Source organism: Homo sapiens, chromosome 20, assembly GCF_000001405.40.
Source record: "Homo sapiens chromosome 20, GRCh38.p14 Primary Assembly".
Classification (NCBI taxonomy): domain Eukaryota; kingdom Metazoa; phylum Chordata; class Mammalia; order Primates; family Hominidae; genus Homo; species Homo sapiens.
The window spans coordinates 18,788,779-18,860,867 of record NC_000020.11 but is presented as its reverse complement, the minus strand read 5'-3'; the positions used below and the strand labels follow the sequence as shown (position 1 = coordinate 18,860,867).

Here is a 72,089-nt window from a genome sequence, read left to right as displayed (position 1 = left end):
TGCACCTAACAACAGAGCATCAAAGCATGTGAGGCAAAACTGGACAGAATTGTAAAGAGAAATAAATTCATTCACTATTATAGTTGGAAATTAAACACTCCTTGTGTTAGCCTATTTGCACTGCTATAAAGAAATATGTGAGACTGGGTAATTGATAAAGAAAAGAGGTTTATTTTGATGTATGTTTCTGCAGGCTATACAGGAAGTATGGTGCTGGCATCTGCTTCTGGTGAGAGCCTCAGGGAGCACATCATGGCAGAAGACGAAGAAGGAGCTGGAATATCACATGGCAAGAGAGGAAGAAATGGTAGGGGGAAGTGTCACTCTCTTTCAAACAACCAGATTTCATGTGAACTCAGAGCAAGAATTCACTCATTACCTTGAGGAGAATACCAAGCCATTCATGAGGAATCCACCCCCAGGATTTAAACACCTCCCACCTGGCCCCACCTGCAAAATTGGGGATTACATCTCAACATGAGATTTGGAGGGGACAAACATCCAAAGTATATGATTCAGCCCCTTTCCCCCCACTCCCCCACCAAATCTCATGTCCTTCTCTCATCACAAAAGTAGTCCCCAAAAGTCTCAACTCATTCCAGCATCAACTCAGGGGTCCCAAAGTCCAAAGTCTCATCTGAGACTCAAGTAGAGCTGCTTCCACCTATAGGCCTTTAAGATAAGCAAACTATTTACTTCCAAGATACAATGGTTGTGCAGGGATTGAGTCAACATTCCAATTTCAAAAGAGAGAAATCAAGCAAAAGCAAGGAGCAACAGGTCTCACACAAATTCAACACCCAGCAAGACAGACATTAAATCTTAAAGCTCCAGCATAATCCTTGACTCAATGTCCCACATCCAGGTCACACTGTGCAAGTGGTGGGCTCCCAAGGCATTGGGCAGCTCCACCCCTGTGGTTTTGCAGGGTGCAGCCCCCATGACTGCTCTCATGGATTGGAGTTGAGCACCTGTGTCTTTTCCAGGCACCGGGTGCAAGTTGCCAGTGGCTCTACCATTCTTGAGTCTAGAGGATGGTGGGCCCCTTCCCATAGCTCCATTATGCAGTTCCCTGGTGGGAACTCTGTGTGGGGTCTCCAGCCCTACATTTACCCTCAGCCCTGACCTAGTAGAAGTTCTCTGCAAGGGCTCTGCCCCTGCATCAGGCTTCTGCCTTGGCACCCAGGGCTTTCCCATACATCCTCTGAAATCTAAGTAACTGCTACAAAGCCTCATTCACTTTTGCATTCTGTGTACCTGAAGGCTTAACACCACATAGAAGCCACCATGGCTTATGGTTTGCACTCTCCAAAGCAGCAGCCCCAGGTATACCTGGGGCCCTTTGAGCTATGGCTGGAGCTGGAGCAGCAGGGATAAGGGCAGTAGTCTCCTACTGTGACTGGTAGAGCAGGGCAGTGGTGCCCTGGTCCTGGTCCCAAACCATTCTTTCCTCCTAGGCCTCAGGTTCTGTGATGGTAGGGGTTGCTCTGAAGGTTTCTAAAATGACTTTGAGACCTTGTTTTCCTTGTCTTGGATATTAGCACCTGACTCCCTTTCAGTCATGTAAATCTCTCCAGCAAGTGGTTGTTTTGCAGCCACAGCCTGCTTGTATTCCTCTCCTAAAAATGCTCTTTCCTTCTCTACCATGTGGCCAGGCTGTGAATTTTCCAAATTAATACACTATGCTTTCCTTTTAGTTGTAAGTTTCAACTTTAAATCATTCATTTCCTCCTATATCTGACCATAGGTTGTTAGATGCAGCCACGCAACTTCTCTTTTTTTTGAGACAAGGTCTCACTCTGTCACCCAGGTCAGAGTGCAGTGGTTCTACCATGACTCACTGCCATCAGATCACTTCTGAAATGCTTTGCTGCTTAGAAATTTCTTCTGCCAGATACCCTAGATCATCACTCTTAAATTCAAACTTCCTCTGACCCCCAGGGCATGGATATAACGCGTCAAGTTCTTTGCTAGGGTGTAACATAGGTGATCTTTACTTTAATTCCCAATAACTACCTTGTTTCCATTTGAGGCTTCATCAGCCTGGCTTTTACTGTCTATATTACTATCAGTATTTTGGTCACAACAAAGTAACAAGACTCTAAGAAGTTTAAATTTTCCCTCATCTTCCTGTCATCTTCTGAGCCCTCTAAACTCTTCCAACCTCTAAACTCTTCCAACCTTCCACCCCTGTGACTGAGCCCTCTAAACTCTTCCAACTTCTGCCCATTACCCAGTCCCAAAGCCAATCCACATTTTCAAGTATCCTTATAGCAATGCTCCATTTCTTGGCACCAATTTTCTGTGTTAGTCTCTTTGCATTGCCATAAAGGAATACTTAAGACTGGATAATTTATAAAGAAAAGAGGTTTAATTGGCTCACAGTTCTGCAGGATGTACAGGAAGCATGGTGCCAGCATCTCATTCTGGTAAGGGCCTCAGGAAACTTACAATTATGGTTTAGACAATGAAGGGAGAGCAGGCAAGAGGAAGCAAGAGAGCAAGCAAGGAAACAATAGAGCAACGAGGAAGAGCCAGACTTCTTTAGACTACCAGCTCTCACATGAACTACCAGAGCAAGAACTCACTCATTGCCACGGGGATGGCATCAAGCTATTCATGAGGGATCCACTCCCATGATTCTAACACCTCCTACCATGCCCACCTCTAACATTGGAGGTCATATTTTAACATGAGATTTGGAGGGGACAAAACATCCAAGCCATATCACTCCTCTATCAAAAATGAATAGATTTGGCAGGCAGAAAATCATAAGGACATAGTTGATCTTAAGAACGCCATCAATCAACTGGATATAATGGACATTTATAGACTATTTAATCAAAAAAAAGGAAAATACACATTCTTCTCAAGCTCACAGAGAAAATTAAACATAGACAACATTCTGAATCATAAAATATACCATAACAAATTTAAAAGGATATAAATTATACATGTCTACTCTCAGACCAAAATGGAATTAAACTAGAAATCAGTAACAGAAAGCTGGAAATTCCCAAAATGACTCATCTGGGTTCCAGTCTGGTATTTTTTAAAGAATCAGATATGACGGCCAATTTTATGTGTCAACTTGGCTACACTACAGTGCCCAGTTGTTTGGTCAGACACCAGTCTAAATGTTGCTTGCTGTGAAAGTATTTTTTAGATGTAATTAACCTTTAAACCAGTAAACAAGGATTAAGGCAAATTACTTTCCATAATGTGAGTGGGTTCCATCCAACCAGTAAAAGGCCTTAAAGAGAAAGACTGAGGTTTCCAAAGGAAGAAAGAATTTGGTCTCAAGATTGCAATATAGAAATTCTCTCTGAGTTTTCAGCCTAGTAGCCTGCTCTGTGAATCTGGGACTCAAGACTACATCAACTCTTATGTGAACTTTCAGCCTATTGGCAAGTTCTTATAGAGTTTGAACTTGTTAGCCACCACAGCCACACGAACCAATTATTTAAATAAATCAACCTCTGTCTCTCATATATTTGTGTGTGTGTGTGTGTGTGTAATTCCACAGAAAGAGAATCATAAATATATATGAAATCTAACACACCAGGTGATAACCAATGTGCAGCCAAGGTTGAGAGCAACTGGTACAATGGATCTGTAAGAAATTGTGATGAATCCTATCAATATCAACTACACAGATTAGAGGGTTCTTCCCCATCTCATGGTCAGCAGAATGACCTGAGCAGTGTCAGTGGTGGAGCTCCGCACGGCCTAGGGGCCCCACAAGGCCTAGCAGCCTCCCACATGGGCAATGAGACTATAGAGGCACAATACCACAGCAGGCAGGCTATTCAGCCAACAAAGGGATAGGAACCACCAAAGGCATTCCAAGGGTCATTTTAGGGACAGACTTAAAAGACAGTCAGGATTTATGGGAGGGACAAGGCAGGAAATGTAGGTTTCTCTGGTGGGTCTTGGAGCCAATGGTCACTTCCAGCCCCATTGCTATAAGCTAAACCCAGACAATTTTCATGGATGTGCAGCCCAGCATGGTATAGAGATGGAATGTAAGTATCCACTCATATTTACAAAATTATTCCACTGTGAAAATGGCTTTCACACATATGAGACCACTTCTTCCTTCCAACAATCCATGGGGGTATCTAGGAACAATATTATTACCCTCAATTTACAGACAAGAAAACCAAGGCTCAGAGATTAGATGATTAGCCAAATTCACTAAGCCAGGGAGTACTTAGGTTGAAATTCAAACTGAGATTCCTTAACTCACAGTGCAGACTTCTCTTTAGTTACTATCATTAACATTAATAGATAATATTTATTGAACATTTTTGTATTCCAGGTGCTTACTGCAGTTTATATCAATTATAACATTTAATTTTCATAATTACACTAGAAAGTATTAGGACCACCACTTTACAGATGAAGAAACTAGGATTTAAGGGTTTAAGTAATTTTTAAAACCTCGCATGATATTCTTCTAAGAGTATTTATGAGCAGCACTGCATTTGTAAACCACAAATATACAACATGGCAGCTGGAATGCCTAGTCTATTATCAAAGAAGGTAAAACCTACATAGATAGGCATAGATCCCACTGGATTTGTTAACCCATGTCTCAACCAGAGCTGGGTAAAACAGACTATGCTGGAGGGACATTACTGTCCCTAACCCATCTCCCCATTTCCCAACTTCCTCTGAGTCCAAGGAGCTGGGCAGAAGAGCAGAATCCTCATCTTATACAATTCCTGAGGCCAGAGCTCAGGCCTGACATGTGGGTGTATACATCACCTCTCACATGCATAATCCTTCCCTCAAGGCACAAATAATGTAAATGAGGGATAGGAATGAAGAATGTCTAAGGGAAATCTGATTCCACCAGCCATATGAATCCTCATTTTTAAGAACAGAGCTCCTCCTTGATGATTTCCTCTTAAGTTTTTCACTTAGAAAAAACAATTGGTCTTAACGTCACCAATTACGGAACAAGTAGGCATCATCTCCTTCCTGATGTGATATACTGAGAAAGATGTATGCACATCATTTCTGGGGTATTCCTGCCAAAAGCATATCAACTAAATCTAATCAGAAGGGATATCAGACAAAACAAAATTGAGGGACAGTCTACAAAATAACTGTCTTATGCTCTTCAAATATGTCAATGTCATGAAAATCAAAGAAAGACTGAAGAATAAGTTCCAGATTAAAGGAGAAGAAAGAAATGTTAACTAAATGCAATTCATAACCCTGGATGGAATTCTGGATCAGGAAATGTTTTTGGTTTGGTTTTGTTATAAAGGATTGTATTGACACTTGACACAATTTGAAGAAGGTCTGTAGATTAACTAACAGTATTGCATCTATGCTAATTTCCTGATTTTGAAGATTGCACTGTGGTTATGCAAGAGGATGTCCTTGTCTTTTAAGAAACTGAAGCTTGGGGCATGGAGAAAAGAGAGAGAGAAAGTCAGATAGAGAGAAAGAATAATAAAGCAAATATGATAAATGTTAATGTTTGGGGCATCTGGGAAAAGAGTAAAAGAATTCCATAGTGCTATTCTCATAAGTTTTCTCTAAGTCTGAAATTATTTCAAAATAAAACCCATTATTATTTAGAGACATTGAGCCTTTATGAGTAAACATGACAGAATCTTCAGTCTTGGTAGGAAACTGTGATCAAAGTCTGTGCAAAACAAGTCTTAATATTGTATCATTGAGGTGGGAGGAAGCAGGGGCATTAATCCACCAACTCTCATTCCTCTTTGGTTGAGAGTTGTCTCTGAGGCATTAAGTCTGCAACACTTTCATGCTGCCCTGTTCACAGACAGAGCACATGCCTACCACCAGAACCGCTAAGGCAGAGATGCAAGATGCCATGATGTGTACAAGAATGGCCTGCAGATGACCTCTGGTATGGGATTAGAGGATATGAACAGGGTAGCTACAGTGTCTACCAGAGTGACACAACCTAACTCCTACCCACTAGCATAGTATCTTCCTTCCAGTCATCTGTCACCCAAAGGGCTTTTAGGCAGAGAAACTTCAAAAAACACATATGCCTGAAGTTGAGTTGATATCCATGTTCTGGAAAACAAAGAAAGAGGTACTATGGAATGAACAATTAAAAAGCCCTGAGTGAACGCAAAGGAAGTATGTATTTTCTGTGTGGATTTTCTCAGTAACAGGCCAGTTTGGCTCTTTTCAGCTAGGGTAATTGGAATAAAGGTGTTCCATTTTGAGACAAGAGGGAAAGCCGGGGTCACTGCTTGCAGCCAGGAGCTAAAATGAGGCTTCCATGAAGACTGGCAAAAAGGAAGTAGACTGCTGCTGCCTGAGATTATGGCATTTAGGGCCAAGGAATGTAGAAGGACTTTAATGAAGCTTGATTCCAGGAGCTGAATCAAGACACCTACACCTTAAGAACAGAGAGTTTGCCAAAGAGGAAATACAAATGGAAAAAAAAAAAACATATGAAAAGATTTTCAACATCATTAGTCATCAGGAAATGCTAATTGAAACTATAGAGAGACATCACTACGCACCTATCAAAATGCCTAAAATAAAAAATAGTGACAAAACCAAATGCTGGTAATAGTGTAGAGAAATGGGATTGTTCATTAATTGCTTGCAGGAATGTGAAATGACATATCCATGCTGGAAACCCATTTGAAAATTTCTTACAAAACTAAATATGCAGAGTGACAACAAGAAGATTGGCAAAGCAGAAAGCACAGGAATCTATCTCCCCACCAAGACAAAAAAATGCACTGGCAGGATCTGTCTGATGTAACTATTTTGAAACTTGGAGTCTGTTTGAAGGCTTTCAACTTCCAGGCAAAAGCTTGAATGGAAAGTTGCAATTAATTTCAGTCTATTTAAACTTTTAATGCAGTACAACAATTAAAAATAAAGGAAACCATGTGGAAAGGGAAGAATCTGATTTTCAGAGTTAAAAATTATAAGGTTCAAATGTCAAAAATCAAAAAGCATACAAAGAAAGAGGAAAGTATGGCCCAGTCAAATGAAAAAAAAAAAATCAACAGAAACTCCCTAAGAAAGAACAGCTGGCAGATTTATTAGACAAAGGCTTTAAAATGACTGTTTTAAAGATTCTCAAAGACCTAACAGAAAACATAGACAAATTATTACATGAAGAAAATGATGTATGAACAAACAGAAATATAAAGACAGTATAATAGGAATATTATGGACAGAAAACATAAAACATTAGGATACAAAATAAAAAGGAACCAAAAATAAATTCTGGAGCTGAAAGGTACAATAACTAAAACGAAAAATTGACTGCAATGATTCGAAGCATATTTTGCAGGCATAAGAAGAAATCAACAAACTTCAAGACAGGACAATTGAAATTATTCAGTCTGAAAAATAGAAAGGAAAAATTGAAGAAAAGTGAACAGACTCTAAGGGACCTATAGAACACCATCAAGCTGACCAACATACGCATTGTGGGAGTACCAAAAGGAGACGAGAGAGAGGAAAGAGAAGAAATATTATTTGAGTAAACATTGGCTAAAATTCTCCCAAATTTCATGAAAGGCATGAATAAAGACATCCAAGAAGCAACAAATTTCAAGCAGGATAAACTCAAAACAACACACACCAACACAATATAATGAAATTTTCAAAAGCCAGAGACAAAAAGAAAATCTTGAAAGCTGCAAGAGAGAAACAATTCATATATACAAGAGGTCCCAATAAGATTGGTAACAGATTTCTCACAGAAACTTTGGAGGACAGAAGGCAGTGGATTGATTAATTCAAAATGTTGAAGGAAAAAAACCATCAATCGAGAATTTTATATCTGGCAAAACTGTCCTTCAAAAATGATGGAAAAATTAAGACATTGCCAGATAAACAAAAGCTGAGATGATTCTTTACCACTAGACCTACCATGCAAGAAATGCTAAAGGGAGTCCTTCAGGTTGAAACAAAAGCCACTGGAGAGTAACTCGTAGCTGTTCAAAGAAATAAATATCTCTGCTAAAGGTAAATGTATGAACAATTATAAAAGCCCCAGACTGGGCTAAGTGCCTTTCTCTGTACTTAAATTGCCCACCTCCACCTCCTCACCATCCCCAGCTTACCTCTATCAAAGTATTCATCTCCCTGTATGGAAATGTCTGATTGCCTGGGCACTCTCTACAGCTAACTATGACCACAGTAATGTCACATACAAACAGATCAGCCAAGAATTGGTTGATCTGGGCTTAGTGGCTCTGCTAATCTGAGTTGGACTTGCTTATGTGTCTGTGAGTTGACTGGGGTCAGCAGATATGGGTTAGCTTCAACTGGCATGGCTATGCTTCATGTGTCTCTCATCCTCCTCTGGAAACAGCGGGCTAGCCTGGACATGTATTTTTCATGGCAGTAGCAGAGACACAAGCAGAAAATATGCCAAGGTTTCTTAAGGCATAGGCTCAGAACTGGCACAGTTACTTTCACCTCATTTTATGACCCCAAGCAAGTCACGTAGTCTAACCCCAAGTCAAGGGTTGGAGAAATAGACTCCACCTCTTTAGTAGGAGACGCTGAAAAATCAAATGCAAAGAGGATAGACTAGATACAGGGTGGAATAGAGAACTAGGGCAGTGATGCCATCTTCCCCAAGCTCCTGTGGTAGGAGTCCTATCTTATTCATTTGTATCCCAGAAGCTCATCATTGTGCCAGCCATGAAGTGTTTAATAGTCATTAACAGAGCTCGGAAGAGAATGAATGAATAAACAAACAACTCTTTCTTTTACAGATGAAGAAACAGTTCCATGAGATGAAGTAAATTGCCCAAAGTCACATAGCTAGTTCATAGTGGATTCATAAACAGAATTCAGATCTCTGTTTCTTTCCACCATGGCTTGGTGATGAAACAGTCATGGCATGGCACCACCCCTATGCACACTCTGTCTGCTGAGGACTGGTGTCTGGGGTGAACACCTGCAGGCCAGCTCACAGCTCTGTTGCAGCTGCCATGCTATGAATCCATCTAAGGTGGGGTGTGGCTAGCCCTTTGCTAACATCTTGCATAGAATAAGAAGAGACACTTTCTCTGCCAACAGACAGAACACAGAGCCAAATGCCTCCCTGCATCACTGTCATCTTTCCCCCTTACATGCTAATATCCACATCAGGGGGTTGGAGGAGGCTGCTATTTCTGGGCAGTTTCCTGCAGTTTGATGCTTGTGTTTCTAATTGTTATTGCCACTTGCTGGCATCCCCTTTGGTATATTAACAGTTTAATCCATGTGAATTTTGTGTGTGCTTGCATCCCGAGGCTGCTTAAAGTGAAAGGTGGAATTTCATTTGCCTGAAAAACTAAAGACTCCTTCTTCCTTCTGAGGAACTGGTGGCAATTGCTTCATCAGCAAAGGGCAAGGTTGAGGTCTAAAAGGATACAAAACTCCCCTTGGCAAAGAAAAGGGCATTGGTCCAAATCTTTCACTGTCCCCACCTGAGGATCAAGGAGGAGGTGGGGTTGCTGCTCTGTATAATTTCCTTTTTCTTGGCTGCTGGTTAAGAAAATCAGGTTCTCAGCTCAGTGCGGTGGCTCACGCTTATAATCCCAGACTTTAGGGAGCTGAGGTGGGAGGATTGCTTGAGGCCAAGAGTTTGAGACCAGCCTGGGCAACATAGTGAGACCCCATCTCTACAGAAAATGTAAAAATTGGCTGGGCATGTTGGTACACGCCTGTAGTCCCAGCTACTTAGGAGGCTAAAGTGGGAGGATCACTTGAGCCCAGGAGTCTGAGGCTGCAGTGGGCTATGATTACACCACTCTACTCCAGCCTGGGTGACAGAGGAAGACCTTGTCTCTAAAATAGAGAAAGGAAAAAAATAAAGAAAGAAAGCAAATTAGGTTCAAGTAATTGACTTTCTCATTAGATAGCTGTGTGACCTTAGAAAAGCCACTTCACTTCTCTGCATCTGAGTGGCAATCAGTAAAACAAAGTGAATGACTAGATCTGTGCTTCAGAAGAATGGGCTTAAATCCATCAGATGTACACTTCAGAGGAGAAGGGCTGTGTGGGCAGTTGGGGGCTGGTGGATAACAGGGCTCAAAGCCATGGGATGAAGTTGTAGAATCTTTATGGGAACTCCAGCTTCATGGTTAATACGTTTAAGTACATAGTGTATCTATACCATGGAGTAGAACGCAAGTTTCCATGACCCTTTAGTATAAACAATGAGACACTGATGCTTGGTTGGCTGCATCAGTCTACACTTTCCATTCCCAAAGTATGCTTTTCTCCTCTTCTGACCTCAGAGGCACTTGGTAGAAAAATGTGAGAAGCTCCAAGATCACCACTTGTTCTAATATTTGCTGAGTCTATGAATCAAGGACAATTAAATAGCAAAACTCTCACCCTGGGAAAGGTAAATAAATACAGCCACTTTGGAAAATTGTTCAGCAGTTTCTTATAAAGTTAAAAATATATTTACTGATGGCCCACCAATTCCACTCCTTGTTACCTAAAAGAAAGAAAAACATTTATTAAAGACCACACAAAAATATTTCTTCCTAAGTCCACACACGCTTATGTTCTAGCAAAAGCTAGAAACAATCCAAATGTCCGTCAATAGAAAAATGGATGAACTTTGCTACATCCCAATGATGGAATACTCCTCAGCAATGAGAAGACAGAACAAATAATATGCAAAAACTAGGATTAATCTCAAAATCACTATGCCAAGTGAAAGAAACTAAAAACAAGAGTATATACCATAAGATTTCATCACATGAAATTCTAGAAGAAGCCATACAAAGCCATGATGATAGAAATCAGAATAAGCTTTGCCCCTTGAAAGGGGCTGGGGTGAAGGTATTGACTGGAAAAGGGGCACAAAAAAGTATCTGGGATGAGGGAGAGGTTTTCTATCATGATGAGGGTGTTGGCTATACAGGCATATAAATTTACCAAAGCTCGTTGGACTGTGCATTTTACTGTTTATGAATTACACCTTAACTTAAAAAGAAAACAAAACTCTCACCTGCTAAACAGAGATGTCACTGGGAAGCATGAGCTGCTTCTCTCCCTGAAAACTTAAGAACAGTCCCATTTGATTTTCTCAACAATCTTATAAAAATGACACTACTGTAAGTCCTCAATTTCTTATTCACAATTCTGAAATCTAAAAAGTGCTGAAAGCCAGTAATTTTTCTTGTTTGTAATAAACTCATTTGGATAAAACCTGAAAAAAAAAAACAGCAGCACTCTAAACATCAGACGCTCCTGAAACTGTCACTAAAGAAGGACTGTTGAATAGAAAACGTTAAGCCTGGGACAAACCCAATTTGTCAAGACACAGCAAAGAGCCTACCCAGCTGAAGGTTGCTGTTAACACACAATATCATGGATGATATCATCATTACAGCTTGGGCTCCCTGAAAATCAGTCTCTGGGATGAAGATTAGCTTGCAGGAGGCCTCTTAGGAAGTATTCTTGGGATCAATGCTTGTGGAAGGGAAGAGAAGGAAGCAGGATTAGGCAGAGAGAAAAAGCTAAGCTGCAATGTGATCTCAACAAAGGCCTCAGCCAACCTCCTGTGAGCTCGGGTGCCCAAGTGGCTCTTCAGAGCTGACTCCTGAGCACGGAGGGATCATGCCTTCTTACCCGACATCAACTGGTAATTGGATGCAGGTTGCCCCTGGAAGGAGGTATAACCCTGAGCCAGCCAGTCCCCAAATGGGCTAACAGCTGACAGATGTCTACCAGCAGCACTCTCAGAAGCTGGGAGGGCTAGATTTTCATAAAGTGGATCTATACATCTCATCATCACAAAGCCCACCACAGTCTCCAAAATTAACTTATAACAATAACTTTCTCATTTCTTTTAGCGCAAACCCCACTCTCCCTGACCTAAATTTTTATGAAGAGTTGGCACTTCACCCTCCTTGAACGATCAACATTTACACACAGTTGAAGACAAAAGTTAACCAGGGCAGCCCTAACTTTTACAGACCTGTGGAAAGTTCCCTCCTTCATTCCCCAAATTGGATGTAGAAGTCATATCAACTCAGGTCTTAATTGGAAAGAACCCGTGCCAATAGCCATTCTCTGGAGAGAATATTAACTCTCCCATTACATGGAATGGATGGTCAATCCACTTGCGATAAAGCCCCAATCCAAGGTTTCCGCCTGTCTGACGGATTACTGGTGATGACAATGTGGGTCTCTAACTGAAAAGGTAGATGGAATCCCCGTTGTGGCCAAAGCAAATAATAACCTCATTTCCCCTGGCAATGGGTGTTGGCTGGTTGTTAATCAAGTTACTTCTCTCAGTCTCTTCCTTTAGGAATATGAGAAAACATAACTTATGTTATGCATATCTGCTTCTTCCTTCTTTAGCCATGTTCTGCCAGGGACACCAATTCCTGAGTTAGTCCTGACCAAGAGCATGTGTTTTTGTTTGAGTTTCCTTGAAAGCAGAGACAGACACAAGGACTTAGGTGCAGGTGGCTTATCTAGGAGATGGTTCTGAAAAGCCAGGGTGAAAGAGTGGAGAAAGCAGGACAGGGAAGAAGGAAAAGCCAAAAAAAAAATGCATTTTACTAAGTTGATCATTGCTGTGGACAATTGCAGCTCATTCTTGCTGGGAACCCTCTGAGAACTCTGTAGAACACACCTCAGCATTGTCCCTCCACTGATTGAGGGCTGACCCCAGTAGAATCACAGACCCACAGCTATGAGTGGCACCCAGGGACAGGTTGAGCTACTTCCTGCAACTTCAGAGAAGGTCCTGACCTGCAGAAGACATGGGAGGACCCTGCTAAGATCCCCTTCAAAACGGGACATGCTGTGAGGTGCAAACGATGGTCAGCTGGCAGCCAGGGCTGGGTCATAGGTGAGACTCATAAGTCTCACAGAGTCCCGTAGTTAGAAGGGCCCCACACTTGGCTTAATAGTCTGCTGGCATCATCTTGATTGACATCCGTAATATTTTTAACAAGAGACTCCCATTTTCATTTTTCCCTGGGCCTCACAAATTATGTCGCTGGTCCTGCTGACATCCTCCAGCTGTTAACTCCTCAGGATCCACCTTGGTCATCAAGCCAAGTTCAGGTTCTTCTCAGGGCAGTGCCCCACCAATAACTGAGCAAGGCAGCAATATAAAGAAGGGCCGAGACCTCTCCATTCAACAGAGGACTCCTCTCTTGCACAATCTTGATGGGTGCAGATTTTGTGAGGTCTGTATCAGGGACTGACAGCTCCCCCTGTGCAATCCTGCTTCCTCCTTTTTCCTTTCTCGGTAAACATTTTGCATTCCTAACTCTGACCTCACATTTGCTTTCCAGAAAACTCAGCCTGCTACTGCAGCAGAAGTGAGAGGTGGAGCCAGCGAATATGATGGGAGGCAACAAGAACACTACACAGCTCACCACCACTTCCGCCCAGCCTTGGAAAACTCCCCTTCCTACCACCCAGCAGATGAGAGCAGCAATTTGCCATGGTATTGCAGGCCTGGAGTGTGTCCAACCAGGGGCAGCCCTTCATCTTAATGTCCACCAACCTTCACCTTATTTTTGCCGTAAGCTTAGACAAGACAACTGGGCTTTCGCCTCAGTTTTTCACATAGCACTTGCTATCGTGTAGGTATTTGACCCTCCAAACCTCAGGTTGAAACTTGATGCCCAGTGTCAAAGGTGAGGCCTAATGAGAGGTGTTTGGGTCATGGGGGTGAATCCATTATGAACGGCTTGTTGCCCTCTTTGGGGTAACAAATGAAGTCTCACTCTACTAGTTCCTAAGAGCGCTGGTTGTTGAAAGGACCTTGACACCTCCCTGCTCTCCTGCCTCCTCTTGCCAGGTGATCTCTGCACAAGTTGGCTCCCTTTCACCTTCTACCATGAATGGAAGAAGCCTGAGGCCCTCACCAGAAGTAGATGCTGGCACCATGCTTCTTGTACAGCCTGCAGAACTGTGAGCCAAACAAACCTCTTTTATTTATAAAGTCCCAAGCCTCAGGTATCTCTTTCTAGCAACACAAATGGACTAAGACAGCACTTTAGTTCTATTGCAACAAGAGATGGGCATTGTACCCCAGCTCTCTCAGTTGGGACCCTGCCTAGTTCTTGCCAGCCCCTTTTCCTGAGCTACATTGAGAGAATCAATAAAAACAATTAAGGACACAGGCCAAGTAGACTTTGACATTTGGAAAAGCCACAGTCCAACAGCTTCATGCCACCCAGTACCCCAAATTCCTCATAAAGGGGTCCATTGCCTATTGTTTCTCCAATAACGTTTTTCTTTCGGCCAAGAATTTTTGCCTTCTCGGGAACATCACACACCGGGGCCTGTTGTTGGGTCGGGGGAGGGGGGAGGGATAGCATTAGGAGATACACCTAATGTAAATGACGAGTTAATGGGTGCAGCACACCAACATGGCACATGTATAAATATGTAACAAACCTGCACATTGTGCACATGTACCCTAAAACTTAAAGGATAATTAAAAAAAAAAAAGGTCAAAAAAAATTGTTTGCCTTCTCTCCACATATATGACTTACCTGAACTGACTGATGACTTTCTTTCTTGAATCACTTTTCACAGAAAAATCAATTTTATGTTTCTCCACAGAAGTTACAGTATGAGTGACAAGGCAAAATTATGTTATTACATACCACATGACTGGTAAATCCACGGATGTGAAAACACTACCCTTGTGTTAGATCATTTTTCCATCACTGTGAAGAAATACCTAAGGATGGGTAATTTACAAAGAAAAGAGGTTTAATTGGTTCACAGTTCTGCAGGCTGTACAAGCATGGCACTGGCATATGCTCAGCTTCTGGTGAGGCCTCAGGGAGCTTTTAAGCATGGCAGAAGGTGAAGCAGGAGCAAGCACTTCACCTGGTGAGAGTGGGAGCAAGAGTTAGGGGGAAGGTCTTAGACTTTTAAACAAACAGATCTTGCATGAACTAACTGAGCAAGAACTCACTCATCAGCAAGGGGACGATGCTAAGCCATTCACGAGGCATCTGCTGTCATGATCCAATCATCTCCCATCAGGCCCTACCTCCAACAATGGGGATTACATCACAACATGAGATTTGGAGGAGACAATATCCAAACTATACCAACTCTATACTGATTTAAATATGCAAAGGCCCTAAGTATCCCCTCCACACCTATCTTAGCCTTAACCATATGTTTAATGAATATATGTAGGCACCTCTACATATGCACCTCTATTTGCAAATATGTATCAATGCCCCCAAATTCTTAGCATATGTAGCAGATTCTGTTGCTTTCCCACCCAAGCCCCTCAGCTAACCTCTTGGGTTCACCCGCAGCTATGATGGAGAATTCCTGTGTACACCAGCGGTATCCACACTGAAGCACCTCCTCCTTTCAGATTCTCTGCCTGAGAGCTTTCTCTAACACCAGGGGACCTTGCTCAGACCATGCACAGAGCAGCCCAGTGTGCTGAGGAATCCATGTTCCCAAGCAACCTCAACCCATGAGGGAGGAGAGTTGGCAGATTATCACTCCAGCTTCCTCATCCCTCAACTGCTCAGTGGGACAATTCTGTGGCATGTTCTATACCAGTGGTTTTCAAACTTTCGTATGCATCAGAATCACCCAGAAGGCTTGCACGACATGGATTGTTGAAGCTCATGATAGAGCTCCTGGGGTGGAGACTCAAGATTTTGCATTTCTAATAAGCTTCCAGATGATGCCACGTTGCTGATCTTGGAATCACCCTTTGAGAAGCAGTTCTTCAAGAAGACTCCAGTGGAACGGAGTCCCTACTGCCCGCAGAGGCCACCCTGATCACTATTGCACACTTCCTTGGCTGCTTCTCCTTACAATCTCATTTTCCCACCCCTTCATTTGGATTACCTTAGAATCACCTCCCAAATAAACTCCCACCACTCAAGCTTTTGTCTTGGAGTCCACTTTTGGTAGAATACAAGTAGGAGGCCATGGCTTCTTATATGATCTCTCAATTACATTACATGTATATATTCTTTCAATTAAAAAAATACAACTACTAGTGTGGGAGTCTTCAAGGAGGTCCCAAAATATCTGAAAACCATTGATTTAGATAAAGCCCTCATTTTACAAATGGTCTACAAATGTTTGGGGCCTTTAAAAAAGAGATTCAGACCCAAATCCAAAGCTCCTAGATTTTCACTCTCTCAAGCTGCCTATTTAGAAAGTAATCTGTTCCTGATGTCATATATTGAATAATGACTATAGGTCCACCTGAATGATCAAAAGGTGCCACGTATGGGGTTGGGGGCCAGTTTTTCTGGTATTTCCTTCTTTTGGGCACGAAATTGAGCCTTAATGTCCAAGGTCTTGGAGACTTACTTCCTAACCAAACTACATTTCTTATTTTTTTCTGTCCAGGCAGGGTTTGGAATTTCTGTGTCTCATTCTGAAATATCAGGCCTTCCAGGTTCTCTCCATTAAGGCAGACATCTGCCCTGTCCCTCCTCCTTGGTCATCCCCTAAGCCTGCAAGCATCGGAGGTATAGAAGGACTCAGCCTGCTGTCTCCCTCTATTCTGCTAACTGTAAACTAAACAAAGGCTACTGTGAAATTCTCTCCTATATAGCTTATACAAAACCTCCTACATATTTACAGACAGTGGAGCAAGTGGTGAAACGCAAGAAGATACTCTGGTGCCCTAAAGCTAGAGGAAAAAAACAACTAATCAGCACCTCTGAAAACCCCACTGTCTGTGTCCTGCAAGAAGCAGCAAGTCTCCCTCAACCCTCACCCTTCTTAGCTCTGTGGGCCTCCATCTGGTTCCCTTCTATGACACTGTGTTTCATTTCTCCACTGCCTCCCCATGATCTGTAGCTGGTGTGATATTTTGGAGTTTGCTTTTGGAAACATTCTTTCAAACATGTCACCCCATGATGCCATCTGCTGTGTACATGCCCTCCACCTCCACCAATATGTCCCTTGGCATTTGAAAGTGCTTGGCATTTTAGAAGCTGGTGAGGAGCACTGCTTGAGGGATTTGCTGTCAAAATCAAAGATATCACCTCTGTCCTGACAGAGGCGTTCTGTGTGGAGCCATTGGCCTTGATCGAATTTAGAATTCATTTTCTGAAAGGCGTCTCAAGTGACCCTGTGGTAGGCTGAATAATGAACTCCCAGTATGTCCATATTTTAATCCCTGGAACCTGTGAATGTTACCTTCCATGGGAAAGGGACTTTGCAGGTGTGATTAAGTTAAGGACCCTGAGATGGTGATATGGTTTGGATGTTGTCCCCTCTAAGTCTCATGTTGAATTGTAATCCCCAATGTTGTAAGTGGGACCTGGCAGGAGGTGTTTGGGTCATGGGGGCGGATCCCTCATGGTTCAGTGCTGTCCTCATGATAATGAGTTCTCATGAGATCTGGTTGTTTAAAGAGTGCAGCACCTCCTCCACTCTCTCTCTTGCTCTTACTGTCCCCATGTGACAAGCCTGCCCCGTTTTGCCTTCTGCCATTATTGAAAGCTCCCTGAGGCCTCCCCAGAAGCTGAACAGATGCCAGTGCCATCCTTCCTGTACAGCCTGCACAACTATGAGCCAATTAAACCTCTTCTCTTTACAAATTACCCAGTCTCAAGTACTTCTTTATAACAATGCAAGAATGAACTAACACAGATGGGGAGATTATCTTGGATTATCTGAGTGGATTCAGATGTAATCGTAGGGTCTATAAAGGAAGTCTATAAGGTGTTGCTTTTAGCCACTAAGGCCGTGATGATTTGCAACAGAAAGGTGTCTTTTAACTATCTCGAGATGAAGTGATTTGCTTTCAAAGCGGGAACCTGTTCCCAGGGCATTATTCTGTTTTCATTTATACCCCAATCATGGTGATAAGTTATCACCACCCCTTTTGCCCCTCATGAAGTAGTGGGGACACCGTGACACATCCAAGCAATTGGTAGCAAACTTTCTGCAGAGCAAGTCAAGCAGGCATGTTGCTCCTCAAGCCTGTGGGCCAGCAACAGACTATGATATTGTTTGAATTTCCTTCAATAGCCAATCCAATATCTATACTTGTGGCTGCTGTGCTCTGGCACTGAAAAGGGGAGAAAGGAGAGACAGGAAGACATTTGTGACTATCATATCTCTTTAGAAAACCATTCAGACCATCCTTTTCCTAGAAAATGAAGTCATTCTTGTTCCAGAAAATTAATTACTGTTCTCAGAACTAGCAGAGATCCATGGATATGCAAATTGTCCATTGAAATTCCCATCAATCTCCTATGTAACTGATGCCCAACCAGCATCTCTTCCAAAGGCAACATGTTTTCAGCCCATCTTTCTCTCAGGAATAATGCACATCCTAATGGAAACATGTTGATTTATCTTCACTTCTCTCCTGTTCCTGTTTCCTCTCTGGAAAGAGACATACTATTTGTCCAAGGATCTAGCTAGTTAACTTTTGCTCACCCAGAAGCTGGTCTCTAGTATTGTGAGCTGCCAAGAGGCAACTTTCACTCCACAGAGAGATGTCAATCCTCAGTCCTTAGAGGAGGGAGAGCCAGTCTTCTGTAGGCTGGGATAACAAAATATTCCAGCTGGCCTGGGGAAAACCCCAGTTTATGCCTATAGTCCTTGTGTAATTATAAATGATGTCCTTTTCACTCTCAAAAGTGTCCTGGCTGGACAATAAATGTATGATCATCCTGCCTGGAGCTTTTCCTGAGGTCTTGGTCTGGGGAAATGGTCTGGGAAGGGAGCATGTTGTCAGTTAATAGCTGGATATCCACCCGGCCCCCAGCCCAGGGGTTGCTCTGCCTCCATGCCACACAGAGTTTAATTTCATTCAAGATGCCAGCCGTGCCTGGGGACAACCTTCTCCTGATGTCTACCCAGGATGTTTGGAACTGTGGCCCCATCAGGGCATCTAAATACCATTTTCTAAAAATAAGTTAGGTCTCTACCTTACAGTGAACCCCAAAATAAATTTTGGATGCCTGAATGAGTTAGATGTAAGAGAAAAAATGACAATAGAATTAGTAGAGACCCATATAATCTGGGTTGGAGAAGCTTTATCTATGCCCTAAAAGGAGGAAATTTTGAAAGAAAAGATTGATCTCATTACAACAAATTAAAGTTTTCTGAATGGCAAAAACACACCTATCCACTCAAACTTACAAGTAAAATTCAATCTAGAAAAAAAAAAGTGTGCCACATAAGAAAGACAATTGCTTGATAAACTTAATAATTAGATGTAATTCACCTAACCAGAGTTTCCTATTATATTGGACTGGGAAATGTGGCAATGGCAATTAGATGTAGCTTGAAGTATAAAAATAATAGCTCATACATACTGAACTTTCAAAAATCAATTTTTAAAACTTCAAAAGAAAAAAACAAATAATTTGAGCAATTTACAAAAGAAATACAAATATCAAATTAAGCATATTTATTCTCTCTCTCTCTCTCTGGTAATAAAGCAACACAAATCAATATGGCATATTTTTCACCTACAATTTCCATGACAACTCCTGGTGCTGATGAAGAGATGGGTCAATGAGCACTCTCACACACGCCTAGAAGTCAAGTCAACCTTTCTGGAGAACAGTTTGAGTATACATCAAAAGCCTTATGTGTTTACAAACCCCTTGATTGCTCATTTGAGTCATGAGAGCAAAGTCAGATGGTCATCCCAAAGTCAGTCAGACAATCCTCCAGGTTCCCAGGCCTCCCCTCAAAGTTATCATTAGCATATCAGTAATTGCCTCTTGGGAATCTAATTCTGTCTTTGAAAAGTCATTCAATTCAGGACTCCGCAAATACAGAAGCTCACCAAAAAGGTAACTCCTCACAGTCTGGTTTCCAATTCCACTGCTTTCTGACTGCAGATGCCCCTCTTCCTCTCTTGGGGTTAAGGTTAAACTGCTAGTCACCAGTTTAATAGACGATAAGGGCTGAGAAACACTAACCTAAGTTATTCCCCTGCCCTTCAATTCACACTAAGAATACCCTGTAGAGGCCAAGCGCGGTGGCTCACACCTGTAATCCCAGCACTTAGGGAGGCCGAGGTGGGCAGATCATGAGGTCAGGAGTTGGAGATCAGCCTGGCCAACATGGTGAAACCCCATCTCTACTAAAAATATAAAAATTAGCTGGGCATGATGGCAGTCACCTGTAATCCCAGCTGCTCAGGAGGCTGAGACAGGAGAATCGCTTGAGCCCAGGAGGCGGAGGTTGCAGTGAGCCGAGATCGTGCCATTGCACTCCAGCTTGGGTGACAGAGCAAGACTCCATCTCAAAAAAAAAAAAAAAAAAAAGAATACCCTGTAGACCCAGGACATGGAATCCAAGAGCAGTCAAGTCCGCAGGAAAGGAGGTGAGGCCTGCATTTGCACTATCTTTTTATTGAGAAACACATGAGTCTGGGTAGCACAGCGTGCAGGGCACAGATGTGCTCACCCCACCCTGTAGCTGGGGACATGGTGCAAGGAAGCCAATGGCAAGGGTTTGGCAAACAAAATCAGCTTCCAGGCTGGAGGAGAGGAATGGAGTGGGAAGGAACGTGAGACGGGGCCCTGGGTGCTGCCAGGGCGTTCTCATTTCCCTCCATTCATCACCCGCCATTGTTTCTGATTACAGTTTTTGCTCCCGTCCATCTTACATCCTTACATTAATCCTTCCAATTCGGGGCAATTTTACCATATTGTGTTTGCTAATTTCCCATTTAGAGCAATATGCAAACAGGTTCCCACTGCTTCCTGAATGGCTCAGAAGCCAGCTGAACAGTCAAGACATGAGAATTCTTTGCTTCTGGAGTCTGCCTTTGTGAAACAGGATTAGCTTTGAAATACAGACATACCAGAAGCAGGGTAGCAGCTGCTTCCATAGAAAAACAGGGGAGTCAGGACAGGGGAAGCGGTGCTGAGCGGAGTGGTACATGGCAAACCACTAATTTTGGCTCTCAGCTCAGAGATTGACACCAAAGGCAGAAGTAACTGCTTTGCTTCTCTCCTCTTTCCCTTATCAGGCTCAGTAACAAAGGAGTTTTTCTTTGTTCCCTCCCTTGAGAAATGAAGTTAGCGATAGTGGAGTGTGAACAGCCTGGCATGACCAAAATGCCCACCCACCCACATGCCCTTGGAAGATGTCTCTGAGTCACCAGGAAATGGGGATTATAGCCTAGGCCACCCAACAGACAGAATAACAATTGTGTATAGCTCTGTAACACATTTGTCTAAAGCAATTTCTTTAGCTCGCAATTCTGTGAGTCAGAACTTTAGGCTGGGCTCAGCTGGCGATTCTACTGGTCTCAGCTGGCTGCCCCCATATGTCTGCAGCTGCAAATTGGCTTTGTTGGTCTTGTCCGGGCTTTCTCACATGTATGGGCCTCAACTGGGACTAGTTGGCTCTGGAGCATTAGCTCCCTGGTCCCCCAGCAGGTTACTCTGGATTATTTTCATAGTAGAGAAAGGGGTTCAAAGAAAACAAGCAGAAACATGCAAGCCCTCTTAAAGCACAGTCCCAGAATTGGCCTACCTTCTCTTCTACTACATTCTACTAGTTAAAGCAAGTAAAAAAGCCAGATTCAGGGGGCATACAAATAGACTCCCTTCTCAACGGGAGGAGCTGCAAAGTCACATTGCAAGAGAGATGCATACAGCAAGGAATGAACAAGTGTGGCCATTTTTGCAACCTTCTGCAGCCAGCCACAGGGATTCTTTGCCCAGTCATCTACTGTCCCATAGCTGTGAAGACAGACTGAAAAGATCTTTTATAATGCAATTTTGCTCAAAGAACACCCAAGGTCTATCCCCTCCAAAATTCAAGGAACTCCTTCATCATGACACGTCAATCTCAACACCAACAACTGCAGAAGCAGCAACATTGCAAAACCCAAGTCTTGGTGGAGAAGGATTCTAGGGGTTCAGCAAAAACAGAAAATGACCTTAGGTAGTTTTAGAAAGAAATTTATTAAAATGGAAAGTATTGTCAGTCACAGTGGCTCACACCTGTAAGTCTCAGCACTTTGGGAGGCTGAAGTGGGAGGATCACTTGAGCCTAGGTGTTCAAACTAGCCTGGGCAGCATAGTGAGACCCCACCACTACAAAAATAAACAAAATTAGCTAGGTCTGGTGGTGTGCACCTGAAGTCCCAGCTACTTGGGAGGCCTAGGTGGGAGGATCACTTGAGCCCAGGAGATCAAGGCTGCATTGAGCAGAGATCACACCACTACACACAAACCTGGGCAACAAAGTGAGACCCTGTCTCAAAAATAATAATAATAAATAAAAAATGGAAAGGATTAAAAGATCAAAAAGAGAGGATGCTGATGCACCCAAAGACTAGAAATGGCTAATCATGAGACCTTTAAATTTGGAAAAGATTCTTTCTTTCTTCTTTCTTTCCTTCTTTCTTTCTTTCTTTTTTTCTTTCTTTCTTTTTCTTTTGAGATGAAATCCTGCTTTGTCGCCCAGGCTGGATTGCAGTGGTGTGATCATAGATCACTAGAGCCTTAAACTCCTGGGCTCAAGTGATTATCCTGCCTTATAAAGGGTTATAGCCTGTGAGGTGGCCATCCTGACAGGTTGGGAAGCAGCCTCCCACAAAGACCTTTAGCAGGCACTTTGAAGGAGGAAAGGGTAAGATAGGAATTTTTACTGAGCGGGTTGGCCAAGTATAAATATTCAACAGGTTATAGGATGCTCCATGAATATTCATGACAGGGGAATCTTAACACATGCATACTGAATAAACATGTATGTTACATATGACCCGTGTTCACCTTGGGGTGGAGACTTAACATGAACTGTATTACAATTAGGCCCTATACGGCAAAAGGTGAAGCAGGGATACAAAGACACTTAAGTGTGCAGGCTCTGTAAAACCAGCCAGAGCCGGTCTGTTGTCAATGGTCTTTAATCAGGAGTAAGTTACAGAAATCAGTCTCTTGTCCAATCAAAGCTATAAAGATGACTTGTGGAACAGTAGGTGGAGGTCAGCATCTGGTGGCAGCTGAGCTGCAACTGTTTCAATATTGCTTATCTCAAGACCGGTGCTTGTTTAGCTGATAGAGAGAAAGAAAAGCCTTGTGGCAGGTAGAACACAGTTTATTCTTCTAGTGTAGTTCTTTGCTTGTATGACTTAACCCTTGCCTGGCACAGCCTTAGGTCCTATTTTGGTATCTTATTGCCACAGAGAGCCTGTACTGTCAGTGGTATGATCTCTATTTTAACATTAATGCTGGTAGTTGTGTCTAAACTGCAAAAGGGCAGGGGTAATAAGGTGTGTATGACCTCCCATCCTGTCATGGCCAGCAACTCAGTTTTTTAGGTTTCTCTGGGGTCCCCTTAGCCAAGAGGGAGTCCATTCAGTCAGCTGCAGGGCTTAGGATTTTATTTTTAGTCGTCAGAATTCATTAACATACCTAGGTCTGAGCTGGAATCCAGTGAGTGCTAGAGCATTGAGGGGTCAAGTGGTGGGTGGAGGGCAGGGACCAGACAGAGCTATAGTCGTGGAAAGACACAGCCACTTCCAACTATTTTCACAGTTGGAAACTGAAACCATGGATAAGGAGAACTACCATATTGAGTGTTGTGTGCCCAGACCTATTTAAGTTTTTGCCTACCTAACCATATTAAGCTTTCACAACAACTCTATGTAATGGATGCTATCACTATTTCCCTTTCACAGATGAGAAACTGAGGCTCAGAGAGGTTAGGCAACTCACCCATGGTCATAAAGCTGGTGAATGGCAGAGCCAGGATTTGAACCCATGCAGTACATAAACTCCTGCCCAAAAGGCTTTACTGCCTATGGCAAAGCGTGGTCCCAGCAGATTTCCTGGGACACTGCAGGATTCTAAAGTGTCTCACATGTCACTCTGTTTGCTTCAATTACATTTACCTGATGATAATCTGTTTTGAAAACTGGTCATTGATGTGTGCTAAAAACAAAAAAAAATAGCCAGATTATTGTCCAGATTTTTATCAGACAAGGTTTGTTATTTACAATCTAGATTACTACCTGTGTAGAATTTTAACATTCACTACATTTCTTAAGCACTTACCCTCTGGGTGCTGAGATAAAGACTGTGTAAGTATCATCTCTACAAATCTTCATAATAACATAAGGAGGTACATATAGATCATCACCATCGCCATCATTAACATCATCCCATTTTATAGAAGAAGCTCACAAGAACCCTTCAAGTGCATTATTTTGTGCTCTGTAGCCAAAGTACATGGGAGCAGCCCACGGAGGCCCTCTGAGGCCTTAACCAATCTCTATCAGCTGTAGCTTTCTCCCCTCTTCCACATCTTCCTGCCATCCTGGCGGCTGCTGTCTCATTGCTTCTCTCTTCTCAATCTTTCTCTCTCTCTCACTTCCCTGTCCTGCTCTCTCCCTTGTCCACATCACGGACCACTCAGCTGCTTCCCAGACATTGTTAGCCCTAAGGGTGATATCTAAGATCTCATTTCCAAAGGAACAGTTCCTACCAGGAGCACCCCAAACGTTCCTCAACACCAGCGACAGGTACAAGAAATGTTTCCTTTTGGGAAATATCCATCCTGAACATCTGATAAATTCAGACATAGGGACATGGAGAAGCTATAATACTTATTTCAAACCATTAACAGAATCAGGAATCACATTTAAGTTATCTTTACTTATCTAAGCTGACAGAGGCAAAAATCAGCATGTACAATCCAAATACACAGGCAAAAGGAGAGAGATTGTGGCTGGGCATGATATTCAAATGCTGTGTTGTGGCCATTCTTACAAGCACATTTTGTTCATATGTCATCATCCTGAAATCAAGGCTATTATTAATGGTGTCTTCATAATTGCTGTTGGATGGGCAGCAACAGCACTACAGTTATCTTTGCCATCATCTCAGTCATGGTGCATTACGTCATCGCTTCAGTTGTGGGTTGCAGGTTCTGTGGCTGTTGGGTTTAATTTCCATTGAAAATACAAACCAAGGCATATAAAAGGGCAATTTAGCCTTGTCCCTTTACTCCATCAGGGTCTTTCCAGACTAATCTGATTTAGAGGGTAAAGCCTGTGGTGTGTGGCTCACGAATGTTCTTAATCATGGAACACCTACTGGAAACTTCCTTGGACTGTGGCAATGATTGTTTCCAAAGACAAGGCCAAAATTTGACTTTGTGTGTGTTTTCACAAATTTGTTAAAGGGAAGTCAGAAACAGGAATATAAGAAAGGGCTACTCCACAGTTGTGTAACACCAGGAGGCTCCCAGTCTACAAATTGTTGCTGTTAAAGATCACATTCTTTGCAAGCCTACTTGGCCATGGGGTTACAGAGTGAATAAATCCAATGCTGACCTAGTGTCTTTTCTAGAGATGACTAGGGCACCTCTGATCTGACCTCCCTCCCTCACAGGATCAAACCTCAGAGCATCACTCCATAAACAAGCCTATGACATGGCTTTTAACATTTTGTTCAAAAAAGAATACTAGCAAACTTTTTGACAGTAACTACTGAAGTGGACCACAGATGGACTCTAAGGCACAGCAGTTCCAATTCTAGGTACATGCCCAATAGAAACATGTACTTACATTTACCAGAAGACATGTACTAGAATCTTTGACTTTTATTAATAGCCCCAACTAGAAATAAATGATGTCTGTCAGTAGCACAATGAATACATAAATTGTATTTTATTCATATAACCACATACTATAAAGCAAAAAGAATAAACAGTCTATGACTACATGCAACAACATGGAGACTCTCACAGACATAATGTGGAATGTCAGGAAAGTATACCTACTGGATGACACTATTTGTATAAAGTATACTCTAACTATCTCTTGCTGTGCAACAAATGACCTGAAAAGTTAGTGGCTTTAAACAGCAGCAACATTTTTTTATAAGTCTGCATTTGGGCAAGGCTTGGTAGATGACAACTCATCTCTACTCCACTCTGAGGTACGTGGGAAGATGGGAATGCAGGGGGGTGGAATCATCTGAAAGCTTCTCCTCCTATAGGTGGTAGCCAATGCTGGCTGTCAGCTGAGACCTCAACTGGAGCTGTGGTTGGAATACATTGACTTGGCCTTGCATGTGGCTGGATTCCAAGGGGGATCACCCCAAAAGGATCAGGAAGTCGTTGTCTTTTATAACTAAGCCCCAGAAGTCACATGCTATTACTGCTGCTATAGTCCCAGGACCACACATACTCAAAGGGAGGAAACAGAGATGGAGGAATGTTGGCAGCACATTCTCAGGAAAGGAAGGATGGGATATATTAGTGCAGCGGTCTTTGGAAAATACACCTGCCATAATGTACACAGCAGGCAACACTAATCTGTGGTTTTAAAAGGCGAGGTAATGGTTACCCTTAGAAAGAGAGTAGTGATTAGAAGGGAGCGTGAGAGGGGCTTGGAGGTGTTCCTAATATTCTGTTTTTTGACCCAGTGCTAGTTCACTTTGTGAAAATTCATCAAGATGCACATTATGACTTGTGCACTCTGCTTATGTATGCTATAGCCCAATAAAGACTTTTTAAAGAATGGTAGCAATGATATTTTGACAAAGCTTGGTGTATTCAGTAGGCCCAATAGAAAATTTTCTCAACAATAGCCACAAGTCACGTCCTCTGGGATATGATTTGAGTTGGATGCTAGCTATCTCCTTGGTAACTTATAACTTGCTGATATGGAGCCAATGGGTTTCTTTTTGTAGAACTAGAGAAAGATTAAAGCCAACTGTGATGGTTAATTTCATGTGTCAAATTGGCTGGGCCACAGTGCCCAGATACATGCTCAAACATTTTGATGTTTCTGTGAGGGTGGTTTTGAATGAGATGAACATTTAAATTGGTGAACTAAAGCATCATCCTGCATAATGTGAACCTCATCCAGTCAGGTGAAGACTTGAAGTAGAACAAAATACTGACCTCCCTTGAGCAAGAAGCAATCAGCCATGAGAAGGCCTTCAGACTTGTTCTACAGCATTGGCTCTTCCTGGCTCCATGGCAGACTACCTTCAGGCTCAAACTGCAACAATGACTCTTCCCTGGGTCTCCAGCTTGCCAGCCCACCCTTCAGAATTTGGACTTGTCAGCCTCCATAATCATTTGAGCCAATTCTTTTAAAACATAAATAAAATATATGTATACATATGCATAAATACACACACACACACAAATCCTATTGGTTTTGTTTCTCTGGAAAACTTTGACTAATGGACCTGAATTCTTGGCGTCTGTCTTGTATCCTTTCTTATTTAAGCTGACTATCCACTGAGTGGTCTATGTCTCTCAGAGAGCCAGTAAAACTTAGCCCAACCCCAATTTCCATGGCCTTATGAGGCTCTAAAGCTGTCCCTGCAGCCTCTATCTGGAACTTTCTTCCAAATGCTTCCTTCTCCTTCAATACGGCCTTACAGTTCACACACAATCCCTCACTGGTTCTCATTTTTAAAACATCGTTTATCCCAAGCATTTCATGAATTTATTGATTTTATTAATGATTTGAGAGAATAAGAAAGAGTTCTGTATTAGTCAGCTATTGCCACAATGTGCTGCATAATAAATAATCCCAAAGCACAGTATTACACAACAATGAGAATTTATTCTCTAATCACATATCTGTGGGTTGGCTGGGGTTTGGCTAATGGTCTGGACTTGGGTGGACTTGGCACAAGCTGTGGGTTGGGCCTAGGTCTGTTCCATGTGTTTCTTCTTGCCCCTGGTCCTACAAATACCCAAGGCATGTTCTTGCTATGGTAAAAGTCAGGAGTGCAACAGAGCAAAATCCCCACCCAAGAGCCTTTCAAGCCTCTACCCATGTGATATCTGTTAACATCCCAGTAACCAAAACAAGTCAAACAGCCAAAGTTAAAGTCAGAGGAAAACACCTCATCCCCTTCCCCCACGTCTGGGGCCATGGCAGGGGTGTGGGAGAATTATGATTAACGATCTGAGCTCCCACAGTGGGGCCTCTTGCCAGTCCCCAGCCTCCCTCTCCTTTCTCTCTTCCACTTTGCCTCTCTCCAGAACATCAAGAAAAGCATTCCCTGGCCTCTGCAGAACGGTGTCTCTTTCATCGGGCCTGAAGCATTGTTTTATTCTACAAAGCTCAGGGCATCTTCTCAATGAAAGTGAGTCTCTCCCCAGGAAGCTGGCTGAGAAAAGTAATCTGTTCAAAACCTCATGTAGAACAGACAGAGTCCCTTCACAGAGTCTGTGGCCATTATCATGCTGAACCAAAAGACAAGTAAGCCATCCCCTTTAAGCCCCCAAATCCTTTCTCAGCAAGCTCTGAAGTGGAAGAAGATTAATATTGCATCTCCAGGCTCCTGAGCCACTAAAAATAAAGAATGAACTTCCTCTGGGGAGTTGCCTGGGCCTTTTTCTGAATGCACCTCTGACCAAAAAACAAATAAAACAAACTCTTTCTAAGGGATCTCAGGGACAGCACTTTAATGGAGGAGCAATGAAGAACAAAACCTCCCATCTGCCAGCGCTAAAGATGATCCCCGGGCAAACTGGGGAAAACAGAGCAGAAAATTAAGCCTTTGCTTGGTCTCCTCTCCCAGGCTCAGTTCTCACCAGTCCAGACCTGCAGCACACCCTGCAAAGAGGTAAGTATGATGGACATCAGGAGCAGAAGCAGAAGAGAGCCTGGACATTAACCCTCCCCAGGGCTGCTTTGATGCTGAGCCATTTTATGCCTAGATAATGAACATACCCACAGCACTCCTGGGTCTGAATGCTGATATCAGTCTCTCTCCTCTTGCTCCAGAAAAGCCAATGAATTGTGTTACTTGGTTTAGTTTGGAGGGAAGTGGGGAGTAGAGCAATGTAATCAGTTTACGTACAGTCTTTCCAGAAAGAGGAAGATAAATCAAGTGTTCAGACACAGGTTATGACTCACGACAAGGCTGCATGCTTCTGGGAGGCCGTGATTCTGGGGGATGGCACAGCTGACCAGCAGGCAGGGATGGGGCTGTGATTTTTGCATTGATTCTAGTTTATACTTTTTTCTGTATCTTAGCAGTTCTGAAGTTGGAATGCATCTTAGTATATATCAAAGCTTCCTTACAACCACCTCCTCTAAGAAGTAGTCATGCCATATAGTTGCCTTTGCCTGTTACATGCATGAATATCAAAAGCACCAGCATCAAACCCAGCAGAGTGGTATCTGCCATGTGCATGGAAATCCTGGAGCCTCTCCTAATTGGTCTGGGAGTGAGAAGGGAAAATATGCCTTCAGGAGCCCTCTTCAAAGCAGGAATCAGAAGCAGGCTGCAAAACCAGCTTCAGAACCCAGGGCCAATGCTTTTAGTTCGTGCATGAATGACAAAAGGCAAACTCATAGAAGGAGAGAGTAGGATGGTGTTTATCAAAGGCTCAGCGATGGGGGTGGATGGAGAAAAGAGAGATTTTGATTAAAAAGTACAATATTCAGCCAGGCAGAGGGTCAAAACTTTAGTGATCTGTTGTACAGCATGATGAGTATAATTAATCATAGCATTGTATATTTCAAAATTGCTTAAAGATTGGATTTTAAATATTCTTATCATAAAAATTGATAAGTACATGAGGTGATAGATATGTTAATTTACTTGATTTTATCATTCTACAATGTACACACATACCAAAACATCACATTATACCCCATAAATATATGCAATCATTCTTTGTTAGTTAAAGATAAAATTAAAGAACAGAATTACTGTATTACCAAGGCTCTTCATGGCACTCAGGATGACATTGCCAGAGGAGTGGAGAGACCACAGGCAACAACAATTTGGGAGTCAAAAGTGAATCAGAAAAATCAGGTCAATGTTAAGAAATTTAGAATATATTAACCAATTTTATTTTGCTTATATTTTTCTTTTTATATTCACCCAAGTACTATATTATAAAAATTTTTACCTAATTAAATATAAAGCCCATTCAAATAAGTTGAAAATAAAATTCTAAAGAAAGCAGGATGCCATAGTTTTCCATTGCAATGTTAGTTCTTCCTCAGTGAGACATAAAATAAAGGTGCATTTGGGATTAGGTTGAGTTAAAGGTCCCAAATCTAATCTCCTGCTTCAATCGCAGTGCCCGATAAAACGAGCCAGCGACAGGCAGAAAGCGGAGCCCCACTGAGTTTGTAGTCAAAGTCCCCACCTTGCTTTGGGGCACGTTCGTCTTCCTCCCCTCTTCAATGAAAAACCGCTTCCCTCAGACATCAAGTGCTGCTGCATTCCTGGCCCAGATCAGTTATCAATCAGGAAGTCTTGTTCTTTTCTTTTCTTTCGGGACAAGTGACATAGAAGGCTCACTTTGGAGAACATGTCTTCTGGGTGGAGTGAGTGTTGTATTTCCTTTTTTTCTTTTTTTCTTTTTGAGACGGAGTCTCGCTCTTTCGCCCAGGCCGGACTGCAGTGGCGCTATCTCGGCTCACTGCAAGCTCCGCCTCCCGGGTTCACGCCATTCTCCTGCCTCAGCCTCCCGAGTAGCTGGGACTACAGGCGCCCGCCACCACGCCTGGCTAATTTTTTGTGTTTTTAGTAGAGACGGGGTTTCACCTTGTTAGCCAGGATGGTCTCGATCTCCTGACCTCGTGATCCGCCCGCCTCAGCCTCCCAAAGTGCTGGGATTACAGGCGTGAGCCACGGTGCCTGGCCGGGTTGTTGTATTTTAACGGTGGGAAAGGAAGGGCCCTCCCGAAGTGAGATTTCAGGCACTGGCCGTTGGAACAGACAAGGGAGAGGGTTCTCACCCCCCACTCCTTGAAGTCTGGCCATTTGGGTGGGAGAGGCTGGAGCAGCCAGTGAGGACACTCAGCACAGTGTGGGCAACCGGACAGGATGGATTTGAATTTATAAAGAACCTGCCTTCCTTCCTTCATGGTCCAAGCAAATGTTCCAGGTATTTAAGCCACATGCTGGAGAGGTAAGTTAGATAAGTTTCATGCTGGAGAGACAGGTAGATGGGACACAAATCTGGAAACTACCCATCAACAGTAGAACAGATAAATAAATTGTGGTATAGTCATAAAATAACATGTGATACAACTAAGAGGATGAATGAGCCAAAAGATGTGCAACAAATGCGTGAGTGTTACAGAGACAGTGTGGAGCCGAGGAATCCAGACACAAAATCAGAGTGCATGATTTTGTTTATGGGACAGCAAAACTGGGGAAACTAAACAATGTTATTTTTAAGTCAGAATTGTGGTTTCCCTGGGTTGGAGGACTAAGTAGGGACAAGAAAGAGGAGAAGGGACATCTGGGGTGCTGGAAGGGATTCTGTTTCTGGATCTGGAAGTTGGTTTATGAAAATACGGGTGCCTGTAGTTTATGAAACTTCATCAAGATGAACACAGGATGCATGCACCTTCTGCATTATGTGTGTTATTTGTCAAGAAGAAGTTTGTTAAAAGGAAGATCCTTCCTGTGGATCGTATGGGGCAAAAAAAGGAAGATCCTTCCCTTCAGGTTGCAGAGATGGGGAAGAAACCCAAACAGGCTGGCTACAGGATCTGAGGGAGGAGACTACATTAATTTTTTAGCTTCCACTTTTATCAGCCTGCTCAAAGCAATGCCCCAAACAAATTATATATTCTATGTCCCTGCAACTTCATGAAATAGGGATCTGCACACAAAAAAAGTGTTCCCCTGAGAGCTCCAGGAAATGGGTTTCACACACATCAATCAAGACTACAAAGGGGGCTAGGCGCGGTGGCTCATGCCTGTAATCCTAGCACTTTGGGAGGCCAAAGCAGGCAGATCACCTGAGGCCAGGAGCTCGAGACCAGCCTGGCCAATATGGCGAAACCCTGTCTCTACTAAAAATACAAAAATTAGCCTGGCGTGGTGGCGCGTGCCTGTAATCCCAACTCGGGAGGCTGAGGCAGGAGAATTGCTTGAACCTGGGAGGCGGAGGTGGCAGTGAGCCAAGATCGCGCCATTGCACTCCAGCCTGGGCAACAGGGCAAAAAAAAAGGTCTCCACTTCCTCACTTCCTTATTAAAGGAAGATTTGAAAGCATGCACACACACACACAAACACACACACACACACAGTCTCTAACAGCCATAATTTGTAGCCTAGGCTGAACCACAGCACTGTTTCAGTCATCCCATCTGCCCATTTTTTGGCCTCCGAGCTCTACCCAGCCGGAATTCACCCTATGAGCCCCGTTGAGCAGTAAGCAGTTATTTACTCCATCAATATTGACTGAGTACCCGCCACCATCCAGGCCCTGTGCTAGGTGTTTAATCTGGCAGCAATCATAGGAGGCAGGGAACATGATCCCCATTTTTATAGATGAAAAAGCTGGGCAGGGACATCAGAGCACTTATCCAAGGTCACAACCGGGTGGCAAGTGGGGGAGCTGCAGTTCACCCCTATGCACCATTCCTTGCTAGAAACTGTAGCCTTGATTTTCCAGTTATCTAATACTGCATAATGAGCCACCCCAAAACAGTGGCATAAAACCGGAACAATGATTTGCTCATGGATCTGGGGGTCAACTGGGCTCCACTGGGCAGTTCTTGCTCAGGGACTCCCATGTGTTTGCAGAGACATGCAGTGTCTGCGGCCCTCTCCAGAGATTCCTCACTGGGAATCCGGGCATCCCTGAGCATCTCTGTCTGGTCTCCCCACATGGGGACCTTGGGGTGTCAGAACTTCTCACAAGGGGCAGAAGTCTGCAAGAAACCAGCAGAAGCCTAGAAAGTCATGCAGTATCACCTCTGCCACGTTGTGTTCATCGAGGCAGCCACAATGGCCCACCCCAGCTCAGAGGGAGGGGACCTGGATCCCACCTCTTGATGGGAGGAGTAACAAAGAATTTGCAAGTGTTTAAAACCACCACAGCTGATAAGTTTGTCACAGTGGATATTGACCACGATGACTGTCTTCACATTTCCACTCTCTTCCTTCACTTCTGATGTGCATTTTAATGCCGTACTTCCTGCTTCTGAGTTTGGCCATATCACTTGCTCTGGCCTGTGGGATGTTAGCCCAATGATGCGTTTCCCCTCTGCCATCATCATGGGGAAAATGTGCCCGGACCATGCCACTGGTCTAAAGGGGAGTGTCTCAGTTCATTTTCTGTTGCTTATAACAGAATATCTGAAACAGGGTAATTTATAAGAAGTGAAATTTATGTCTTACAGTTCTGGAGGCTGAGAAGTCCAAGGTTCAGGGGTCACATCTGGTGAAATCCTTCTTGCCAGTGGGGACTCTCTGAAGAGTCTTGAGACCGTACAGGACATTACGTGGCGAGGGAGCTGAGCATGCTAGCTCAGGCCTCTCTTCCTCTGCTTATAAAGCCACCAGTTCCACTTCTACAATAACCCATCAATTCATTAATTCATTAACCCATGAATGAGTTAATCTATTTGTAAAGAGAAGAGCCTTCATGACCCAATCACCTCTTAAAGGCCCCACCTTTCAATACTGCCACATTGGGGACTGAGTATCCAACACATGAAATTTGAGGGACACATTCAAACCATAGCAGGGAGGGAAAGGAGATGAGAGACTGGAGGGGCAGGGCCCAGCCAGCCTGAATTAGCAGATCCTCAGTCAGACCGCAGGTCCATGAGTATAATTCAGTGCTGTGCCTTAGCACTACTTATTGCAGAGTTTTGAGATAGCTTGTGACTCAGTGTTGCCGTGGCTCTAAGTAGTTTGGACACTGCCACTCAAAAAAGACATTGGAATCCAACTTCAGAGAAAATATTGGGAGATATGAGAAACCTTATAACTAATCATATGTCACAGAGTTGTTCAAGATGAAGAAAATATAAACAGGAGACAATTTTAGATACCAGCCAAGCTGGTCAGTGACATCTCGGAAAGTTTTTCAAGGTTCTGTGCCTATGCACCCCACCAAATGGACTTCTCCAAAGAGACTCCCACCAAAGCCATAACCAAGTCCTGCCCAGAGCTGTCTGCCTTGAACAACTCATTAATTCAGCTCATTGTGATGCTTGATTGACAGGGCATGTTTGATGTGCATGTGTATGCAAGTGTGTGTTGAGCTTTATGTGTTGTGTGGGTATGAAAATAGGAGAGCATCTCTGAGTGATTCTTTGTAATAAAGAAAAATGGAAATTCATTGTACACTGGTCAGTCATCTTGAACTCCAATACTGGCTATTTCTTTAAAATAAAAAAGGAAAGAAATTTTATTTTCTCTTTACTAAATAAATTTTCCTTGGAAAAATTATTGCCTCTACATTCTTGGTTCATTTATGCCACCCCATTTCTTATGGGGCCTCCCCTTACCACCACCCCAGTTTTATCCCCAAGAGACAATGGGAAGTAACTCAATCAATGAGAAGAGGCTGGAATCAGAGATAGAGACCTTTCAAGCTTGAAGGAATGTGAGTACACGTAATCCAACCCACCTGATTCCCTGAGAGGAGGGCCTTGAACCAAGAGAGGGCAAGTAGCCTCCTTGTGACCACACAGCGAGGCTAAGAACCAGCTTGAAGTAGAGCTCAGGCCTCTTTCAAGAGCTTCCCTGGAAAACTGGTGAAGCCAACCAAAGCACAGTAGCCATGGTTTTGCGTCATTCAGTTTTTCTTCTGTGGATTTGAGTTCATTCATCTCTAAAACGCATGCCCTGGATTAAATGAGTTTCAAAGACCTGTCTAGCTCTTTGATTTTTTTTTTTCTTTTTTTTTAGTAATTTAAAGAGGAGGTCAGGAACACTAGATCTCTCTCAACAAGACACCTGGAACCAAGCAGACCCATTTCCAAACCTCAGCTCCACCATGACCTTGTGTTGTTATGCAAGTCACTTAACTTCTCTTCCCCTAAGTGACCCAGTAGGCAGAGAAAGTACCTACTGTGGCCACACACAATTCAAAGGCACTGAGGGATTTTTTTTCCAACATAATTTGCTATATGGCAGTTTTATTTATTAGAGAGATACTTTCCTGAAGACCTCATGTAAATCCCAGCTCACTGAAGTCCAGACCAACCTTTCCATAGTAACAACACAAAGCATGATGGGTTTCCCTCTTAACAGCTGAGAGCAGCCCCATCTTGGACAAGTTTCAACAAAGCTCACAAACCAGTCTATCTTAAGGCCCTTGAAATTATGAGATTCCCAACTCTCTTTAATCTCTTGGTATTCTATTTCATATTTGGGTTGTAAAGTGAGACTTTATTTTTATTTTATATTAAACTCAGAATCATATAGTTCAAATTTACATAAAAAGAACCACAATTATGTACAATAATGTTTCAAAATACACATCAAACTAGTCATTGTGGAGAAACACCCAGAACTTGGTTAATCTATCTTGCACTTGATTTATGGTTTAGCATAGTTTTATTTTTTAGATTTTTAGTTACATGGATTGGAAGTAGGGGGAAGCACCACCACCTTTCTAAAGCCAAAACCTCAGCAGGTTTTCACCCTCCCAGTGGAAATGGAGCTAATTTCAGAAGTAGTGGTGACAAGAAATAAGATGATACATGTTAAGCCCTGAATGCAATGCCAGGAACATAGACAAATGTGCCCAAAACACCACCTTTTATTGTTATCGCTGAGCTAACTTTCCTTTTCTTCATTAACTTTTAAATACTGATCTGTTTTTAGGATTATAAATATCCAAGGGAAACAGAGACCATCTGGAGTCATCCCTACGTTGTGGAGGGGTCCCACAAGAGCCCATTAGAGAGGTAAGGATGGCATTGTGGATCTGGGCACCAAGTTCTCTCATCCTCCAAACCACTTCCCATGGCGCCACACCACCAGCCCACCCAAGCACACCATCCCCTGTCCACATATGTGTGGCCTTGGGATAACTTTAGACTTGGAATAAAAGGCGGCGCCACTGGGAAATGCAAGTGGTGGCTTTCCTTCTTCCCTGGGCCGTTTCTCCCTTTGAGTCTGTTTAAGGACCTATTAGGCTGTGGCTTGGAAAGACACTGAGATGAAGCCCTCAATTTCATGGAGCTGGGTTTGGGTTTAGGTCCTTGTTCACTGTCCCTTCATTGATGTCATAGAGCCACCTCCATCTTGATGGTCACCATCAGGGCTTGGAGGAGTCTGGGGTTACACATTTCAAGATGGGGAGAAAACCTAAATCTTTCTGGCAACTCCAGCCTTAAGGGTGCCATTGCCCACCCCAACTTTCTTTTCCAGAATAAAATAAGGCCAGCATGGAGTCCACACCGTAGCAGGTGGTTCCAGGTCTCAGGTCATGTAAGGATGACCACCAGAGTTCTGGCTTCAGTCTACAAAGCTGGGCCCCAGGCTCCAACCTTCTGCCACTGACCCCCTTTCTCCATCTTCACTGGTCTTGTTCTGTTCCTGGAACTCATCGTGCTCTGTGAGCCACAGGGCATTTACACATGCTGTTTCCTCGCCTGGAACGGTCTCATCTCTGCCCTGTCTCAGGGACCTCTCACTCATTCCTCTGATCTTGTTCCTCAGGAAGTCTGTCCTAAGCCCCTACCAAGTCTATGAAGAGCCCCTCAGCTTTCCCTCCTGAGCCCTCACTGTGTGTGTAGCCAGGCACCACACTGGGAGTTCCCTGAGGATCGGAGGTGTATTACTCCATTCTTACACTGCTAGAAAGAACTGCCTGGGACTGAGTCATTTAAAAAGGAAAGAGGTTTAATTGACTCACAGTTTCACAGGGCTGGCAAGGCCTCAGGAAACAAAACAATGGCAGAAGGGACAGTAAACACGTCCTTCTTCACATGGCATCACGAAGGAGAAGAATGAGAGCCAAGTGAAGAAGAAAGTCCCTTATAAAACCATCAAATCTCATGAGAACTTACTCACTATCATGAGGACAGCATGGGCGAACCCATCCTCTTGATTCAGTTACCTCTCACGAGGTCCCTCCCACCACACGTGGGGATTATGGGAACTACAATTCAAGATGAGATTTGGGTGGGGACACAGCCAAACCATATCAGGAGGTGTCCATTTTGCTCAGCCTTGCATCCCGTACTCTCAGCACAGGGCCGAGAAGGTATATTAGGTAGTAGTTGCTTGGTAATTATCACAGAATGAATGAATAAAGGAATGCTTACGGGCTCAAAACATCAATGGGTTTTCCCTTTTCCTCATGCAAAGAGCAGAATTCCAAAAAAAGGGGATGGCCAAAACGGGAGGTACTGTCCCTGGACTGCCTTCCCAACTCCAGACTTCTCAAGCTCCCCGGAGGCCCTTCTGAATCCCACCCCTAACCGCACTCTGGAGGCACCCCTGTAAAGGCCTGATGTTTTTATGGCATCTCAAGGCTTCAGAGGAGACCCCACACCAGGCCCTGCCCGCAGTAGGCTCCAGTCCTGCTTTGCAGGCCTCAGGGTCTCCAGTGAGAAACTTGCCCAGCTGAAAAGCTATGGAGCCCCTTTGCCTAAAAACTATGCTTAGTACCTGGGGACAGGATCAGTCGTCCACAAGCCTCAGCATCACGCAATATGCCCAGGTAACAAACCTGCACATCTGACTCTAAAATAAAAGTTGAATTTTTTCTTTTTCCAAAAAAGAAAAAACTCGCTTCAACTTTGCTCTTTTCTTTATTGATGAGGAGTAAGAGAAAGCACGGGCTCCACTCTCTGCCGGCTGAGATCCCCACCAATACGAGCAGTTCTCCAGAAACAAGCATGAAAACCCTCCAGAAAAACCCACCATTACCCCACTTCATCTCCACAGGCTACAAAACAACAGCAAAGGCGCTTTGAGACAGAGCACTTTCTGATTAGTCCTTTAAGAGAAAACCTTTCCTCAGCAGGAAATGATGTTCCAGAGGCTGCTGGACAGAAATATAGAAACAACTATAATCCAGCTGCCCCTGAGTGAGCCACGCAGTCCCTCAACACAGCATGTTCCTTAGTTCCTCAGGCCCACCCAATCTCTGTGGCCACTCCAGGACCCCCCACCAAGAGCCTGCAGGAACACCTCCCAGGGCCCCTTTCAAGCCCATTCCAGGGCCGCCTGCAGATCTCATCCTGGGCTTTGGGAGCCTTCAGCTGTTTCCAAGAGTTAACTAAACATCAATTTAATTACACTGCTGGGCTATATAAATATTATGCTCTACAAAATGGTACCAAGCAGATATTTTTAGGAGGTCACAGATGTTTCTTGTGATTAGCCTAGTTACAGATCTGGAAGAATTTTTTTTCCTTCAAAGAAAAGTCAGTGAGGATTCTCAGCTGTCATCTGGGGGTAGTTCCCAACATGGTTAAGCACTGCGCATGTTAATGGCACACCTGGGAGACTTCCTTTTTGTCTCCTCTGCCCTGTGGCTGTCAGTTTCCCTCTGAAACCCAGCAAGTGGGGCCCAAAGTCTAGGATCATGGAGGAGGTCAGAGGCCCAGTGAACCAGACACCAAATCCCAGCAAGGCCTGTTTCTCTACCTCTGGACTTGCCCTGCCTCTCAATTCATGCCACAAACATTTATAAAGCACAAGCTGTGTGCAAGACACCACACTGTAGCTGCCACTGCAAACTGGGATAAGACACTAACTAATATTAAGTGGCAAAATGAGACTTCTGTTCCCATAGGTATACAAGAGGGCTCACAGCAACGCTATTTAAAATCACCCTAAACTGGAAACAATCAAATACAATGGAACACCACTCAGCAATAAAACAAACGAGCAGTAACTGTGCACAACAGTGTGGATGGATCTCAGACACAGAATTCTGAATGGAAGGCGCCAGACACAGCGGAGTGTGCACTGCATGGTCCCATTTATATAAAGCACAAAAGTAGGCAAAACTAAAGTCTATGGCGTTAGAGTCAAAATAGTGGTTATCCTGGAGGCAACAGTAACTAGAAGGGGGTGTGAGTGGGGATTACTGGGGCGCCAGTCATGCCTTATTTCTTGAGCCACATGTTGTGTTGGTTACACGGGTGTTTTCCATTTGGGGAAGTTTGTTAGCTGCACACTTAGAATGTGTAGACTTCTTCCTATGTATGTTATTCTTCAATTTTAAAAATGCATTAAAAAATAAGTAAATAGGCTGGGTGCAGTGGCTCACGCCTGTAATCCCAGCACTTTGGGAGGTGAGGCAGGTGGATCACCTGAGGTCAGGAGTTCGGGACCACCCTGGCCAACATGGTAACACCAGTCTCTACTAAAAATACAAAAATTATCTGGGTGTGGTGGTGCACACCTGTAGTCCTTTAGAAGCCTGAGGCAGGAGAATCACTTGAACCCGGGAGGCAGAGGTGGCAGTGAGTTGAGATTGTGCCACTGCACTCCAGCCTGGGTGACAGAGCAAGACTCTATCTCAAAATAAAATAAAAATAAATAAAACAATAAAGTAAATAAAAGCAACTTGCCCAATGAGGCAAGATCCAGCCCCAGGCAGTCTGCTTCCAGATTTCGAGTTCTAACTGCTGTGTCCTGGTGCCCCTTCAAATGCAAGCGCTGCTGGAGATTGCCAGGACTCAGCACTTGCTCTGATCCTTCTCTGGACCTCATCATCAGAGTCTGCTGCAACTGACTTCCAACTGCTGGAGGGCTTTCTCTCAAATGCCCAGACCCAGGGAATCAAAAACCCCTGTCCCAGGAGCAGCCCTGTATTAGTCAGGGTTCTCTTAGAGGGACAGAACTAATAGGATATATATATATATATATATATATATATATATATATATATCTAGAAGATTACTAAGTATTAACTTACATGATTACAAGGTACCACAATAGGCTGTCTGCAAGCTGCAAAGCAAGGATAGCCAGTCCCAGTCCCAAAACTGAAGAACTTGGAGTCTGATGTTCGAGGGCAGGAAGCATCCAACACGGGAAAAAGATGTAGACTGGGAGGCTAGGCCAGTCCCTCCTTTTCACATTTTTCTGTCTGCTTTATATTCGCTGGAAGCTGATTAGATTATGCTCACCAGATGAAGAGTGGATCTGCCTTCCCCAGCCCACTGACTCAAATGTTAATCTCTTGTAGCAACACCCACACAGACACACTCAGGATTAATACTTTGCATCCCTCAATCCAATCAAGTTGACACTCAGTATTTACCATCACAAGCCCTCAACCAAAGACTGATGGGAATTAGTTTAAAAATTCTGTAACTCCCTCTTTCCTTGGGCTGGACAACACTGAGGGGTGTTCTACCCTGTCTCCCTGAACTGTTCTGTGGGGTTGAGCCCCTCAACAATGACCTGCTCAATAATATGCCCTGTATCACCTTCCTTCCCTCCCTGTCCCACTGCCCCACTCCCCAAGGGATATTTCCTGGAATCACCACACAAATCCACAGCTGGCAGTTGCATCTTTGCCCCAGGGCCTGCCACTACAGTGTGAGGTTCAGGAAGCCCCTTCTCAGAGAGGCCTTCCCTGGCCACCCAGGCCCCCTTAGCCACATTCCCTTCCCTTCTCAAGTGTCTTCTCTGGTTATTTGTTTGCTGTCTATTGCTTGTCTCCCCACAACCCACCCACAACTCCCATCTGGAAATACAAGCTCCTGGAGAAAAGAAACCTCAGCTTGCTTGCCACCAGCTCCTCAAACCAAGAGTGATTTCCAGAATGTTTCATAACCATATGGCAAAGGGAAAAAAACCCATCAGAACGGGTCACTGAAAACCAGAATGGTGTTTGACCAATTGGAACCAATTCTGGCCTCATATATCCCAGCTTACTATCAGCCCTGCCAAAAGTAATTAACTCCTAAGACATCATGAGTGCTCAAAAATATTTTTTAGGCAAATAGATTAATTGCTCAGTCAGTCAGTGAACAGAAGAAACTGGCAATTTACAGCTAAAAATCCAAGATCTTCGCTAACTTAAAACCTCCAGAATAAAAACCTTGCCCTCTTTGGTGGTGCTGTCCTGGAACTTGTGCCAAAACACATGTGAACAGATCCACCCATGGGAGCTGAGACAGTCCTACTTCCCTGTTTCTTGTTTGGAGAATGGAAAAAATCACCTGCAAAATCGTGAGGTCCCTAAGAGTTGCCCTAGGATCCAGAATCTCAGTCTGGTCTCCATGCAGCCAGGTGCACCTCACTGAGACTCCCACAGGGGCCGTGAGCCATTTGCTCCATCCTTCCTAGGGCACAGTGCACATCTAACCCTGTTCAGAGACAAAAGAGGTGGGATCTCTGGGGGCAAACTGGGAATGTCCCAGATAAGCCAGGGCATTTGTGTGGCCCACATAGGACCACACCCATGCAAAGGCAGAACACAGAGCTGGAAAAAGGAGAGGTATACAAATTGTAGGAGAGAAAGACAACAGCTCAATCAGGGCAGTTTCCTGGAGGATGACCTTGAGAACATGCATGGAATGTAGATGGTGGAGGCGGGGGAGTTGGTAGGATTATGGCCTCCAAGAAGATCCTACACCTCAGTCTTCAGGACTGTGGCTAGGATGAGATATCACACCCATGAATACATTATTTGTCTTTGTGTGGGCTCTATCACAAAGTATCATAGACAGGCGGCTTAAACAACAGACTTTTATTTCTTATCATTGGAAGCTGGTAAGTCCAAGATCAGGGTGCCAGTCTGGTGAAGGCCCTCTTCCTGGTGTACAGATGGTCACCTACTTGCTACATCCTCATTGGCAGAAAGAATAAGAAAGAGAGAGGGGGGAATGGAGAGAGAGAGAGAGGGAGAGAGAGATAGAGAGAGAGAAAGAAAGAAAAGAAAGAGAGAAAGAAAGACAGAAAGAAAGAAAGAAAGAGAAAGAAGGAAAGAAAAGAAAGAAGGAAAGAAAGAAAGAAAGAGAGAAAGAGAGAGAACGAACGAGCGCTCTGGTCTCTTCCTCTTATAAAAACACTGATATGGTTTGGTTCTGTGTTCTCACCAAATCTCATGTCAAACTGGAATCCCCAGTGTTGGAGGTGGGGCCAGGTGGGAGGTGATTGGATCATGGGAGTGGCTCCTTCACGAATGGCTTAGCACCATCAGCTTGGTGCTGTTCTTTTGATGGAGCTTTCACAAGATCTGGTTGTTTTAAAGTGTGTAGAACCTCCCCTGCCCAATCCTTGCTCCTTCTTTGGCCATGTGAAGTGCTACTCCCCCTTTACCTTCTGCCATGATTGTAAGTTTCCTGAGACCTCGTCAGAAGCCAAGCAGATGCCAGCATCATGCTTCCTATACAGCCTGAAGAACCATGAGCCAATTAAACCTCTTTCTTTATAAATTACCTAGCCTCAGATTTTTCATATAGCAATGTGATAACAGACTAATACAGACACTAATCTTATCATGAGGGAACCACTCTTGTGACCTCATCTAACCCAAATTACTTCCCAAAGGCGCCACCTCCAAATACCATCACATTGGGGTTCAAGGTTTTGACATATGAATCTGGGGTGACACATTCACTCCACAGCATTACCTCACATGGCAGAAGGAATTTTGCAGACATAATTAAGATTACTAATAAATTCACATTAAGATAGAGAGCTTACTATGAATTATCTGAGTGGCCCGGTATAATCACGTGAGTCCTTTCATGAAGAGGCAGAAGATGAAGACAGAAGAATTCAGAGAGATTCAAAGCCTGAGAAGGGCTCGACACACCATTGCTGGCTTTGCAGATGGAGGAGCCATCTGGCCAGCCTCAAGTTGCTGAGAGCATTCCCAGCTGATAGGAAACAGTCCTATCACCACAAGAAGGTGAATTCTGCCACAACCTGAATGAGCTTGGAAAAGATTCTCCCCTCAAGCCCCCAGAGAAGAGCCCAGAGTGGCCAACACCTTAAGATCAGCCATGGGAGCTGAGACGGCAGCTCAGCCTGCCTGGACTTCTGGCTTCCAGAAGCTGTGAGTTAATGAATGGGTGTTGTTTTAAGCCACTTAATGTGTGGTAATCTGTTACACAGCCATAGAACACTGACAGGCGAAGAGTAAGACCATGTATGGTAGGGAGCCACGGTCATCAGCACAAATACCCACAGGGGCCCTGCAAGGCTGGCCCAGCCCAAGGAAACTGCAGCCACCAACACTCACCTTCAGAGCCAGGGAGGCCAAGCTGGGAGGAGTGGGCCTCGGTCTGTCTGGATAGCCCACCCGCTCCACACCCGCAGCCGTTGCCTGGCAGGAATACAGGCTCAGTGTATCCAAATGACCGAATTTTTAAAGAGAATACAGAAATCCAATTTTTTATATACAATGTCCTAATTCAAACTTTACTAACACTGTGTTGGCCCACCTTGTATAGACCAAACAAAACACAGATGTGTGTTTTGAGCCACATGTGATCTTCTAGGGCACCAGCCGAGTATAGGAGAAAAAGCAGGAAAGTCCCTAGAGGCAGTGGGGAGCCAGCCTAAGTGCCTGCCCTTCCTCTTACCCAGCGGAGAAAGGGACTCACATGCACAGGAAGCCCACTTCCAGCTAGGGGATCTGTTGGGCCGCCCGAATGAGGGCTCCCCAGCAATCCACCATCACGAGGGCTCCTGGTCCCGTTTACAGATGAGGAAGCTTGGGCAAGAGGCGGTTCAGTACCCACCTGTGGTCAGGCAGGTGTAAAATGGTGATGCTGGGCTCAAAATTCCGCTTCTGATTCCAGAATCTGAGTCCTTCCAGCAGCTTCACGTGGCATTCAGCATTGAACGTTTTCTTGAGATTGAAAGGGGTTTGCGGTCATGTTTCCGAGGCCTGGGCTTCCCACTCCTCGCTTGTTGACCACCTTTCTCTCCCTACTCCAGGCTCCTGCCCCTCCATCTCTCCAGCCCCTGCCCCATGGCTGCCCTTCCTCACAGCCCCTTCCTCACCCCCTGCATCCCAGCCTCTCCCATTCCATTCTCGCTGCTTGATTGTAGCTCAGGCTCTCACTTTCCCAGTTCCAAATTCTTGAGAAAGGAATCGAGTTAGCTCAGGTCACTTTTTTTGTCCCAAGTCAGAATGGGTCATAGGTCAGATGCCAGCCCAGGCATGAGCCTGCATAACCCCTCTGCCCACTCTCCCATCTCTAAGCAACCCCCATCTCAGGGCCAAATGATTAACACATGGTATGAGCAGGACTCCCAGGTAGCAGGGGCTTAGGTGAGCCATTTCCCTTAAAAAGGAATGTGGCACAGCTGGGCACAATGGCTCACACCTGTAATCCCAGCACTTTGGGAGGCTGAGGTGGGCAGATCAGCTGAGGTCAGGAGTCCAAGACCAGCCTGGCCAACATGGTGAAACCCCGTCTCTACTAAAAATACAAAAATTAGCTGGGCATGGTGGCAGGGGCCTGTGATCCAGCTACTCGGGAGGCTGAGGCAGGAGAATCGCTTGAACCCGGGAGGCGGAGGTTACAGTGAGCGGATATCGTTCCATTGCACTCCAGCCTGGGGGACAAGAGTGAGACTTCGTCGCAAAAAAAAAAAAGAAAAAAGAAAAAAGGAATGTGACACAATGGCACCCCAAACACCTGCCGGCCCCATGCCTGACACTCAAACATGGTTGAATGGGAGTGGCCTGGGCCAGTGGAGCTGAGTGCTCACAACAGAGCTCAGAATCCATTGGAAGCCTCTGAGACATTCACAGGCTGGGGGCACTGACAGGGACAAGATGCAGATCACCTCTATAATGACGCACATGAGAGAAGAAGCCAGGATGTGCACTAAGTCCATGCCCATCCCCTTAGCAATGTCTAACTGTGGAGTAGAGCACTCTCAGGACAAATGATCTCTTCGTTTCCCACAGAGAGGATGACATTTTGTAAGCAACAAGTTCTCACTCTGCCTTTCTCTAATATGAAATGGAGGAAGGCCTCTGCAGAGCCATCCAAATAGTCAGGAGCTGAACACTAGACCAAGATGAGGTGAGAGGGCTCATCTTGCTGAGAGAAGGGGAGAGTTGCTGATCCTTCCTCTTCAGGAACACAGCCACACAAAAGCCTTATTTCTAAGGGAGGGTGGCAGGTTCTTAAAAACAACCTGATTAGCTTATATGACACATAATAAACTGCATGGGTTTATATGCATTGCACAAGGCGATGCTTTGACTTGGGAAAACATCACCACAATTAAGATAATGAATATACCCACTACCCCCAAGTGTCCTCATGACATTTGTCATAATCCCCCCATCCTTCCTCATTTCCCCATGCTCCTGTCTCTTGGCAACCACTGCCTTTTTTTTTCTGTCACTACGTTTACATTTTTTAGTATTTAATATAAATCGAATCATGTAGTATGTGCTCAGTCTTCTCTGTCTTCTTTCACTCAGCATAATTATTTTGCCATTTATCCACATTGTCATTTGTGTGTATGCCAATCATTTCTTCCTTTTCATGGCTAAGTAATATTCCATGGTATGACACCGCACAATTTGTCCACCCATTCACCTGTTGATGAACATGTGGCTTGTTTCCAGTTTAGGACTACTCCCAACACAGCTGCCATGAACATTCACATGCATGCGAGTGTTTATTTTATGCTTGTACATATGCTTTCTTTTCTCTTAACAAAATACCCAAGAACAGAATGGTGGGATTATTTGGTAGGCGTGTATTTGAGCATGGCAGTTGTGATGAAACTTCCACCCAGGTTTCAGAGTGTCCACACTGTGTAGGTGTTTGAGCATGGCAGTTGTGATGAAACTTTCCTCTAGGTTTCAGAGTATCCACACTGTGTATATTTAGCCCACAAGTCAAAGGTACACACAAACCACATGTGAACCAAGAACACACACACACTCACCCACAAGGAGTTTGCATCAGCTGCAACAGACTTCATCCTATCCTCCCAGACAACATGTGAAGGGAGCTTCCGGAAGGGAAATCTCCCAGGCTGCCCTCTGATTTTGTAAAATGTTCAATGCACAAGCTCCTGACAGCATGGATACTTTATAAATGGCTCACAGAGGGCTGTGGGGTCTGTCTCTGGGAGATCCTTTAATTAATGGCACCATCTCATTGGCCTAGAATAGAATAGTTACAGTCAATACTGAGAGCTTTGGCATGAAGTGAAGCAGAGCTGGAATTCTCTAAGGGTGGTGCCATCAGCATCCCCTGGGAACTTGTTAGAAATGTGCATTCTCTCCAGCCCAGATTTCCTGAGTAGAAGCTCTGAGATGGAGCCCAGCAATCCAGACTTTAACCAACCTTTCCGGTGATTCTGATGCATGCTCCAGTTAAGAACCACTGGCCTAGAACACCTCCCAAGCCCTTCAAGTTTCTTGGAATTGAAACCATCAGAAATTATAATACACCAACAGCACCATCCCCTCTATTGCCTGGGTTCCACCCACAGACCTGTGGTGCCCCATTCCCTTAGCACCCCACAGTCTCATAGTAAAGTTTCCTCATGGAATCAAGTTACCATGCAGAATGCACACCTGCACAATGATAGTTATCACTTCTTTCCCCAAAACATCAAACTTTTTTAGAAAAGGAAAAATGTCTCAAGAACACAATCATTGGAGTATTTAATTCCAATGATCATAATCACCCATTTCTTTACACGTGGCTCTCACCCTGGCATAAATGGAGCATAAAGGGCATAAATGGAGCTAAAAAAAGAGAAAAAGACAAAGATTCTAATTGATGCACTACAACGCTTTTTACTGCTTCAGAACCCTCCCTGAAAATTTACCCATCAACAGGAAAATCAATTAAACTTGAATAGGAAGAATTTGAGTAAAAATATTGGATACTTTTTACTTTAATCTTCAGATTAAGCATGATTTCCACTCGACATTATCATCGAAGAGAAGTTCTTCCTTGGTATTTTTGCATGCTTAAAATTTAGCCCAGTCTTTGAAAACCCTTTCCAGCTTCCAGCTAAGCAGAACCTTGCCACTCACTTTGAACTTTCCGGCAAGGAAAGCCTTCTGCGGGTTCATTTTGCCCAAAACCAGCTCCATAAAGACAGACTCCGGGATTGTAAAGACAGTGTCTGCTGGGAGCCTGGCAGGTCCCGGATACATGTCCCCAGAACCATTCTTCAGATCAATGGTCCACCGCAAAATGGTCTTCCCATTTTTGGTGATGTCCAGCTGAAAGACGGCATTGACTTTCTTGACCAATTGAGCTCCCACTTCCCTGATGTGAAGCCTAATGTCCTGAAACACTGGGAAGCTCTCAAATTCTGACAGCTCTAGAGGATGTGGCATGGCAGGTTCTGGAACTGAACCCAGAACCTCGAACTGGCCCACCAGAGGTCCATCCTCTGCTTTGATCTTGGGTTGATGGTCACTTCTCTTCCACATCTTCCTGTGCTAGTCCCCTGGACCTTGCCATCTAGTCTGTGAGCAGCTGTGACCAGATTAATACCCACAGGTCAGATTGTGACATCAAAGGTAAGGCCAAGTGGGGACTGAAGCTGGTGTGTGTGCTACAGTCTTATTGGCCAAACAAATGATAACGTGTGACCTCAGATAAGGGCTCAGACAGGCCATTGTGAGGCAGATCCACACACACACGCCCCTCCCAAACCAATCAGGGATGTTGGTCCTGCAAGCCCAAAAGGTCTGCAGGCTGCAATGGGGTTAAGGGAAACTGGCCCCAGAAGCTTCTTTAGTGACATGAGCTCTGTCTTTCCAATGCAGACATCTCCTCAGTGAAACCCAACGTGAGACAGAAGTTATTCTTATTCCTCTAAAACTAGGTAACACTTAAGTCCCATTAAGTGGGTAATACTTAAGTTAATACTACAGATCCTAGTGCTGAATTTGGCTTTATCTGGCTGCTGGTAGAAAGGGAAATGCTTTTAGGCCAGAGTAATTGATTGGAGAAGGAATCAGTCCAGGAGCCTGCATCAGAAACTTTCCAGAAGCACAGTGAGACACACACAGAGAGATTAAATGTCCCTAAGATCAGAAGATGCTGCCAGTCTCCTCTGATAATTACACGTAATAGTATAGCCCTTGCTCTGGGCCAAGGTGCAGAGTTCTAAGTACTACACATGTATTAACACATTTAACTCTCATTACAACCCTCTATGATAGGTATTTTTTCTTTTTTTTTTTTTTTTTTGAGACAAGGTCTTGCTCTGTCACCCAGGCTGGAGTACAGTGGCGCGATCTCTGCTCACAGCAGCCTCTGCCTCCTGGGCTCATTTGATCCTCCCACCTCAGTCTCCCAAGTAGCTGGGAATACGGCGTGTGCCACCACACCTGGCTAATCTTTGTACTTTTTGTAGAAATGGGGTTTCACCATGCTGCCCAGGTTGGTCTCAAACTCCTGGGCTAAAGTGATCCACCTACCTCGGCCTCCCAGATAGGTATTCTTTTTATCCCCATTTTACATATAAGGAAACTGAGGGGAGAAATGAAGTAACTTGCCCAATGTCACACAGTTAGTAAGTAGTGTAGCCAGATTTGAGGAGAGGCAGAATGACTCCAAAGTCCACCTGTTTATTTCTTTACTTTTTATTCTGAAATAATTTCAGTCTTATAAAAAGTTTGCAAAAATAGTACCTGTTTAACCTTCTCCCAGCTTTCCCCAAAACTAACATCTTATATAATCACAGTACAGTGATCTAATCTGAGAAATTCACATTGGTTCATGACTACTAACTAATCTACAGACCATGTGAGACCATATCTATTTGGTTGCAGGTCTCCCTAGTGCCTTGCAGTCTGGGGCAGCTCTTCAATCTTTGTCTATCGTTACCTTGACACTTGAATACTGGCCAGTTATTCCCAAAAATGTCCCTCCTTTGAGGACTGCCTGATGCTTTCTCCTGGTTAGGTGGAGGTTATGCATTTGGGACAAGGATGCCACAGAGGTGACCTGTGCTCTTCCCACTGTGCCATAGCAGGCGTCCATGATGTTATGTCCCATTTCTGCCGATGTTGTCCTTGATCACTTGGTTAAAGCGGCTCCTTCAGGCTTCTGCACTGTAGAGTTACTGTTTTTCCCTCTGTGATTAGTATCTTTAGGGGAGGTGCCTTGAGACCTTGCAAATGCCCTGTTTTGCATCATCCTCTGGCCTACTCTTGTTGCATCCATCCATGGCCCATCCCTGCAGCAATCAGTGTGAGGTAGGCCCAGCAGTCATCTTCTATGCTTCTTACTCCCTTGAGATTTAATAACTGGAATTCTGCTCTAAGGAAAATTGCCCTCTTCTCTCCCATTTCTTTATTTGTTCAATTATTTATTTATCTCAGCATGGACTTGTGGGTATTTGTTTATTCTGTGGGTCATAATCTACTATTATCATTGTTTATTTCCTTGCTAAATTGTCCCAGATTTGGCCATAGGGAGCTTCATCAAGTTGGAGCCTGTATCCTTTCCTATACCAAACTGCTCTTATGTGTAAGCAAAGCTCTGTTATATGGAGTTGCTGGAAACTTCGTTCTTTCTGGGAATGTTGCAGAAGAATGAAAAAGGCTTCAAAGTACATTTGCAAAGATGGATGAGCTGCTGTTATCAAAGCTGAGCAGTTAAACAAAGCCCAGTGTCTTCCAAAACCATGTTCTTGCCATGAGGTCACCAGGTATGGACAACATCAGCACAGAGATTTTAAAATGAGGAGGGCAGGAATTCCCCAGCAAGTTCACTATAAGCAGTCAACAAAGAACTGAGCCCCACCACTGCCCGTATCTCATTTTCCTCAAAGACAGCGCCGTCCCATCTAAATTATTCAGGCAGGTCCCCAATAGGGCTGTCATTCTCCTGCCACAGTGTGTCCGAGGGGAATGCAGTTCCACAGCTCATACATAAGAAATCCAAAACATGCCAGGACTCAAGGGAGCACTTCCCCAACGACATTCTTTAGAATTGTCCTCCAATAGAAATAATAAAAGTAGAGACACTGTCTAGTCAGTTTTATTATTTAAATTCTCAACAGATACTACTGCCTTGTTACCTGCACCGTGGCAGGCTGCTTCTCCTACCTTGACTGCCACCCCATTGGCATCTTGAAAACACGCACCCTGCAACTGGACACAATCTTCCTCAGCCCTGTTGAGATTCTTTCCCCTTTGGTTGCCATTCAGACCCAAGGATCTGGTCCCAGCAGATTTGTAGCTTTTTGTTTCTGAATTCTTCAAATGCTTTAAAGGAATGTGAGAGGCATGGAGATCTGTTCCCTAAGAAATACAATTAAATTAAAATTTAAAAATAAAAAATTGCAAAACCATTTTATTAAATAGGATGCTTTTAGCTTCAAGTAACAACCACTACCATAAAAACTGATAATGGTTCAATTCAGTGGTCCCAAAATGGGGTCCCCAGGCCAGTGGCATCAACTCCACCTAGGGATTCATTAGAAATGCACATTCTCAGGCCCCATGCCAGATCTGCTGAATCAAAAACTCTGGGGAGGGGACCCGGCTGTATTAATCAGGGTTCTCCAAAGAAAAAGAACCAATATGATATATAGAGAGAGAGATGAAAGGAGTTATTATAGGAACTGGGTCACATGGTTTTGGAGGTCAAGAAGTCCCACATGCAAACAAGGGACACAGACAGGGGGTGTAATTCATTCCAGGTCCGAAGGCCTGGACTGGGGGGCGGCGGGGGTTGGTGTAAGTCCTGGACCAGGACCCCAGATGTCCAAAGGCAGGAGAAGATCCACGTCTCAGGCCTGGCAGAGAGGCTGAGTTCCACCTTCCCCTCACTTTTTGTCCCATTAAGACCCTCAATAGATGGGATGATGCCTCCCACATTGGGGATGGCCATCTGCCTTACTCAGTCCACCAATTCAAGTGCTGTCCCCTCCTTCTAGAAATGCTTCCATGGACACTCTCTGAAATAATGTTTTACCTCTGGTCTGGGGATCCCATGGCCCAGTCAAGTTGACACATAAAGTGAACCATCATGCCAGCAACTGGGGTTATAACAGGCCCTCCAAGGTCTGAAAATTGGGTTTTTCTACTATGGCTTGGAGAGGTCAGCCAAGACCTCTGTGCTGTGTCCACTCTTGCATTCTACCATCCTCAATGTGTTGCCTTTTGTCCCCAGTTTGTCACTTCACGGCTGCCTGGCTGCCATGGCTCCTTCCATCACATCCTCAGAAGACAGCAGCCCAAGCCAAAGGGACAAAAAAGACCTCTCCTTGGACCTATTGCTTACCAGAAAGAAAAGGTCCCAAGGCCTCCACTGGTCTCACTGGCAAGGACTGAATCACATGTCCATCAGGATTCACACCCCTGAGCAGGGCTCCCCGTCCCTTGGACAGAATTGGAGTTGGGGTAACAGGAAAGAAAAGGGTGTTGCACAGCGACAAGTGCCCACCACAGGTACCCACAGCTTCTTCCATTGCACCTCGGAAGGCAACAAGGAGAAACCCCATCATTTTTGAGAGCTTTGGTGTCATTACATTTCAATAACAAAGGTCATTTCCCTTTTTTGCCAGCCTCCTCATTGGGAACAAAATGTGGCTGGGGGCTTTCTTTCTGAAAGTTTGCAAATCCATCTCCCACTTGCCAACCCAGCACCTGGGCAGGTGTATTCACTCACAGGTGTCGGGCTGGCAGATGGGTCAAACAGAATAGGGGAATGGGATTAAGAAGTGTCACCCACCCCCATCCCCTGAATGGGAACAAATCTATGTCACCGAGTTTACCCTTGCTGTGAGGGCCTCAGACAAGGTGCCTGCACCTGGGTATCAGATGCAGTGAGAGGAGAAGGAAAGGACTTTCACCTTTTACTTTATATATTCTGCTTTGTTTGTAATGAGTGTGCACTCTCTCCATGGTTTCTTAATTGAATACAATTTTTCCAACATCTTATTCTTAAAATTTTTAGGCATATTTTGCAAAGTTGAAAGATTTCTACAGTCAACACTCAAATATTCACCAATATTCTATCATTGCACTATATTACACTTGTTTGAAGCTCTCCATCTTATTTTTATCTTATTTTTATGTTTCAAAGTAAATTACAGGTATCAGTAGCCCCCAAACACTTGAGTATGCAAAGCATTTACTACAGTACAATATTTCTTTAGTTTTTCATGTAAAATTTACACACAAAGAAATGCACAAATCTTAAGTGTACATTTGCTGAGAGTTGACCAATGCACACACCTGAATATAACACATTTTAGTACTAAGGAGCTGAATGCCACGTGGCCCACAGCCCCCAGTTGCCTTGAGAGACACACAGCCATCTGCAGTGTGTGCAGAAGCATGAACAAGCAGGAGCTGGGGTTTCTTCTTCACTCGTCAGGTGGAAGGCTGCTTCCTGGCAGCATGGGGCTGTCACCATGAGTCCCCAGAGGAAGGTCTGAAAGTGTCTCCACCAAAGACCCAAAGACCAGAGGCATAAACCAGGATCTCCACATTGAGAAGACATCATACCTTCTGAGCCTCGACACAGATGGGAAATCAACTTTTATGAACTCCTCTGAAGGCTTAAAATCTTTGTTCTGTGGGCCATCTGGTTTCCAGTAGGACCATCACCCACTTCCCTGGCCCCTGCTGAATCCAGTCACATTTTTAACAATGCTGAGCCCTGGCCTGGGTCCCAGAAATTCTCACAGGATTGATGATTCAATTGAGGGTTGGTAAGTACCAATCCTGCCCAACATAATGAGCTGGAGCCTGCATGGGATACACAGAAGGGCAGATACGTGATCCCTGCTCCCAGAAACTCAGAACATGGGCAGGAGAGATGCATACAAGTTTAAAAATCCAACTATGAGAAGAGATTGATAATAACTGCTTACGGAAGAAGACAATGAGGTAGCACGTCAGGATCCCCATTCTACACACCCAACAGGCAGAAGCCTCTTGTCTGAAACTTATATCATTTCCTGGAATCTTGTTTGTCTGCCCCCAGACAGAGAACCTGAGATATGAATTCAACGTAGCTTATTTGTGAGATGAAGTTGGGGGAATGGAGAAGTGAGATGGAGAAGGGAAACCAGCCAATAGAGAGTGTGTACTCAAGAGGTTACCCTGGGCTTTGGGAGGCCAAGGCGGGCAGATCATGAGGTCAGGAGATCGAGACCATCCTGGCTAACACGGTGAAACCCTGTCTCTACTAAAAATACAAAAAAAAAAATTAGCTGGGCATGATGGTGGGTGCCTGTAGTCCCAGCTACTCAGGAGGCTGAGGCAGGAGAATGGCGTAAACCCGGGAGGCGGAGGTTGCAGTGAGCCGAGATCGCGCCACTGCACTCCAGCCTGGGCAACAGAGAGAGACTCCATCTCAAAAAAAAAAAAAGAAGAAGAAGAAGTTACCCTGGGCCACTGGAGTTTAATCTTGCAGGAAAACTCTAGGAAACTCATGTAAGACAAGTTAACCCCACTCCCATGAGGGACAGGGGAGCTGGGACTTACCCAACCACTCCATCACCCACTGCTCCCAGGACATTAATTCCAGCATGCAGAGATGGGAACAAGGCAGGTGTCAATGGCCAGAGAAAGCCCTGGGGCAAGTGCAGCCAGCTGGGAGCCAGGCTGTAGGCACCACTGTGTTGGGGGCAGGGTATGGGTGGGGCATCACTAATGCCTGCGGTAACCAGGGATCACCAAAATCTGCTTTGGGATGGCATTTCTCTGGCCCCATTATGTCAGAAAAGAAATGGACTCAAACAGCATATAGCAGGAAGACATAAAAGACTACGCACCATTTGCTTCCATTTATATGAAGTTCTAGAAGAAGCAAACTAATCTATAATGACAGAAGGCAGAAGGCAGATTCATGGTTGCCTGGGACTGAGGGTTGGGGGACTTTCAGGGACTTTCTAGAATAATGGGAATGTCCTGTAACTTGACTGCAGTAGTTACACAGGGTGCACACTTGTTAACCCACCTCCCAACTGTACACTTGAGACCTGTGCTAAATTACTGTGTTTAAAATTAAAAATTTAAATTTAAAAATTTTAAAAACAACTCAAATAAATAAGTAAACTGCGTAACTATCTAGTCCTTTCAAGCTTTGGGAAAGGACTTCTGGACTAAGCCTCCACTTGGGAAGCTCTCCAAAATAGTTTTCCAAAGTACCATTTTGTATTCCCACAAGCAAATGCATGAGGATTCTAGTTGCTCTGTGTCAGGGACTGAATATTTGTGTCCTCCCAAAATTCAAATATTTATTAAATCCTAATCTCCAACATCATGATATTAGGAGGCTGGGACTTTAGGAGGCAATTAAATTGGGTAGGCTATGATGGGATTAATGCGCTTATAAGAAAAGAGGAGGCCAGGCACAGTGCTTCACACCTATAACACCAGCATTTTGGGAGGCCAAGGTGGGAGGATCACTTGTGTCCAGGAGTCTGAGACCAGCCTGGGCAACATAGTGGAACTTCATCTCTACAAAAAAAAAGAGAGAGAGAAGAAGAAAGAAGAAGAAGAAGGAGGAGGAGGAGAAGGAAGAAGAACAGAGAAGAGAGAATAACAGGAAGAGAGCCCCCCTGCCCATCCTGAACATGCTCTAAGCCAGAAGATGGCCATCTACCAGCCAGGAAGCGGGCCTTCAGGAGACACTGAATGTGCGGGCACAGTGATCTTGGACTTCCTGGCCTCCAGAATTGTAAGAAATAAATTTCTGTCATCTAAGCCACCTAGTCTATAATATTTTGTTACAGCAGCTCAACCTAAGACACTCTGCACACTTGTCAGCACTTGGTTGGTTGGTTGGTTGTTCCACCATTCATCTTCATCTGTTTTGTGTTGCTATGAAGGAATATCTGAGGCTGGATAATTTATGAAAAAAAAAAAAGAGGTTTATTTGGCTTATGGTTCTGCAGGCTGTACAAGAAGCATCTGCTTCTGGTGAAGGCCTCAGGCCCCTTCCATTCATGGCAGAAGGCAAAGGGGAACCAGTGTGTACAGAGATCACATGGGGGCAGCAAGGCGGGGGAAGGTGCCAGGCTGTTTGTAACAACCAGCTTTCTCAGGAATTAACAGAGCAATAACTCACTCGCCTCATCCCCGAAAAGGGAAGGCATTAATCTCTTTATGAGGTTATCCTCTCTTCATGAAGATCCATCCCCATGACTCAGCCACCTCTCATTAGGCCCCACCTCTAACACTGGATATCAGATTTCAACATGAGATGTGGAGGAAACACACATTCCAACTACAGCATCATTCTATATGTACGCATATATGTCTGCAGCCCACATATCTTTGAGTTCTAAGACAGTGACAGCAGCAACAGGAAACCTGTTCAGAGGCAGTGGTGAAAAATTTTTTTATATTTGATATGGCTTCAGGAAATGGCATGTATTACTGTGGGTGAGGCTCTTATCTAAGTAGAATTTCACCTCTTACTCTGTTGATGCAAAGACTGTGATAGGTCAAATTACAGGTCTTAATCCATCACACCTGTAGTGGGATTATTATGTAGTCGTAAGTGGAGCAAAATTACCCACCCTTGTGAAGGTGGCTGTGTCCGTGGGGTTTGCTTTGGCCAGCGGGATGTTATCGGACATGATGTGAGCAGAGGCTTGAAATGTCCTTGCGCAGTGGGGCTTTCATGCTTGTGCTTCTGCCATGGCCATGACAAGGTCATGCCCTAGGGAGCTGCTGGTCCAGGAAGGATGAGACACGTGTGGAGCTGACCTAAATCAGTCAAGCAGGAAATTACCATGTAGACCCACGAGAATAAATTCTGCTCATTTTAATCCTCTGAGCTTTTAAGTGGTTTGTTACTCAGCATTACTGTGGCCCTAACTGACTGTGGTAAAGTCCAAAAAAAGTAATAGCTGGGCTTGCAAACCAGTCCTTATGGGCAAAGTCTTCAGTACTTAAACAGACAAATCTTACTGAAGTTACAGCCTGCAGTCTTTCCACACAGCAGACAGACAGACACATTCAGTGCTAGGGCTTGGCTGAGATGATGACATAATGTTCCCTACCTGAGTCAGGCTCCACACACTCAGTTGCTTTTGTCTACACACTTGCTACTTAAAATGTTTGTGGACCAGCATCAGTGGCATCCCTGGGAGCTGGTTAGAAATATGGAATCTCAGATCCCACGCAGACCTGCTTAATTGGTGTCCACATTTTAACAAGATGCCCAATGATTCCTCTGCTCATTAAAATGTGTAATATGCTGAACTACAACACGAAGATAGAGAGATTAGATAGAGATAGATGATAGATATAGATATAGTTATAGACGATATAGATATAGATAAATATGATCCCCCACATACCTGTTGCATTCTCGCTGGTTTGAAAATAAAAACTATCTCGTAATTTGTCTCTAGGTTAAAGTTTACAACACACACACACACACACACACACACACACACTTTGGGAAAAACATGATTCAAACTGAGAAGAAACATTTAATTTAAACATTTTCAAGTAAAAATGTTTTATTTTTTTCTTCATTTGCTTTTTTATTAATAGACTTTATTCTTTAGAGCAGTTTTAGGTTTATAGAACATTTGAGAAGCATGGAAAGTTCTGAAACACTTCATCTCCCTGCTCCCCTGCTTAGTTTCCCCTATTTTTAATATCTTGCATCAGTGTGGTACATTTGTTACAACTGATGAGCCCATATTGATACATTATTTTTAATTAAGGTCCACAGTTAATGTGTTAAGGTTCACACTTAGTGAGGTACATTACATGGGCTTTGCCGAATGCATAATGTCATGTATCCACCACTACAGTATCATACAGAGCAGCTTCACTGCCCTAAAAATCCTCGGAACTCTGTCTATTCATCCTTCCCTCCTCCCTAACCTCTGGCAATCACTTATCTTTTCACTGTCTAAAGTTTGGCCCTTTACAGAATATCATATAGCGGAATCGTACAGGATGTGGCCTTTTCAGATTGGCTTCTTTCACTTAGCAATGTGCATTTTAAGTTTTCTCCATGTCTTTTTGTATCTTGATAGCTCATTTCTTTTCATCACTAAATAATATCATATGGCTACAACACAGTTTATCTATTCACCTACTGAAGAACATCTTGGTAACTTCCAGCTTTTGCCAGTTATTTAAAAAGCTGCTATAAACACTTGTGTGCAAAATTTTGTGTGGACATAAGCTTATGCTGTTTTATAGGTTTTTTAAAATACTGAAGTATTTAACAACTGAGCCAATTGTTGATATTATTATTATTGTTGTTAATATTTACTGAGCTATAACAATCCTCCAAGCACTGTAGTAAAGCCCTTTAAACCTCATAATATTCTGGGGTAGTTACTAACATTGTTCTCACCTTAGAAATGAGGAAATTGAGAGGCTGAGTAGCTTGTCCAAAGGCACATAGCTAACTACTTTGAACCCAAGAGTTTATGGGTTTGGACATTTCAAAACCAAAATTTTTGTTTCACCTGATCCTTCTGGAATAATGTTTGTTGTTGAATTGTTATTATGTATTAAGACATAAAATATATCTTTAAAGAAAGAGATTTCCACCCCCTTCATGAGTTTCTCTCTTATAAGTGGGTGCTTCTCTCATTAGAGAAATTCCAATGCAGCTGGCCAAGAAGCACATGGAAAGGTGCTCAACGTCATTAGTCATTAGGGAAATTTGAATTAAAACTATAATAAGATTCCTCTTCACACCCACTAAAATGGCTAAAATTGGAAGAACTGGCAATGGCAGATGTTGGTGAGGAGATGGAGCAACTGGAACCCTGTGCTTTTTTAATAAGAGTGCAAAATGATGCTGCTTCTGAAGCCGACTCTTTGGCATTGTTACATGATTAAATACGGACTTACCATACAATCTTTTATTTCCACTCCTAGCTATTTATGCAAGAGAAATATATAGGTCTACAGAAAGACATGTAATGAGTGTTCTCAGCAGCATTACTCATTAAAGCAAAACACTGAAGATGATCCAAATCTTTTTTTTTTTTTTTTTTTTTTTGAGACAGGGTCTCACTCTGTCAAGCAGGCTGGAGTGCAGTGCAGTGGCACCATCTGGGCTCACTGCAACCTCCGCCTGCCAGGTTCAAGCAGTTCTCCTGCCTCAGACTCCCCAGTTGCTGGGATTACAGATGCCTGCCACCACACCCAGCTAATTTTTTTGTATTTTTAGTAGAGACAGGGTTTTACCATGTTGGCCAGGCTGGTCTCGAACTCCTGACCTCAGGTAATCCACCCACCTCAGCCTCCCAAAGTCCTGGGATTACAAGCGTGAGCTGCCGCACCCAGCCCCAAATCTTAGGTTCTTCATCTTCTGTTCTTTAACAGGAAATTGTATCAACAAATTATGGTGTAATCATGGAATAGAATACTACATGGCAATAAACAGGAATGAGCAATTGATTCACTCAACGACAGGGATGAATCTCAGATATATTACGCTGAGTGAGAAAAGCCAGATTCTCCAACACACGATACGATTCCATTTTAAGACAGTCTAAAAATGGCAAATTACAGAAACAAAAATAAGTGACCAGTGGTTTGCAGGGATTGGGGGTAGACAATGGATTTATCTGCAAAGGGGCACAGAGTTTTGTTGGGGTTTTTTTAAAGCAGGGAAGGTGATGGGACTTTACTCTGTCCTGATTGTGGCAGTGGTTACACAACTGTTTTACCTTTGTCAAAACTCAGAACTGCACTGGGAAAGATTTAATTAAACATGTAAAGTATACCTCAATAAACCTGACTTGAAAAGCAAAAAGATGTGTGGGCAGATTTGCATTGCTACTGGTCTGAGCTCTTTCTAAAGCAGAAGTCACAGCCAAATCTAGAATACTGGATTTTTATTTTTTAAATTAGTTTCCATATTAGTACCAACTGCTATTATCGCATTATGATGCATAAATTTTAGCTTTTTAGTTCCTTCTTACATCAGTTAATTCTTGCTACATTATGAAGCGAAACAAACCAACCACAAAATCTCAGCAGCATGTAACATTCACTGTTTATTTCTCACAGGTCTGTCAGAAATACAGACCTGGGCTGAGACTGGCTAGGCAGCTCTTCTGGGACACACGTGTTGCTCGTCTGTTCTCTGGGACAGCCAGGTGTGTTCTTTCCATGACGATGACAGCAGCATAAGAGCAGCAGCGGAAACACACATGACCTCTTAAGGCCCAGCACTGGCTCACAGCCATTCTGCCCATGCACCAATGGCAAAAGCAAAGCTCAGAGCCAGGCTTAAAGTCGAAGATTTAGGACACACTCTCTGTCCATGATGAAGCCATAACTGGGTGAGAGGCAGCGAGAGGATCAAAATTGGGACTGAAAATGCAACCTGCCATAGCTACTGACATGTAAAAAGGGAGAGATGTCAAATTTTAAGATCCAGATTTCTGGCTGTTCTTACACTAGAAGGATCTGAACCTTCATCTGGTGACAATTAGCCAGTTTTGAAAACAAAGTTGCTGCTTGCTTCAGGCAGGCAGGGGTTCCCATTCCAACAGCTCCTAGTCATAACCTGCCTGACCCCTGGTGACCCCTTTCCAAAAGTCAGGTATACAGAGGAAATGTTCCAGAATTCCCGAGATCTTTTCTTCACTATATTTCACCAGAAATGCCACAAGAATTTGGACAATATGAAGTTTGCCTCCATATGCATTCATCCAACAAATATTTACTAAGTACCTAGTGTGTGGAAAGCACTGGGCTGGAAATACACACAAAAACAAAAGGCAGCCGGGCACTGTGGCTCACACCTGTAATCCCAACATTTTGGGAGGCTGAGACGGAAGGACCACTTGGACCCAGGAGTTCAAGACCAGCTTGGGCAACATAATGAGGCCCTGTCTATACAAAAAACAGTTTTTTAATTGGTTGGGTATGGTGGCTCACTCCTGTAGTCCCCACTACTGGGGAGGCTGAAGTGGGAGGATTGCTTGAGCCTGGGAAGTCAAGGTTACAGTGAGCTATCATGGCCACACTGCACTCCAGCCTGGGCAACAGACCAAGACTCTGTCTTAAAAAAAAAAAAAAAAGGTGGGTGCGGTGGCTCACGCTTGTAATCCCAACACTTTGCGGGGCCGAGGTGGGCAAATCATGAGGTCAGGAGATTGAGACCATCCTGGCTAACATAGTGAAACTTCGTCTCTGCTAAAAATACAAAAAAATTAGCCAGGCATGGTGGCAGGTGCCTGTAATCCCAGCTACTCGGGAGGCTGAGGCAGGAGAATGGTGTGAGCCCAGGAGGCGGAGCTTGCAGTGAGCCGAGTTCTTACCACTGCACTCCAGCCTGGGCGACAAAGCGAGACTCCGTGTCCAAAAAAAAAGAAAAAAAAAAAAAAAGACGGCAACAACTATTGGCAAAGGTGCAGAGAAATTGCACTATTGGTGGGAATGTAAAATGGTGCAGCTGTTATGGGAAACAGTGTAGTACCTCCTTTAGAAATTAAACATAGAATTGCTACATGATCTGGCAATTCTACTTCTGAGCATATACCCAAAAGAACTGAAAGCAGACTCCAATACTTGTACACCCATGCTCATAGCAGCGTTTCTCACAATAGCCAAAAGGTGGAAACAACCCAAGAGTTTATCAACATATGATTTGATAAACAAAATGTGGTCTATACATACAATGGAATTTTTTATATATACTTTAAGTTCTGGGATACACGTGCAGAACATGCAGGTTTGTTACATAGGTATACACGTGCCATGGTGGTTTGCTGCACCCATCGACCCATCATCTACATTAGGTACAATGGATTTTTTCAGCCTTAAAACAGAATTAAATTTTGATACATACTACAACATGAATGAATCTTGAAGACATTACACTACATGAAATAAGCCATTCACAAAGGACATATCCTCTAAGACTCTACTTATGTGAGGTACCTGGAGTAGTCAAATTCATAGAGATAGAAAGTAGAATGGTGCTTGCCAGGGGGTGCAGGGAGTAGAGAATATGGAGTTGTTTAATGGGTACAGAGTTTTAGTCTGGGTAGATGAAAACGTTCTGGAGATGGACTGTGGTGATGGCTGCAGAACAATGTGAATGTACTTAATGCCAATGAATTGTACACTTAAAAATTGTTTCAATGGCATATATACACATATTTCATCACAATAAAAAAATATACAAAGGAAATATGTCTAAGAAGCAGCTTATAGCTAGCAGAATTGAGAAAAACATATACATAAACATCTAAGATAGAAGGCAACCTATTATAAGTGCCATGAGAGGAATACATATGGTGGCTTTAAAATATGTTCACAAATTCTTCCATACTTCTACCTTCAAAAAGTAGAACCTAATTCCTCTTCCTTAAAGGTAGGTTGTACTTAGTGATTTATTTCTAACAAATAGAGTATGGCAGAAGTGAGGGTATATAACCCCCAAGATTAGGACATAAAAAGCACTGTGGTTTCCTATTTGCTTCTTCTTGAATCACTCACTCTAGATGAAACCAAAAGCCATGTTTAAGGATTCCCAAGCAGCATCTCCTTGGAGACTTCCATGTGGTGAGGAGCTGAGGCCTCCTGCCAACAGTCATGGAGGGAGCCATCTTGGAAGACAATCCTCCAGCCCCAGTCAAACCTTCAGGTGACTGCAGCCAACATCTCAATTGCAACCTCAATCAAGACTCTAATACAGAGCCACCAAGCTAAGCCTCTCCAAAATGTATGATTCATGGAAACTGTGAGATAATAAATGTTTGATGTTTAAGCTGATGAGTGTGGGGGTAACTTGTTAGAAGCAATAGATAACAGATACAAAATACACACATTGCAAGAGAGTTCAGGAAGAGGGAGGTGAATCAAAGGACGTTTCCTGGAAGACATTTGTGTTCAGCCTTTTAGGATCCATCAGGACTTGGCTCTCTGATGCATTAAAAGCCCTGGGTGAGACATTGATAGGGAAGGAGGAGGAGCAAGGAAGGCTTTCAGAACAGGTAGAATGATCAGGCAGAGAGAAAGACCTGAAAGTTTGAGTTTAAAGAAAGCCAAGAGGAAAGAAGGACAGAAGGAAGACAAATGGTCAAAATAGTCAAATCTACAGGACAACTGCAAAAGTGGGAATAAAGAGAGAGCCATCACTGAATGCCACACGTTCCAGCAGCAAAATGGAGGTGATGGTGGGGAAGAAGTGTCCCTTAGCAGACTCCTCAAGGAATTTGGCAGGAACAGAGAGGAGAGAGGCAGAGGAAAGCTTGAGGAGATGGAACAGTTAAAAGAAGTTCTTGTTTCTTAGGAGAAAGGACATGTGAACATCTTTATATGCAGAAGGGGAGTGTAAAACAAGAAAGAAATTACAAGAGAAATAGGAAGAAGCTGTAGTGTAGTTAAGAGCTTCACCCTGGCCTTGGTTTAAACCCCAGCAGTGTGACTTTGGACAGGCTGCCTATCCACTTGGTGCCTCTAATGCTCCACCTACAAAGAGAGGATCATATTACCTGTGTCACAGGTTGTTGCTCTAAAGATAAAATAAGATAATCCATAGAAAGTGTCCAACACAGATAAATGCTCAGTAAGGTTATCCCTTCTCATAAAATCGGACACAAAAGGGAACGAGATGCTGGAGGAGGTGGCAGGGGATAGGAAGGCAGACCTCGAAGGAGTGTGGAGGACTCCTGTTCCTGTCTAGAAAGGACAATGAGCAAAGATGTTCAATGATTTTGAGGTGAAGAGAAATATCACCAGCTGATGATCCTGATCTCTCCAGACCTTTCTCTTAACATGTGCCTGCAGGAGTCTTTCAGTCCAACCCAGATGGCTTCACACTCCCCTTTTGAACACTCCTTGAGTTTCCTGTCTCTAGGTTTTTTGCATCCTGTCCTCCATCTTTACCCAAACTGTGCTCTTCCTTCAAACCTCAGTTAAATGCCATCAGCCTTTATCAAGCCCTTCCACCACCATGCAGCAGAATCCACAAGAACATAGAGCTGGATACACTTCAGACTACGAGGTTCAGACACAAGCTAAACTGGGAACAAATGCAGCCCAAGTCAAGCATGCGGCAGCCTCGGAAAAACATTTTACCAAGACTTTTGAGGTCTCCAGGAACACCCAACAAACAGCATCTTTCTTCCCCACTTGAATTCCAAAGAAATCAAGACAAAAAGACCAAAAAAAAAATGGCAGATGGAAACCAAAATTTTGCCTTTATCCCTGACAGAAGTATTTTTGAAAGAAAAGACTCAACATGAGGGCCCAATGGGCCTGCAACTAAACCCCACAATACAAAGAAGAGTGCCCGCCCACCCATCAGTCACCCTCCTTGGGTGGCCTCTGAACATAAGGCTGGTAGTGAGGGGCCCACCCAGGGAAAGTTCCAGACATGGAGGAGCTTAGTTTATACTCCCTAGATTAATCATCCAGAAACGTCACCCCATCTGAGTGAGTGTGGAGACAAACTGGAGGAAAATCCTTTGAGGAAACCAGAAAGCAGAGACAGGCTGTCCCCTCTAGTAAATCCTAGCTAAAGTGGGGTGGAAGTGGGAGGATAAACACAAGGGAACCTTGTACAGTGGTACCTGGGCATTTCCTGATTTTGCCCAAAATTCCTTTCCTGTGCCTTGGTTTCTTCTCCTTTTCTCCCCTCAGGTTTTGCTGGGGTTTTCACAACTCAGGCTGGGGGTTTCCTCAGAGGCCATCACTCCCTCCCACAGCCTCACTCTGCCCTGGCAGAATGGATACTCCCTCTGTAAAATAAAAACTCCACTTTAATGGCTAGCTCTGTGACCTGTAAACTAAGAGAACATTCAATGATGTAGGTGTCAAAACAGGCTAGCTTGAGTTTTATATAATAAACTGGGGAACAATAATATTTTTCCTGGGAGGTCCAGAGTGAGGATCTGTCATAAGCAACTGGTCAGCAGAAACTAGAAGTTTAGGCAGAAAAGATTCTGTAAATAAAAAATGTGAACTAAGCATTGAGACCAACACTGCCGGATAGAATTTTCTGAGGTAACAAAAGTGTTCTGTATCTGTGCTGGCCAAAGCAGTGGCCACTAGCTGTATGTGGCTACTGAGCATTTAACACATGGCTGGTGCAAATGATAAATGGAATTCTTAATTTTATTTAATTATAATTAACTTAAATTTAGTCACATATGATTTCCCATCAGAACTGTAGGAAACAACCCCAACATGGTCATAAACTACTGTAAGGAAGTTACACAGGAATCTGGTGGATGTAGTCTTTAATCACTTAATTACACCAAACATAGAAAAACCCATTCCTAAAACCCCCAATAACTATTACACATGTGAAACAGAAACCAGCTCCCACTGGTGGGATGTGATCCATCTGAGGGCACTCCCATTTTGGGGCAAGGCAAAAGGCATAAAGACACACATATATACTTAAAATGGTACTGTTGCACACATCTTTGAATAAGACATACACATGCATAAATGGGTGATTACTGAGTAACTTCTGAGTTAAACTGTGTAAGGTACAACTGCCTATAAAGCCAACATATTTAACTCTTACAGCCCTTCCCAAAATGTCCCTAATGCTTTAAAGATGTCTTGGTTATGAATTGCCACAATAATGCTACACAACAAACCTCCCCGGAACTTAGTGGCTTAAAGCAATAAGCATTTATTTAGCTCATGAGTTAATGTGTCAGCAATTTAGGCTGGGTTCAGCTGGGTGATTCTTCTGGTCTCCTCTGGGCCCACTTAAATCTGGCAGTTATCTGACTTATCATCAGCTGTGGCAATAGTGGTGCTTGGACCATGTGACACTCATTCTCCCCAGGCTAACCAAGGCACACTGTCATCATGAAAGCAGAGATATGAGCAAACAATCCCAACTCCCCAGTGCTCTTCAAACCTTTGCTTGCACCTATTGGCCAAAGAACATCACATGGGAAATCCTAGTGTCATAGTGAGAGGCCACTACCAGGCTACATGGCAAAGGGTAGGTGTAAAGAGTCGGGACCAATAATGCAATTAATTGACCACACCCACAGGACAGTGTCAAGCCTTGGAAACCTTTCTTTCTTTCAAAAAAAAAAAAAAAAATCACCGAACTGTACCAAACTCATGTGCGAATATATTTTTTACATCCCAGTAACTCATTTGAGACTTTTAAACACATAGAACAAAGATCATGCCCTCCCTTCCTTCCCAGATATCATCACTGCAGGAATCTGGCCCATATAAAAGCATTCCTATTTTAGGACAAAACTAAACAAAGGCCCAAAGACATATGAATATCTAAAATTGAAAAAGTTTATTTATCTTTGAATATATCACAAGTATACTCAACTGGCAATATTTTTTTTAATTAGGTAAAATGTACAAGGTGTATCTTCCCACAAATTAATGAAACTGATTTTGAACAAACAAAATTGACACACAGATACATTTTCTAAGTGATGCACTTTTCCAATGATGTCAGCATTACTCAAAACATTTTTTAGAATATAAACATATAATTGATTTTATAATTGCTGTCAGAAACAAAGGCACATTCTTTTACTGTCCCAGAACATTCAAGATGCTTTCAATTTATTACAAGTACCAAAAGCAGCCACAACTCAAATGGCTCAAGCAGTTAAAGGAATTATTCTTTCCCATAAAAGCGGTCCTGAGGTAGGGCTACAGTGGCTGAACTTCTGCTATGATAAGTATTCAGGGGTTTCCCAGGACACAGCATCAATGCTAAAACTGGCAAAATCCCAATGGACTGATCCCTTCAATGGATGACAGGACCCTCTATGGCTGAAAGACTCTAAAGTTCTTAGTTCTTAGCTGTGACAGGACAGAGAACCGACATGTCCCACCTGCAGCCACACCCATCCCCTTATTATTACTAGATCTTATCAAAAGCTGACTTGAAGAGGAAAAAAGGCCAAAAGACTTCTTTTCTTCACCTAACCGCCGATGCCCTCCTTTTGGTTTTATGGTTCCAACCTGACAGCTACTCTGGGCTACAAAGAGCCCCTTCTTGACAGATGACTGCCAGCTGCAGGCTAGATCAGACTGGTCTCTGGAGATTGCACAGATCGTGAACTTGTGCCCTATGTTTCACCTTTTTGCATTTACAGCCTAATTATAATACATTTAAATGTTAAATCTTCACCCCAGAGTGAACACAGGTCATCCGCTTTTGGATATTCTTCATATGTAAGCCCAGTGCGTGTCTCTAACGAGTTTCCTCCATGAATTTTCATAGGCTTCTCCTGTATGCTACAGAATACGTATATCCTACCTCTCCACCTAGCATAAATACCTACCTTTTCTCCTTCAAAGTATGCTTTATGGCCTCAGGTAGAGGCCTGCTTCCTGCCTGCAAGTTGTAACCTCTTAGAAATAGTTATATTTTGTTTATTTTGATTCTTTTCAGTCGACACATGCAAACAGGAACGAGTTGGCTACTTGAGGGTTGGTTCCTTGTGCATCTCAGTGAGTCTTGAAAAACCCCAGATCCGTCCTTCCTTCCTGCCGCATGTCATCCTAAGGCCAGTGTCTGTCAGGGAGGCAAGGCAGCAGCAGTACTTTTGGGAAACATCCAGAATAACATTAAAAAGCCCCTTTTTCCCCACACGTGTCTTTTATCCAGAGGGTCTGTTTTCCACAAGTTCTTCAGTGATTTCTCCCCAGTCTCATTGGCTGGGATTGGCTTTCACGCCTCTTAACAGGATTGACCATGGTTCATCAAGGGTCAACTTGAAAGCTGAACCCTGCCAACTTTCCCTGAATCTCCTGACTATGGTGGAGGAGTGTGGATCCTGGAACTAAACTGAGGTGATAGGGAGGAAAAGAGAGAAATCAACAGTAAACGCTGCACATCCTCTGTCTGGTAAATGTGCATCACTGATTGTATCCAATCTAGATTCAACCAGAGAGACGGAAGCATTAAGAATGACATAGAATATGGAATTTGCTATAGGGATTTGAGCTTCTACATTTGCGGGAAGGAGCGAGTTGAACACTTAGGAACAGCTGTTGCTGCCGTGTCTGGTGGGGGGCCTGAGAGTGGCAGGACAAGCAGCCTGCCCCAGAAGTGGAAGAAACTGAAAGTGGAGTCCTGAGAGCTGAATCTGCCGCAGGCCCGCGGGCCGCCCGGGAATTAGGAAAGTTAGAGGGGATCCACGCCCACAAGGTAAGCCAGCAGATGGGGACAATTCCCCGGGCTGCGACAGTCCCTAATGTCGGGCACCTACCTTTCAAGCCTACGAGACGACAACACTGCGTCACTTCCGCCTCACGAAGCCCGCATCAGGTCACGTGGCGTGTGCTAACCCCGGAAACCTACAGGCAAGGAATTCTGGGAAACGTAGTTCCCGCTTAGCTAGGTTGACATGGTACAAAGCCACATTACCACGCTAAGTGTGGCTTTGATTTTTAGAAACCGCCTCATGCTAAGTCTAGGGAATACAGTGGTTGAATGGGGTGAGCGCTGACCTTTAGCTATTCTGGAGGAACATGTCACTTTCACTTATTTTCTTTCATGTTTTCCCACCCAGTGCTATGGACTCTGATCGCCCAACCAGAGCAAACCCAGAAGGACAACTCTCCAAGCCTTTCAATCACTCCCACTAACCCGTATTGTGGACACACTATTGTGAGGCCTACTAAGGATGTACTGCTGATGACCTTTTGAAGGTAAGTCAAATGCAGTTAATCCTAAGAGGTTGGTTAGCCCCCTGCATCTTACTGAACACAGTAAATCAAAAGCGCTGTGCCCTTGAGACAAATATGATAAATTCCCTCTGCAGTTTTGAAATGTTTATCAATGCTAAACAAGGTAGGGGGATGTGGGGAGCATGAAAACAGAAAGACAAGGTCTGACAGACACATGGGAGAGATGTCTGTTTCAGAGGCTTAGTTCAAGTGGTTACTGTATTTAGGCTATTTAATTTAAAGGTGGTTACTGTATTTACATACACATCAGAGAAGTCCAAAATTTTAAAGTAAAGATCAGTTTGCAAAGATCTTGTCAAATTATTCGTTTTAAAATGAGGACCCTTATAACAACACAGGTACTTGAAAATATTTTGCTAATGAAAGAAGCTGGACACAAAAGATTACACCATGTACAATTTCATTTATATGAAGTTCTAAAACAGGCAAAACTAATCTATGGTGGGAAAAAAATCAGAATAGAGTTCACCTTGGGAGTTGGGGGTAGACTTAACTGGAAAGGGGCCTAAGGACACCTTCAGGGATAATGAGTGTATGCATTTGTCAAAATTCACCATAGGGGTGAAGAGCACTGATGTCTGCCACTTATTTGAAAAGCATCAAAAAATAAGATGGATTGATGGATGTATACAAGCGTAGGTAGACATATACATAAAACAAATACAGCAGAATATTAATTGCAGAATCTATGTGGCGAGTATATAGTTCAGCCCAGGTCTGAGTCATAGACAGATGGATGTCATAGATAGATAGTCATAGATAGATACCGAAATACTGATTGGGGAAGAGATAGTAAAGAAGTCATGGGAAAAGGATACAAAAAAAGAGAGAAAAGTGGCCGGGCACAGTGGCTCATGCCTGTAATCCCAGCACTTTGGAAGGCCAAGGTGGGCGGATCAGGAGGTCAGGAGAACGAGACCATCCTGGCTAACACGGTGAAACCCCGTCTCTACTAAAAAAAAAGAAAAAATACAAAAAATTAGCTGGGCACGGTGGCGGGCACCTGTGGTCCCAGCTACTTGGGAGGCTGAGGCAGGAGAATGGCGTGAACCTGGGAGGCGGAGCTTGCAGTGAGCTGAGATCAGGCCACTGCACTCCAGCCTGGGCGACAGAGCGAGACTCCGTCTCAAAAAAAAAAAGAGAGAGAAAAGTTACTGTCAGTTAATAGGAAGATATCAACAGACAGTCCAGACATTCAGAATATTTAATGTGATTCACTCTAACCTTTAAATTATATGATATACAATCAACCTGATGAGCTCCATTTCTCTCATAGTTACTAGGTGCTTGCTATGTGACTACCCTAAGCCAAGCACTTTTGCAAGCATTGTCCACAGCACGCTAAGAATCCTCCTCTACTTATTCTACTCTTAATAGCCCTATATTTGTCCATTATAACATAATGTGCTGCATAACAGACCACCACAAAACTCAGTGGTGATCTGAGTGGCTCACAATAGTAAACAATTATTTCTTGATTACATGTTTTCAGAGTGGCTAGTGGTTGGCCCATGTAGGCTGAGCTCAGCTGGTCCATCCTTCTTGGACCCACAGACTCCCTGGGGCATGTTCTTCTCATGATGATGACTGCAACACAAGAGGGCAAGACATCCTACACAAGCACATTTCAAGATTTTGCTCACATCATCTCTGCTAAAATTCCTTTATCCAAAGCAAGGAACACAACTGGTTCAAATAAGCACAGGCCTCCAAATATCCAGATCTAAAAATGGAGTGTTCACCTCAAGCTCCTTATTTATCACTGCAAGAGATTCTGGGGCTGGCAGCTAGTGACATGAGCTGGAATCCTCTTCCTGAAATTGCTGTCTTCTTGGATGGGCTCTCCACATCTTCCACCACGAAGTAAAAACAATTCTTGTGGGTGTAAGTAGACCAATTCAAGTGGACAATTTTGTTTTGCCTCTTTCAGCTTCCCCCAAGGTAGAATCCCAAGGGGACAATTACAAACATCTGGCCAAGAGAAGGAATACAGGCCACTTATTTTTCTGCTTTAGGAGAAGTCAATTAGAGTTTCCATTTCCTCAGTTAAATGTCACCTTTTTACAACATCCTGGAGGGAGAGTTGGCAGCCCTGTCATTAGGGGGAAAAATTCTTTCAGGGAAAGGCTTATTGTCTAAAAAGATACAGAAGGGTCCAGAGATGAAAGGACCTTCTCATGCTGTCTGAGTTTCCCAGAGTTCTCGGTTTCTATTTTGAGCTGAACATTTGGCTTCCCTGGTATCCTCAAGTGAGCTTTTTCAGCTCAGCCTCCCTGCATCACTTTTCTACCATTTGCAAAAAAAGGATAATAAGACTTGCTGCTGGGTAATGCATATAAAATGCTCTAAGGAGCTTGGAGGGAAGGTAGGCTTCTCAAGGGGAAAGCTGTCAGCGTGTTTTATCCTGATCTCCAGATATTTTCAGTGTCTGGTACCCCTCATTAGAGCATCTGGTCCTTTCTCAGAGAAGTTAGATGAAAGCCAAAATAAATGGAGCAGAGAGGATCCCTTCTCCTGCCTCTGCTGCAAAGGAGATATGTCAAGTTGAGTGATGAACGATTACTCTTCTTCACTTGCTAACACTTTGTACCCTATTTTCAAATTAAGGAGCACATTGTTGGTGCACCCAAAAGGTTAAACACTCCCACTTCTTTGCTGTAGTCACTAATTGGTGCTTTATCACAATTTCTGTGGAGGGAACATCTTGTCTGCAGAATCCTTCCTCCACGGAGCTGGATGAGATTTTGAGAGCATCTCAAGTTTCTAAAGTTAGATCATGAATCACTCTTCTGCTTGTAAGGAGGTATTGCACCTAAAAAGTCCCCGTCTGTTATTAATAATTGTCTGCAACTTATTTTGAACTGTATCAAAAAATAAGATGGATTGATGCATTTTTTAAAATTCTTTTTAAAAATTATTCGGAAAATTCTTCCTTTTTCTATTATGGGGGACTTATTCTCTCTCTCTCTCTCTCTCTCTCTCTCTCTCTCTCTCTCTCTCGGTATTTTACTTATCTATAGAACAAGAACTTCTTCCCTTTTCAAAATATTGGGAGACAAGGAGGTGGGCATCTGGAATTCTCATAATGCTGCCAGTGGGAGTACAACACGGTTCCACTTTGGAAAACGGTTTTTAGTATCTAAAATTGCTAAGCATCTTTTGTGCATGTATCTCTATAAGTGGAACTTCTGGGTTCTAAAGGATAGTTCTAGGGATATGCCTAACAGAAATACCTGCATATTTTCACAAAAGACACATATCAGAATGTTTTAATCAGTCAAATCTAGAAACTAGACATGGTTTCTAGATGTATTCACAGAGCATTCCACTCTACTGTTGATGCAGTTTACCCGTCAACAGTAGAATGGGTAAATTGCAATGTATTCACAGAGTGGAATACTATACAGCAACGAGAATTAACCGGTCACATCTACACACAACATGGGTGAACCTCACAATCATCATTTTGAGCAAAAGAAGTCAGACACAAAAAGAACCCATACAGCTTCTAGGGGGCTGGTAATGCCTCAGTTGTTATTCCGGGTGCTGGTTACACAAGTGTCTGCCATTTGCGAAAATGTGCTGAGTTGTCTGCTCATGTTGAGTGCTCTCCTCTGTGTATTTTCCTTCAACAAGAAGTTAACACAATATGCATATAGAAAAATTGCCCCGAAAGTCAAAATAGAAAGTATTTGGAAAAAACTTCCACTTAATTTTTTCATCCTTTCACTCCTCACTCCTCCCCTGGAAAGGGCAGGGCTGTAGCTGACTGGTGAAGAGGTGGGAGAAGGAGCCATACTCACACACAGCCTGATGGCCTCTTTTCTCCCTGTTCCTGAGCCCTTCCCTGATCCCTCTGTCTTGACTGCCATAATCTGGAAGGTGAGAAGCAACAACTTTCTTTTTTTCTGGCCAGGCCAGTGGACCTGCTCTGCAGACCCAGGCTCCTCTCCCATGGAGCATCCCAAGTCTGTCCTTATGGGAAGAAGCAGGAGCCCTGTCTGGCTGTACCCCAAGCTGCTTTCTCTGGACCAATGCTGTCAGCGATAGAGGTATCATTTTGATGTTTAATTCCCATTGCTTGTATCTGTTTCTCAACTGATTCTAAAGATGGAAGGCAAAGAAGTACAATTAATTGTAAGCCCTTAAACCTCAAAAGCTTCTTGTTTAGCAGTTAAGAAATGCAGGCAAGAGTAAATGTATTGCTTTTATTTTATAGAACATTAAGACCAAAGATTATGAGCTCCTACAGCTGGGGTTTTAGGGGATGATGACTGCCTCCTAGGAACAAGACCAACTGAATAATTAGAAAAGCAGAATTAATTAATCTCCTTTCTATAATATTTCCCTGTATTAACTAAAGAAGCTGTTTTTATTTGTCTATTTTAATTTGTATTTGTATAAATTTACAGGGTACAAGTGTAATTTTGTTACATGCATAGACTGCATAGTGGTGAAGTCAGGGTTGTCAGTGTACCCATCACTCAAATAACATACATTGTACCCACCAAGTAATCTCTAATGTTATGGGTGCCCCCTTAGATGGGGATTTAGAGTGACTGGATGTAATGTCAGAGGTTATCTCTGTGCTGAGTTAGACATCACAGTCGCCAATTGCTATAGAAGGGGAAAATAGAGCAAATCCTTCCATGAAGAAATAGAATCCACCTCTTCTCTATCTCTTCAATTTAGGCCTAGATGTGTGACTTGCATTTTTTTTCATGTAGCAAACAAGCCAAACAGCAGCTTGAAAAATGCTTTCTACTTGGACATACCCTCTTGCTACAGGGAACCCTTCCACCATCATGTGAAGAAGCCTGGTCTAGCCTGCTGGAGGATGAGAGATC

General features: G+C 43.6%; 1 protein-coding gene and 3 long non-coding RNA genes across 6 annotated transcripts in view, besides 1 other annotated feature; 2 read left to right on the top strand and 2 right to left on the bottom strand.

The window, feature by feature from the left end:
• Positions 1–30,664: 30,664 nt before the first annotated feature.
• On the top strand, positions 30,665–51,517 carry SCP2D1-AS1 (SCP2D1 antisense RNA 1). 2 transcript variants are annotated; one of them, NR_161343.1, is made up of 3 exons: positions 30,665–30,825; positions 35,520–35,602; positions 50,753–51,517. It is a non-coding gene; the product is annotated as an SCP2D1 antisense RNA 1 (long non-coding RNA). The 2 variants fall into 2 exon arrangements; NR_161342.1 differs by having other exon boundaries at positions 30,665–30,849.
• Positions 46,490–47,085, bottom strand: SCP2D1 (SCP2 sterol binding domain containing 1). Its single transcript, NM_178483.3, has one exon. It carries the CDS (start codon positions 47,050–47,052, stop codon positions 46,582–46,584), a length of 471 nt encoding a protein of 156 aa, NP_848578.1. The 5' UTR covers positions 47,053–47,085; the 3' UTR covers positions 46,490–46,581.
• Positions 51,518–64,802: 13,285 nt separating the features above from the next.
• Positions 64,803–66,819, bottom strand: LCDR (lysosome cell death regulator). Its single transcript, NR_026885.1, has one exon. It is a non-coding gene; the product is annotated as a lysosome cell death regulator (long non-coding RNA).
• LINC00652 (long intergenic non-protein coding RNA 652) overlaps positions 66,284–72,089 on the top strand; it is a 6,614-nt gene continuing 808 nt past the window's right edge. The window contains exons 1-4 of one of the 2 annotated variants that reach the window (NR_026883.1): positions 66,284–66,700; positions 67,065–67,203; positions 71,159–71,294; positions 72,031–72,089. The exon at positions 72,031–72,089 is cut by the window's right edge and continues 808 nt beyond it. This is a non-coding gene — a long non-coding RNA (long intergenic non-protein coding RNA 652). Of the gene's footprint in view, positions 66,701–66,885; positions 67,204–71,158; positions 71,295–71,969 lie in introns of those variants that run through there. The other variant, NR_026884.1, reaches the window with a different exon arrangement.
• Positions 66,604–67,143: an enhancer, noted in NCBI's record as "H3K27ac-H3K4me1 hESC enhancer chr20:18774369-18774908 (GRCh37/hg19 assembly coordinates)". NCBI's record gives its function as "activates a minimal SCP1, AML or CMV promoter by ChIP-STARR-seq in naive H9 embryonic stem cells {active_cell/tissue: H9 hESC(naive)}" and the evidence as "EXISTENCE:reporter gene assay evidence [ECO:0000049][PMID:30033119]".

What these genes read in the sequence shown, in the direction of transcription:
- SCP2D1 (NM_178483.3), bottom strand. Translation starts at nt 47,052, where the DNA reads ATGTGGAAGAGAAGTGACCATCAACCCAAGATCAAAGCAGAGGATGGA.